Source organism: Periplaneta americana, unplaced genomic scaffold (genome assembly GCF_040183065.1).
Source record: "Periplaneta americana isolate PAMFEO1 unplaced genomic scaffold, P.americana_PAMFEO1_priV1 scaffold_18, whole genome shotgun sequence".
Lineage (NCBI taxonomy): Eukaryota > Metazoa > Arthropoda > Insecta > Blattodea > Blattidae > Periplaneta > Periplaneta americana.
The window spans coordinates 969,424-1,041,512 of NW_027185499.1; the positions used below are offsets into that span (position 1 = coordinate 969,424).

The following is a 72,089-nucleotide window of genomic DNA, read 5'->3' on the forward strand; positions in this document are numbered from 1 at the left end:
AAAGAATTGTAAATATAAACTCACCAATATATGGCACCTGGAGGGCAGCAGGCTTTCCATGATCTTGTCGGGGCTGTAAATAAAGGAAATGACAGTCTATTATTAATTCAAGTCATTAAATGATTTGTATACACAGGAAGTAATGCTAATTAGGGGGATGCAGAATTGAATTTAATATAAATTATACTGATCGAAATTTGGACTTTATGCCAGCTGATGTCGAACTGATGCGGAACACATTGCTCAAACAACATGAATTAGAAATATTGTTCATAACCTGACTCGTATGTCATCATCTGTGGATCAGTGAACGAGAAAAACATGGACAATTATTAGGATAGGTTTTTCTCTGAACACCAAGAAGAAATCATAATAATAAATATTTGGGGCTAAGCGGGATGAAGTTATAGGAGAATGGAGAAAGTTACACAACACAGAACTACACGCATTGTATTCTTCACCTGACATAATTAGGAACATTAAATCCAGACGTTTGAGATGGGCAGGGCATGTAGCACGTATGGGCGAATCCAGAAAAGCATATAGAGTGTTAGTTGGGAGACCGGAGGGAAAAAGACCTTTAGGGAGGCCGAGACGTAGATGGGAGGATAATATTAAAATGGATTTGAGGGAGCTGGGGTATGATGGTAGAGACTGGATTAATCATGCACAGGATAGGGACTGCTGGCGGGCTTATGTGAGGGCGGCAATGAACCTTCGAGTTCCTTACAAGCCATTTGTAAGTAAGTAAGTAAGGGAAAAAAGCACTTGACGATCAAGTGATGGCATAAAGTGCTTGATTTGAAAACAGGTAAATTGCCTACACAGTGCATGATGTAACAGATGATGATGATGATGATGATGATGATGAGGAAGAATATGAAGCGTGCTGAAGATGGAACTGAGAAACACATACATACAGAGACGAAAAAATTCTCATCATTATATGAATAAATAATTGGTGTATTTACAATTACTATTAATTCATCACTGGTGTAGAAATGTAAGCTTAATTTGTATGGCCAATCAACACAAATGAAATCTATTTATTACGTAATCTGAGTAATTTCCCATGGACCATGTGTATCGGTATCACTTCTAGCATCAGACTGTATATCCCCTTCAACCTATTCCCAGACTGTAGGTCCTACTATAATGTGTGGCTGAGTTCTCGGATAGGAATAATTTTTTTAGCCATATTTGACAGTTGAATATCAATTAAGACATTAAGAGTAGTCCGTGGCGCACCAGCAATTGAAGCTCCAGGGGGCAATCTACAGGCTGCTAGGGTGACGTTCACTTGCTTGCAGAGAGGTTAACGATCATCCAACAGGTATGGGGATGACGTACTTTCAACATAATTATGCTCCGTGTCAATTGACACTTTACGTAATGCAAATATTTGCAGAGTGTGAACAAAATAATCAATAACACCAATCCGTTACTCTACAAATTCAGCTCATTCTAATTCTTCATTCGTGTTCCTTTTCAAATTATTTAAGACACTTAACATTAAGATGTAACGCCTACAAGAATATTGCCACATATACAAACTACACGATAATTGTAACCATACTCAAATCCATTCCTCAAAATATCCCGGTTTTCTTAAATTCTTTCATCAACGTTACCCATTGTATTAACACATTATTTTCATTCAGATAACCCAGATATAAATTGTTCATACACATCTCTGATATTATTTCCTCCATATTCATCTCAGTTTCTGAAGATTTCTAAGTTCATTGAGGTTCTCGCATTTACATCATATACATTCTTAGAAGCCCTGTAGCGAAATGCGTTGAATACGAATGTGGAATAAACACTGTATAGTACAGAACTTTGGGAAAAATAGAGATCAGTGTCCTATTAAGAATGAAATTGTTAGAGATTGTGCATATGAATTTGTTAAACGCAACAATTTCGTAATCCTTAGCTATAATTTCCTGAAATCCATTCCAGATGATGTGATATAGCTTATTTCATGATGCGACATTTCATCAATTGCTAAGGTTATATAAAATCTCAATGAAATGTAAGTGATAAAGGATGCGAAATGAATCCAGCTCCCATCGTCGAAAGTTATCCAACATTTACCCTTAATGGCATGAGGGAAAACCCTGAGAAAAATTCACGCATGTAGGCTAATTTGTCCCAACTCCACTGGATAAAGAACCCGCTCGCTTCACGATCATGTGCACTCATATGATACAAAGTCACAACATTTAATAAGGAATATTTTAATTTCGAGGGGGAGAATGATCACTGTGTTGTCTGTTAGGTAAAGTAAGAATATCAGAGTAAGATAAATGCAGAGATAAGTATTCAGTTTAAACGATGTTTGTCTTGAATGTCACAACGATATTAGATAAAATGAAAGTGCTTAGAAACAAACAGTGACAAAACCACGGGATCAAAGCTCGAAACAAGTTCATATATCCCCGTTCAAAGAGAAAAAGTGGCATTGCATTTACGTGCCTTCTTTTATTATTTTGGGAAGTATGTGCATTTTAAAATATTTAATTTCATACAGGCCTGTGAGTGAGTAGAATTTTACAACAAAACTTTGTTGTAAAAAGTTAACTTTTGGAGCGTATCTATTAGCCCAAGACATTCCCACCAGCCAATCATATTCAATAACGCGAAATATTATTCTCAGTGCATCCAATCCTAGCGTGTGAATAAAGTTAAACAACTTTAATTTTCCTCTGTGACATAGATTAAGAATAGCCTTCCCAAATAATGTTTAGATGTACCAATGGAAAAAATAAAGAATTGTAAATATAAACTCACCAATATATGGCACCTGGAGGGCAGCAGGCTTTCCATGATCTTGTCGGGGCTGTAAATAAAGGAAATGACAGTCTATTATTAATTCAAGTCATTAAATGATTTGTATACACAGGAAGTAATGCTAATTAGGGGGATGCAGAATTGAATTTAATATAAATTATACTGATCGAAATTTGGACTTTATGCCAGCTGATGTCGAACTGATGCGGAACACATTGCTCAAACAACATGAATTAGAAATATTGTTCATAACCTGACTCGTATGTCATCATCTGTGGATCAGTGAACGAGAAAAACATGGACAATTATTAGGATAGGTTTTTCTCTGAACACCAAGAAGAAATCATAATAATAAATATTTGGGGCTAAGCGGGATGAAGTTATAGGAGAATGGAGAAAGTTACACAACACAGAACTACACGCATTGTATTCTTCACCTGACATAATTAGGAACATTAAATCCAGACGTTTGAGATGGGCAGGGCATGTAGCACGTATGGGCGAATCCAGAAAAGCATATAGAGTGTTAGTTGGGAGACCGGAGGGAAAAAGACCTTTAGGGAGGCCGAGACGTAGATGGGAGGATAATATTAAAATGGATTTGAGGGAGCTGGGGTATGATGGTAGAGACTGGATTAATCATGCACAGGATAGGGACTGCTGGCGGGCTTATGTGAGGGCGGCAATGAACCTTCGGGTTCCTTAAAAGCCATTTGTAAGTAAGTAAGTAAGGGAAAAAAGCACTTGACGATCAAGTGATGGCATAAAGTGCTTGATTTGAAAACAGGTAAATTGCCTACACAGTGCATGATGTAACAGATGATGATGATGATGATGATGATGATGATGATGATGATGAGGAAGAATGTGAAGCGTGCTGAAGATGGAACTGAGAAACACATACATACAGAGACGAAAAAATTCTCATCATCATATGAATAAATAATTGGTGTATTTACAATTACTATTAATTCATCACTGGTGTAGAAATGTAAGCTTAATTTGTATGGCCAATCAACACAAATGAAATCTATTTATTACGTAATCTGAGTAATTTCCCATGGACCATGTGTATCGGTATCACTTCTAGCATCAGACTGTATATCCCCTTCAACCTATTCCCAGACTGTAGGTCCTACTATAATGTGTGGCTGAGTTCTCGGATAGGAATAATTTTTTTAGCCATATTTGACAGTTGAATATCAATTAAGACATTAAGAGTAGTCCGTGGCGCACCAGCAATTGAAGCTCCAGGGGGCAATCTACAGGCTGCTAGGGTGACGTTCACTTGCTTGCAGAGAGGTTAACGATCATCCAACAGGTATGGGGATGACGTACTTTCAACATAATTATGCCCCGTGTCAATTGACACTTTACGTAATGCAAATATTTGCAGAGTGTGAACAAAATAATCAATAACACCAATCCGTTACTCTACAAATTCAGCTCATTCTAATTCTTCATTCGTGTTCCTTTTCAAATTATTTAAGACACTTAACATTAAGATGTAACGCCTACAAGAATATTGCCACATATACAAACTACACGATAATTGTAACCATACTCAAATCCATTCCTCAAAATATCCCGGTTTTCTTAAATTCTTTCATCAACGTTACCCATTGTATTAACACATTATTTTCATTCAGATAACCCAGATATAAATTGTTCATACACATCTCTGATATTATTTCCTCCATATTCATCTCAGTTTCTGAAGATTTCTAAGTTCATTGAGGTTCTCGCATTTACATCATATACATTCTTAGAAGCCCTGTAGCGAAATGCGTTGAATACGAATGTGGAATAAACACTGTATAGTACAGAACTTTGGGAAAAATAGAGATCAGTGTCCTATTAAGAATGAAATTGTTAGAGATTGTGCATATGAATTTGTTAAACGCAACAATTTCGTAATCCTTAGCTATAATTTCCTGAAATCCATTCCAGATGATGTGATATAGCTTATTTCATGATGCGACATTTCATCAATTGCTAAGGTTATATAAAATCTCAATGCAATGTAAGTGATAAAGGATGCGAAATGAATCCAGCTGCCATCGTCGAAAGTTATCCAACATTTACCCTTAATGGCATGAGGGAAAACCCTGAGAAAAATTCACGCATGTAGGCTAATTTGTCCCAACTCCATTGGATAAAGAACCCGCTCGCTTCACGATCATGTGCACTCATATGATACAAAGTCACAACATTTAATAAGGAATATTTTAATTTCGAGGGGGAGAATGATCACTGTGTTGTCTGTTAGGTAAAGTAAGAATATCAGAGTAAGATAAATGCAGAGATAAGTATTCAGTTTAAACGATGTTTGTCTTGGGGCCATAATAACTTGAATGTCACAACGATATTAGATAAAATGAAAGTGTTTTGAAAGAAACAGTGACAAAACCACGGGATCGAAGCTCGAAACAAGTTCATATATCCCCGTTCAAAGAGAAAAGGAAAAAGAGGCATTGCATTTACGTGCCTTATTTTAATATTTTGGTAATTATGTGACCTTAAAAATATTGAATTTCATGCAGGCTTGTGAGTGAGTAGAATTTTACAACAAAACCTTGTTGTAAAAAGTTAACTTTTGGGCAAAGTTCGAAGGTCTGTGACTTTAATTATGGAGCGTGTCTATTAGCCCAAGACATTCCCACCAGCCAATCATATTCAATAAGGCGAAATATTATTCTCAGTGCATCCAATCCTTGCGTGTGAATAAAGTTAAAAAACTTTAATTTTCTTCTGTAACAAAGATTAAGAATAGCCTTCCCAAATCATGTTTAGTTATACCAATAGAAACAAAGAAAGAATTGTAAATATAAACTCACCTGAAAATACCAAGATTCGGCGGCTGTATTGTGTCGTGTAGGGGCTTTGAATAAAAGAAATGAGAGCCTATAACAAACTGAAGTCATTAAATGGTTTTTATACACAGGAAGTAATGCTAATAAGGGGGATGCAGCATTGAATATAATATAAATTATACGTGATCGAAATTTGGGGTTTATGCCAGCTGATATCGAAGTGATGCAGAACACATTGCTGAAACTACACGAATTGGAAACAGGGTTCATAACCTGACCCGAATATAATTATCTGTGGATCAGTTAACGAGAAAATGATGGACAATTGTTAGGATACGATTATCTCTGAAAACAAAGAAAAGTGCAAATTAATTAACCCCTAGGAAAAAAAGAATTTAACGACACATCAAGGGATGGCGGAAAATACTTGATCTGAAAGAGGTAAATTGCCTACACCGTGCATGAACTAACAGATGATGATGCTGATGATGATGATGATGAATATGAATCTGAAACCTACTTAAGATGGAGATGAGAGACACATACATACAGAGACGAAAAACTCTCACCATCACGTGAATAAGTAATTGGTGAATTTACAATTATTATTAATTCATGATGGTGTAAAATGTAAGTTCAATTTGTATGGCCAATCAACACAAAATAAAAGGTGTTTAATACGTAGTCTGAGTTATTTCTCTCAGATAAAGTGTACCGGTATCAGTTCTACAATCAGACTGTATATCCCCGTTCAATCTATTCCCACACAGTAAGCCCTACTACTGTGTTTGGCGGAGTTATCGAATAGCAATACTTTTCCCTAGCCATATTTGACAGTTGAATATCAAATAAGACTTAAGAGTTCCGTGGCACATCAGCTAATGGGATCCAACGGCTAATCTACAGGCTGGTGGCGTGGCGTTTACTTACTTGGGCAGAGGTTAACGATCATCCAACAAGTAAGGGAGTAACGTGTTTTTCAAAACGATGATGCCCGCAGTCAATTAAGACTTCAATACAATCATTTGTAGAGAGTGAACAGAAGTATCCATAACACAAATCGATTACTCTGATAATTCTGCGATTCTACATATGTGTTCAATTTCCAATTATTTAAGACACTAAACATTAACATATTCGCAAACAAGAATATAGCAAACTATACCTGATTTGTAAAGACACTAAAATCCTTTCCTCAAAATATCCCGGTTTCCTCAAATACTTTCATCAACGTTGCACATTAAGTTAACATTTTATTTTCATTTCGAAAACGCAGAAAATATTAGTTAATACACATCTCTGATTTTATTTCCTCCAAACTCATCTTCGTTTCTGAAGATTTTCAAGATCACTTAGGTTGTCGCAACATGCATATATACTTTTTCAGTGGCCCGTAGCGAAATGCTTCAAAAGCGTCTGTGGAATAAACACTGAATCACCAAAAAATTTGGAAAAAAATTAATTTATTGTTAAGACCAGTGTCCTATTCAGAAAGAAATTGTAAACGAAAGTCCGTGCAAGTTTGTTTAACACAACAATTTCGTAATGCTTGGCTATATTTCCTGAAATCGATTCCTGATTATGTAATATAGGTAAGTTTATGACACGACACTTCATCAATTGCTAGGGTTACGTAACGTCTCAATGAAATGAATGTGATAATGGATGCGAAATGAATCCAGAGCCCATCGTCGAAGATTATTCAACATTTACTCTTTATGGGATGAGGGAAATCCCTGAGAAAAAAATTCAAGCAGGTGGAGTAATCTGTCCCAAGTCGATTGGATCCCGAACCCGCTCGTTCACGATGAGGTTGCGCAACAACTGTGCACTCATATGATAAAAAGTCACAACATTTAATAAGGAATATGTTAATTGTGAACAGGAGAGTGATCACTGAGTTGTCTCTTAAGTAAAGTGAGAATATCTGCGTAAGACAAATTCAGAGATATGTATAATTGTCAGAACGACATTAGATAAAATGAAAGTGCATAGAAAGAAACAGTGACAAACCACGTGGACAAGGCTCGAAGCATGTTCATGTATCCCGTTTCTAAGAGAAAAGAAAGAAAGGGTAAATGCATTCACATGTCTTTGTGTAATATTGTGGGAAGTGTGTGATATTTAAACAATATGTTATACAGACCTGTGTGAGTAGATTTTTACAACATACCCCTATTATAAAAATCCACTTTTGGGTAATGTTCTAATTTCTGTGACTTAAATATTGAAGCGTGTCTGCTAGCCCAATTGATTCCCACCAGACATTCATATTCAATGCTGATAAATATTATTTTCAATGCATCCAATCTTTGCCTGTGAATATAGTTTAAAAAAACTTTAATTTTCCTCTCTGGCAAAGATTAAGAATAGCCTTCCCAAATCATGTTTAGATGTACCAATGGCAACAATTATAAACTCACCAAATTTAGCACACAGATTGAAGCAGACACATACTAACATGTCCGGGCTGTAAATAAAAAATTGACAGTCTATAATAAATTGAAGTCATTAAATGTTTTTAATCACACGAAGTGGAGCTAATTAGGGATGTAGTATTGAATATATTATCAATTATACTTGATCGAAATTTGGGCTATATGCCAGCTGATGTCGAACTGATGCAGAACACATTGCTCAAACAACACGAATTAGAAATAGTGTTCACAACCTGACTCGTATGTCATCATCTGTGGAATAGTCAACGACAAAATCATGGACAAAGCATTATCTCATAAAACTAATAAGAATACATAATTATGAATCCCTAGGGAAAAAAGCATTAAACGATGAAAATAGTTATTCTGAAAACAGGTAAATTGCCTAAACCGTGTATGAACTAACGGATGATGACGATGATTATGAATATGAATCTGAAACCTGCTCAAGATGGAACTGAGAAACACATACATACAGACACGAAAAATTTCTCACTATCACATGAATAAGTAATTGGTATATTTACAATTACACAGTCATCAGCGAGTTTTAGCCGAGTAAAGACGTGTGCTGAAGGAGCGGAGACTGCACAGCGTAGAGGGGCATTGACCTATGAGCGAGTGATAGAGCAGGAGGTACAATAGAAAATGGATAAAGTGCTACAACGAGAAGTGATACAGAAGGGGAGAAATGAAGCTAGGAATGGAGAACTACAAATGCAGAACAGTACAGGAAACTCGAAGAATCAAGTGGATATATCATCAGAAAGCTTGAAGTGCAGAGTGGATAACATCAGTGCGAAGATTGATTATCTGGTACGGGAAAATGAGCAAATGAAAGAGAAAATCAAATATTATGAAGATAAGCAAAGGAAGAAGAATTTAATATTCTTCGGGGTGGAAGAAGAGGGTCATGAATATGAAATGGATACATATGTGACTGTATGTAACGTGTGCGATAAGATTTTTGGTATCGATGTGAGAGTGGGCCATATTGAACAGACTTATAGAATTGGGAAAGGAAGATTCAGACCTATTTTAATATCATTCGTAAGCATGAGAACAAGAGAAGTTATCTTAAGAAACTTAAGAAAATTAAGAATGACGAAAATAAGGGTTGAAAAAGACGTAAACTATGAAACAAGAAGCAGACGCAAATCACTGATACCGTTCATGAAAGCAGCTAGAAATAAGGGACATTTTGCTAAGATATATGAAGACAAACTGAAAGTCAACGGGAGATACTATGACCTGGAGTTTTGTGAGAAGAACGTAAATCATCCGGAATTTTGATTAAATAACGTGGCAGAGAAACATCAGAGGCAGCAATGGTTTGGTTTAATACCGAGTAATGGGACGAAACAGCTGTTACAATCCGAACGTGACGTGAAGCATGCGGCGAAAAATGATGAATCAGGAGTCGAAGCAAGAAGGCGACATACGCAGAAAGAAGACATTGAACCAAGGAGCAAAAAACGGATCACCAAGCATAATCCTACCAAGCTAGCAGACAGGGAGAATGACACTTCTAAGAAGAGTGGCATAAAGGCTACAGCGGTAAAGAAATATGCGAATGATAAGATAAAGAAAGGTTTAAGCTGTGTAATGATGAATGAGTCTAGTGAAGAAGGAGGAGCTACTGGTGGCTATGAATCAAGTGAGCGGATAATAGAGGTAAGAAGAAGGAAAGAGAAGGAGAGGAGTCCAGGGTCGGGAAAAATAGGAGAATCAGCGAAGAGGAATACGGAGACTATAAGGAAAGGAGTCTTTGCGAGTGCAGGTCCCAGTGTAAGTTACGAAAGGGACTGCGGGGAAGAGAAGAACGAAGTCGAGAATACAACAGAGTCCAACGTCCATTCGTCGAAAGGTATTCAATATTCATTTACTCTTAATGGATTGAGGGAAAACCACGAGAAAAACTGCAACCAGGCAGATTAATTTGTCCCAACTCGAAATGATTCCGAGGCAGCTCGTTTCACTATCACGCTTGCCGACCATTGCGCCAAAACAGTGGATGATACAAAGTCACAATATTTATTAAGAAATATATTAGTGTCAAGCAGGAGAATGACGTCTGAGTTGTCAGTTAGATAAATTGAGTATATCAGATTAGGATAAATGCAAAGATATCTTTCATAATTGAACAATGTTTGTCTTGTGTCCAAATTGCATAACAGTCACAACGACATTAAATAAATTGAAAGTGTTTGGAAACAAACAGTGACAAAACCACGGGGACAAAGCTGGAAGCATGTTGAAGTATCCCCATTCAAAGAAGAAAAGAAACAAATGGGTGAGAATAGTTTCTAATTGCTTTGACGTGACTTCATCTCTTATATTGGGAAGTTTGTGAACTTAAAGAATTTCAATTTTGTACAGGCCTGTGTGATTGAGTAGATTTTTAACACATGCTTTGTTCTACAAAGCTCAATCTTGGGCAATATTCGAAGTTCTGTGACTTTCATTTGGAGCGTATCTAGTAGCACAAAACTTTCCCACCAGCCAATCATATTCAATGACGCTATCTACTATTCTCTACGCATCCATAATTCTTTTCGCGTGTATTAGTTATGCAACTTTAATGTTGATCTGTAACAAAGATTAAGAATAGCCTTCCCAAATCATAGTTACAAATGTACGAATTAACACAAATAAATAATGGTAAATGTATAATCACTAGACAGTATATGCGGGACAACTTAAGGAAAAGTGAAGTTCTTTCGTATCAGAGTATATGGCACTTGCCGTGTCGTCCGTCTTTTGTGTACCTGGCGAGTAGAGCAGCGTACAGAACGAAGGGACCCCGGTCCGTTCATAGTAACATTTCAACGCAATGTGTGCAGTTGTGTTATCCTGCAGGATAGGCGAAGACGCTTCAGCTTCGACAACTTACGAGACTATATCGTCGTTTACTGCAACGCTAGTAATTACATCAATGAAGACGAGGGATGAGCTACAGTACGTCATTTTTCTTTTCATTCTGACTGTACAGAGATGCAGTAGCATGTTGACGTCGTCTGTTTACTTTAAAACCTGTTCAGCCAATGGTCTGAATGAAAAAATTTTAACATATGGTAAATGTGCACCTACATTCAACGATAAGTCATCCCGCATCCGCTGTCTAATAATCACCATCACTTAATAAGGGGAGAACGGCGACTTCGCCTGCGTGTGTTGGGCATCGTAAAGGAAAGAAGTGGAATTAATGGAATTCAATAAATGAGTAGCTTAATATCAAAGACGGACATCTGACTTCAATCGAAATTTAGATAGCTGTGGTTTTTTATACAAATTTTCATGCTGTTGCCAGTTATTTTGAAACCATATGCAAACTCTAACACTATATTTATAAAATAAATTGTGTTAAATATTACAGAGAACACTGTGAATTAAAAAATTGCCTCTAGATCAAAACTATGGAGAAGACAGATGTCCGTCTTTGATATTAAGCTACTCAAATTACGTAACACTAATTTGGTGGAGCAGCATCGAATATAATATAAATTATGTTTGATCGAAATTTGTGTTTTTTGCCAGCTGACGTCGAAACAATGAAAACAAATAAAGAATGGTAAATATAAACTCACCGTTACTTAAATTATGCGGCGGCGGTTTTCTGTCATAATCCGGGTCTGTAAGTAAAAGAAACGACAGTCTATAATAAATTCAAGTCATTAAGTGATTTTTATAGACGGGAAGTAACACTAATTACGTGGATGCAACAGTGAATATAATACTACATTATGCAACGAGCCTATAATGATAGTAATTAAGACGCAAGTATGATTGTTTATGAAACGGGCGCAAGCGAGTTTTATAATATTCATACGAGCGTCTTAATTACCCTTATAGGCAAGTTTCATACGACTTTTTATGCTCGACCATATTTCTAACTTGAAATTATTCAGATGTATACATTTTATTGTATCTGACAAGATCGGAAGTGACCTTGTTCTAGGTCGTGAATTGTGAGATGTGCGCAGACGCGAAAGTATTGATTTTTTTCCGAGGAACAATAATGTCATTGACCTTGATGTAATCCCGTTAATCTTGATATAAGCTTGATTATTGAATTCGACATTGAAAAACGAGATGACAAATTGAATTTATTTGAATATTATTTGCAATTAACGCTAATAATTATAGTAACAGAACATAACCTTCTGCGACAGCATTGGATTTCCAGCCTCCGTGACTTTTCGCTAATTCTCTTCGATTGCATATCCGAGAATAATCGATACTTGCGGTTTTATAACGGTACAAAGTTGACTTGTCATTGGCTGAACACCTGTAAGCTGAGTTGTCATTGGCTGAACACCTGTACTTTAATGAGTAGGTGTACTTTAATGACATTCATTAAAGGACTGCTACCAGGTGTATAATTACTACATTTCGGCATGGTCGAGCATAAAATAAATTATATTTGATCGAAATTTTGGTTCTGCCAGATGATGTCGAATTGATGCAGAACACACTGCTCAAACATTTTGACTATTATGTCGTCATCTGTGGATCAGTGAACGAGAATGACATGGACACTTGTTAAGAATGGATTAACGCAGTAAACCAAGAATAATGCATAATCATGAAGCCCTTGGGATAACGACACATGAGAGATCTCAAAACAGGTAAACTGCCTAAACCGTGCATGATATAACAGGTGATGAGGATTAGGGTCCTTAATCATGCTGAAGATGGAATTGAGAAACCCATACATACAAAGACGAAAAAATCTCATCACGTAAAGAAGTAATTGGCAAATTTACAATTATTATTAATTCATCACTAGTGTACAAATATAACCTTATTTTGTATAGCCAATCAACACAAAATAAAATTATTTAACACGTAACCCGAGTTGTTTCTCTTAGACCAAGTGTACCGGTAGCATCAGACTGTTTCTCCCTGTTCAACCTATCCCGGAACTGTAAGCACTACTATATATTTTTTTAGTTTGTTATTTAACGACGCTGTATCAACTACGAGGTTATTTAACTTCGATGAGATTGGTGATAACGAGATGAGGGCGAGGACTCGCCATAGATTAACTGACATTCACCTTACGGTTGGGGAAAACCTCGGAAAAACCCAACGAGGTAATCAGCCCCAAGCGAGGATCGAACCTGCGCCCGAGCGCAACTTCAGACCGGCAGGAAGGCGCCTTAACCGACTGGGCCACGTCGGTGGCTTCATAGTTTGTAGCTGAGTGCCCGGATACGATTACTTTTTCCTTGCCCTGTTAGACAGTTGTATATAAATTAAAACATTAATAGTAATCGTAGCGCAATAGTCCATGAAGTTCCAGGTTAACCAGCAGACTGCTGGCAGAAGTGAAAGATCATCCAACAAGTACGGGAGTGACGTGTATTCAAACGGTTATGCCACGAGACAATCAAAACGTTACGCATTACAAACATAAGCATGGAGTGAACAAGACGTCCGAAAATTATCGATAAAACCGAACGATTAATTACTATGCTAAAGCCGTGATTCTACACGCGTGTTTGCTTTCAAATTATTTAAGAAACTCAACATTAACATAGGGGTCTGCGGGAATATTGCAAACTATAAGTGAACTGCAACGACAATGAAGCAGTAGCGGACAGTGGGGCTTGAAGGTTGAGGAGGCCAAGATGATTAGCAGGGACGACACTTTGTTCCAGGTTGGTTGTTGCTTGCCTATATTGACGTCACGGAGGCCATGGGTTCGAAGGTACTGTACTGTGATAAAGAGCAACACGTGTGTGCTGCGTCGGAGAACGAACGTATGTTTCATCTATTTAGGATTCGAACCTATGCTGCTCTCTGCCACTGCCTGCTTGTTTTGCATTGTAGTGGCTTACCTGCAGTTCCTTAACTGTTGTCACTTAATGGCGAAGTGATTGTGATCGTGACTCTGTGTGCAGTATTGTAAACATAATACAATGTAGTCAGACAAGAACCCTAAACTGAATGTAATTGCAACTGCGTTTGGAAGTGAGTATTCTAGTGTGGAGGGCGACAGCATGCGCTGTAAAGTGTGCAACACAGAACTAAAGGTCGTAAAGATTTGCAAAAGCACTGTGAAACGAAAAAGCATAGTGAATGTGTGCCGTTATTCCTCTCATCTGCACGGTTTACATACTCTTGAGTTTTATAATGATTTGTGTGACGTGATGGTATTCCAATACACAGCTCAGTAATCCACATTTTCAACGGTTTAAGGAAAATTACACGTCTAGAAAACTGTCTAGTATAATATCAATGCGTACAACCTATTTACGAAAAAACTGTGAACCGCATTCAAACAGCTATAGGTAGTAACAGAATATTTCTATCTATAGATGAGACATCGGATGCTGTGGGACGATATGTAGCTCGCGTTGTTGTAGGAGTGATGTCCTCCAATGAACCAGAAAATAAATTTTTGTTGACATCGGAAGTACTAAGAAAAGTAAACAGTACAACTATTGTTAATCTTTTTGAGACATCTACTGTTTAGTGACAGACAGTATTGCATATATGATCAAAGCAGGAAATTAATTAAAAACCATATACCCCAACATAATCCACCTCACTTGCGTAGCCCATCCACTCCATGGTGGCGATGTTGAGATAACTTTCTCACAGTACAAGCATATTTTTAGTGAAAACAGAAGGAATTTCACTTTTTCACACTTAAAAATGCACATTGTTATATACTGTAACGGATTACAGTTGTATCAGAACAATGTACGTACCTCGATTGCAAATACGTATGTGTAATTTGACTAACTCGTCGTTATTATAAATATGTGTAAGTAATATTGCAGAGATGTAACTAATCAAGGCATACTCTATGCTACGCGCATACATACTATACGGCAGTGGTAATCTGTAGAAATGTTGCGTTTTTGTTCCGCCGATCTGCACCAGCAAACAGTCGCGTGTTGTCGCTGGACTGCTCCTATCAACTAGTAAACACAGGTACTCTATACACCAGTACCAGTGAACCTCGTGGCGAACTGGGACAAAGTGTCGTCCCTGATGATTAGACTTCGTGGAATTGCCAAGAGAATCGCAAGGTTTACTGCGCACGCGGTATAGACTGTATGAGAAGGGGGCGTGCAACGGATGGAGTATGCCTCTGATGTAAACACTGAGCAGTATACTGCTGTTACAATAAAACCTGTATCCTGCATTCAAGAAATATAATGAATGATCATTGAAGTAGCAAATGTCTAAACAATTATTTTATAGTGAGATATATTAACTCTTAAAATTTAATGTAATATACTCACATCATCCTTAATACGTGCACTGCAGTGAAAAGTTACGTACATTTTGAGCGACTGCAAAGTAACCTCCTCCCATGGCCACTTAAAGAGTTTTCATTTTGGGAAAATGTACGTTCAACATCACATGATGTAATACATACATATTTGAAGAAGGGAAAGTCACAACTTTTTAGTACACCAACTTCAGATGTATTGTCGAGACCTGATAGTACACCATTTATAGTACGAATTTATGAATAGGCAGAATATTTAGCAATAATGTTTCTCAACTTACATTTCATTTTTTTCTGAAATTAATGAATTGTTATTTTGGATAACGGGTTGTGATACTTTATCCACTATATTAAGGGCTTCTGAGAGTTGTAGTTTAGACGATTCTAACAGGATGATGCTTTTGGACACGATTTTAAATTAGAATAAATGAACAGAATATCTTCCAATAGCTGTTCAGAAGGCAATGATTTTACAGCTGCAACAGCGGAACTGTCTGTGCTATCCAATGCATCAATTACCTCCATTATTTTTCATCAATGTTCTGCATAATAATGAACAGCATCCAACCACGTTCCCCAACGGGTCAAGACTGGCTGCGGGGTTAAGTGTATTCAAGGGGCAATTATTTGGAATAGTAACACTCTCATTGTAGTATGTTTGATTGAATTCTTGTCTGCACTGAACAAATGTTAAGCTTTGACTATTACAACCACAGTAATGTAAAAGCAAGTAGGTATACATTAGCTGTAGCTGCTCTATCTATTTGGACCGGTCACAACTCTTAACATGAACTGCTGCTACTACGAGACCGGGCGGTCGCTCACCTCCTCTATACTACCGTACATCGGTAACCTGATTGCATGCTGCGTGTGACAATTTAACGAAGTCTACTTATGAGAATATAAAAATATAAGGCCTGTGACGTACTTCATTACCAAGCGCAGAATTTATAGATTTCAAGAAATTAAAATTATGTTTTCCAATTTATGTTTTAGGATTTTAAATCTTATGTTTAGGAATTTATGTGGTTTTACGGGGGAAAAAAAATAAAAATAAACAACACACTGTTAATATATTACAACGGCTTGGTAAAGTTGTCTCTCTTTAGGACATTGTAAGTCCTAACCTACGAATTAGTTCTTTTTAGCTCATATTGAATTTAAGAATGTTACCCTTCGCTACATAAAACGAACAAGGAAAGCAATATTTCGAGAGTAATGAGATAGCAACAAAATTGATTCGAACCTAAGAATCCGGGTTTGCTCATTATTATAACATAGCCTAATTTTACAGAAAATTAACTGGACGTTCCTCTTTCTTCGCAAACCATTCAAATAGATCACAACATACTGAATCACTGCTACTAGAAGAAGCTAGAAACAAATCTACATTTGTTTCTAAACTCTCTACATATTTGAAATACTGTATAAGTAAATACATCTCGTAACACAAAAGGATAAAATAACAAGAACACCCGCAAACAAGAGAAAATCTAACAACATAAATGAAAACTTTTACGCAGGAAGAGAAAACTAACAACACGTGACTCAGTTTTCTAAAAGCAAGAAGAGAGAAAGAGAGAGAGCTTCCCAATATAGGCGAAACCAGCCGTGACTATAAGCAGTACAGTTGTCAGCGGTGGGTAGGACGTCTCCAAATCGGCTCCCTTCGTGCGTTCTAGTCAAGTTTAAACACTCTTCTAACCAGCTATCTTATTGGTTGAACTACTGTTGTCATGGTTACTGGGGAGTAGCGTCATCTAGCCGACTCCTCTCTCCCGCTCTCGCATAGACACTGCAGGCTGCTAGATGTCGACTATACAGGTTACAGCGCTATCTGTTATTTTTCAGTACGAATTATTTGTACTATCTACAGTATAGCCAGCGGGCATCAACAACCGAATGTGATCGACTTTACGTAACTTACATCTTAGTCGTAGTGCATAATAAAATTAATATACAAGGAAACATGTTCATCATTTACTGTAACTTGTCTGTGATCTTAATTTAGCTGGAATTATTACTGTCATATTGTGTTCTGGTAAAATATTGGGGGAGGCAGGGCCTCCCTTGCATCCCCTGAAAATCCGCCGCTACAATGAAATCCATTCCTCAACATGTCTCGGTAATCTTAAATACTTTCTACAACTTTGCCAGCTGTATTAACATTTTATTTCATTTAGAAAATCCAGGAGTAATTAGATCATACACAACTCTGATTTCATTTCTTCCACTCTCATCTTCGTTTGTGAAGATTTATCAAGTTTGTGGTTCTCAGATTTTGTACATACCGGTATACATTTTTTGAAGCCCCGTAGCGAAATACTCGAATGCGACTTTGAAATAAACCCTGCATCATGTACAGGGACATCATTTTATTTTTACTTCAATTTTTATTGTACCTGAGCTTTTGAATGTACTTCACTCCCACCCCTTCTACTAATGAAGTACAACCGTACTCCACACAGATCCGAGGCCGCATATACAGTCAAAGTAGGCTTACGGTCATAGTAAATAGTACGTTCCAAAAATATGTTCGCGTTTTCCAGTGACGAAAGAGCTTTCAATATTGAATAATTTTCGCAAAGGTACTGTCGTCCATTTGCCTACGTCGTATCCCGGTTTCCCCCCACAAACTTTTAATCGCCAGCTAGTGGTTGGGCTGTCTTAGCTCTTTTCTGAGAACATTAATTTCTGTTAGAAATTGGACGTCTACGTGATATTATACAACTGTTTAAAATAACTTAACTGGTAATTGGAATTAGGTACAATAGTTTATAGTGCGATAATATGCACATTAGAACTGAAGCCCCATTTAAAAAAATGTTTAAATATCCATATTATGATTATTTTTCAATTTAGATTCATTCTCTATATTGTACGCTAATGTGCTGTAGACAATATAATATACACTGCATAATGAATTTGTCCACATGGACAGCTCAGTTCGTGAGTAAAAAACACTCATTGTTAATAATGTACTGTATTTTGATTAAACAAAAACCTAATGAAAATTATCAAACTCAAAATTGCGATATTTCCTAGTTTACGTAAATGGATGAACTACTTTTCTTCCCTCCTATACCTAGTAAAGTGATTTTTTTGTATATTACGTCAGTATCATCGAACTCCAGTCGTGGATGGGGGTAGGAAACGGCGTTGATCCAGAGGTATAGGCAAGTTAATATTAAAAATGTTAGTAAAAATAAACTGATGTCCCTGTATCAACTTGGGGTCGGCCTGGTTCGCTGAGTTGGTATAGCGCTGCCTTATATGCCCGAGTTTGCGGGTTCGATCCCATGCCAGGTCAATGGCATTTAAGGGAGTATAACTGCGACAGGCTCATGTCAGTAGATTTACTGGCACGTAAAAGAACTGCTGTGGGACAAAATTCCGGCACGCCGGCGCCGCTGATATAACCTCGGCAGTTGCGAGCGTCGTTAAATAAAACATAACACTTTATAAACTTGGGAAAATAATAATTATTAAGATCAGTAGGCCTATGCTATTGAGAATGAGACTGTAAGAGAATCTGCAGAACTGCATACATTGTATTCTGCACCTGACATAATTAGGAACATTAAATCTAGACGTTTTAGATGGGCAGGGCATGTAACACGTATGGGAAAATCCATAAATGCATGTAAAGTGTTAGTTGGGAGGCCGGAGGGAAAAAGACCTTTGGAAAGGCCGAGACGTAGATTGAAGGATAATATTAAAATGGATTGGAGGGAAGTGGGATATGATGGTAAAGACTGGATTAATCTTGCACAGCATAGGGACCGATGGCGGGCTTATGTGTGGACGGCCATGAAGCCGCGTTTTCCTTAAGAGTCATAAGTAAGTAACTAAGTAAGTTAGCTTGAAATAGGATTATAATTGATTGGACACTTTGGTACATTTATCTTCATAACTAATATATAAATCAACTAATGGACACGGTAACAACAAAGAAAAGAAACGTAATGCATAGATGAAATCTGACATGTAAACAAATTAACACTTTAAATTATACATTTACCAAATCGTTAACCAATATACATACCAACTCCAAATCATATAATTATTTCATGTCCTTCTTGAATAGAATATTCGTGAAACTGTAAAATGTTAAATTATTCTGGGGGAAAATCGTATTAGTTCTAATCAACTATTATGAAACTATAAGTCTTCAATTTCGCATACTATTGTATTATTGATTTGATTTGATTTTATTTTATTTTATTTATTTATTTATTTTTAATTATGTATTTAATTTCCGATTTTGAGCCATTTCTTGTAATACCTCCTTATTGCCAATTGTTGTTAGTAAATGCATTTAATTCGTAAATTTCAAGTCATCTCTTAATATAGCTATTTATTGCTTTAAAATAATGTGTTTAACAAATATTTCATTTTTATTTATATATATATTTCTTCCTATAACCATTACAGGTTGCCATTGACAAAGAGTACCGTGATACAGTAAGTATAGAGAAATATCTTGAGGCTTTATGAAACATATTTTGTTGTTACAGTGAAAAACAACAAATTGAAATAGATTGAAACACAAAATAATATATGAAATAACGTCAAGAAGATGTGAATTAAAATCATGGTCCCTTTGAATGATGCCTGAAAATAGCTATTAATCCTTTGCGTGTTTGTTTTTTAAAATAATGTGTTTAATCTGTAACTACAGTCAGTGTATTATTATTAGTATCTCTTTGTTGTTACCTATTGCTTTAAAAAGAATGTGTTTAATTTGTAATCTTAAGTCATTTTTTCAACTATTCCTTTACTGTACTGTTTACATTTGTTTTTAAATCTTTTGTATTGCCCTACCATTATATATTGCCCTTCAAGAAATTCGATATTCGTTAGTTGTAAGTCATTACTTGTGTTATATTTTAATTATTGTAATTTATTCCTGAATCATGTATGTAAACTGTAACCGTAAATCATTGCTTGTAATCTCTCTTTATTACTCTTAACTGTTTCATTGTTCATGAATTAAGTACTCATTTGAAAGTGAAAGTCAAACTTTGTTTTATTAATCTACTATTGATTATCTTTTTAAGATCGTGATTTACTCTGACACGGTTAGACATTCTTGTATACCTTTTATATTGATTATTCCTCAAACATCTCATTAATCTTTAACAGGATCCATTATTTCACTAATGTGCATCCTTCTACATGATTCATGTGAATTTCAGCTGTGACCGCTATTTTATGTTATCACTTTACTATTGTTTATTGGTTATAAAATATGTATTTTGATGCCAACTATAACCCTAATATAACTCAGGGTGAAATAGGGTTTATTAAATTGGATAATAAAAGAAAGAAACAAATACAAGAATAAAATAAATTACAATTACTTACAAAATAGACGACAAAATACATACACACCTATTATTGTAACGTTCATACTTTAAACTCAAAATACATAGGCTACCTCTGAATTTAGGAAAGAACAGTGTTGTTAAGAACGGTATACTGTTCTGAATGAAACTGTAAGGGAATGTGATGGTAACTTTATCAAACGTAACGATTTCATAACGTTTAGCTATAATTTTCTGACAACCAGATCAGAGTATACAAATAAGGTAACAACATTTAATAAGGAACTTGTTAATTTTGGCAAGACGAACATTGTGTTGTCTGTCAAGTAAAGTGAGAGTTATGTAGGTGGACTAATGCAGAGCTACGTATTCTGATTACAACATGTTTATCTACAGGCCATAATTGCAGAACAGTCACAATGACATTGAATGAAATGAAAGTGTTTGGAAACAAACAACGGCACACCCATGGGAAGAGGATCCAAATGGGCCCAAGCCCCCCCCCAAAAAAGGGGGGAAAACAAGAAAGAAAATGAAAGGTTTTATTTGCCTTGACTTGAATGTATATGTTGTTGTGAGAAGTCTGTGATCTTTAAAACATTTAATTTTAAGTAAACACGTATGTTAATGCACGGACATCATTTTATTTTTACTTCAATTTTTATTGTACTTGAGTTTTTGAATGTACTTCACTCCCACCCCTTCTACTAATGAAGTTTCAACTGTTCTCCAGACAGAATCAAGGCTGCTTATAGTAAACAGCACTGAGTTACTGAGTATAGTACTTTCCAGAAATATGTTCGCGTTCTCCAGTGACGAAATAACTTTTAATATTGACTCATATTTTCGCACAAGTACTGTCCGTTTGCCTACGTCGCATCCCGATTTCCCCCACCTGCTTCTGCACGCCCCTCTGTAAAAGCAGGGCTGTCTTAGCTCTTTTCTGAAAACATTAATTTCTGTTAGGAATTGGACGTCTACGTAATATTATACAACTGTTTAAAATAACTTAAATAAAAGGGCCTCGTTAAGTAATTAACTGTCACGTGAGTTCCCCCTTTCTACGACCCTGCGGCATAACCACTTGGACGGACAGTAGATAGCATGTCTGAGTAATTTTATCTGTGCGGGTCGGGCAGAAGTGAAGATGGAATTTACAGTACGTAAGGTACTCTTTTATAGAGTAGGTACAGAATTATTTCAACATGAGTTACTAGTACGAAGGACGAAACTGGCAATTGGAATTAGATGCAATAGTCTATAGTGCGATATTATGCACAAAAGAACTGAAGCCTGTATCGAAATGATCGGCCACCATTTTCAAAAATGCGTTTAAATATCCATATTATGATAATTTTTCAATTTAACTTCATTCTCTATATTGTACGCTAATGTGCTGTAGACAGTATAATATACACTGCATAATGAATACGTTCGCATGAATAGCTCAGTTCGTGAGTAAAAACACTTATTCTTAATACAGTACTGCATTTTGATTGAACAAAAACGTAATGAAAATTATCGAACTCAAAATCGCGATATTTCCTAGTTTACATAAATGGATGAACTACTTTTCTTCCCTCCTATACCTAGTAAAGTGATTTGTTTGTGTTTTACGCCGGTATCATCGAACTCCAGTCGTGGAAGGAGGTAGCGAACGGTGTTTCCGGTTCTCTAAAGGTATAACCAGGTTAATATTAAAAATGTTAGTAAAAGTAAAATGATGTCCCTGTACAATTTTATCACATCTTCATTCAAAAAGCTCAAGATTTTGATAATGTTAGAAGATCTGTAACTTTTACTTGAAATGTGTTTAATAGCCCCAACCATTGAATCATTTTCAGTGATGCCGTCTGTACTTCTCAGCACATCCGCGCTTCACAGCTATAGCAAATACTGATTACGGTTAGTCCCCCCACCAAACCATATTTCTAGGTGTGTCACTGGAAACAAATAAATAACGGTAAATATGAACTTACGTTATCGTCAGCCTGATGTTCCGGCCTCGGTGATGTAGTGCTGTAAAGAAAAGTAGTGACATATTTTGTTAAAACCAGGTAAGTAACAGTAATTTACAAGGGATGCAGCCATTAATATAATATAAATTATGTTTGATCGCCTTTTAGAATTTTTCCAACTGCTGTTGAAGCATTAGAAATATCTGGTTCTGAACTCGGTATTCAAAACTAATTAGAAACATTGTTCACAATTTGAATCGTGCTGAAGATGGAATTGAGAAAGGCATATTCCTACGTATAAAAACAAAAAATACCTCATCATAATGTAAATAAATAAAAGATAAATTTAGAATGATTATTAATTCATCACCAGTTTAGAAATATAACTCCAATTTATATAACTAATCAACACAAAACAAAATACGAGGCGCATCCAGAAAGTAAGTTTCCCTATTTTTTTTAAAGAACACACACCTTTAGGAAAACATTTATTGGCAACAGGTACAGCAATGTTTCAGCTATTTTCCAACATAGCCACCATCAGAATTGAGACACTTGTCGTATCGTGGGATCAACTTTTGTATCCCTCTGTCGTAGAACTCTACCGCCTGTAAATGGAACCAGCGTGTGACAGACGTCTTCAGCTCTTCGTCGTTGCCAAAACGCTTATCGGAGTACAGGAATTTCTTGAGAGAGAGAGAGAGAGAGAGAGAGAGAGAGGGGGGGAGAAGGAGAGAGGGAGAGAGAGAGGGCGAGAGGGGGAGAGGGAGAGAGAGGGGGAGAGGGGAGAGGGAGAGGAGAGGGGGAGAGAGGGGAAGAGGGGGAGAGAGAGGGAGAGGGAGAGAGAGAGAGGGGGGTTCGGCCCATAGACCTGACAGCTGCCGATGAGAGCTGGCAATGCTTTGTGCATTAAAGAACTATCACCGACCGAACCTCGATGCGGCGGGAGAAGGAATAAGAGCTTCCATTTCGAACCACTGCTGCCACGCTACTGGCACCAGGCGGGACCTGTCCGGCTGGCATATGAATGATACGTCATAGATCTGTTACGCATGCGCAATTGACACGGCTAATTACGTTTACTTTCAAGGGGAAAAAAATCGGGAAACTTACTTTCTGGATGCCCCTCGTATATTTAATTAACTGAGTTTTATCCCTTGAATCAAATCTATTGCTGCCAGCATCACTGTCTGTCATTGTTGTAGTTTCGACATACTAGGTATAAGAGTAAGCGGATGGGAATACTTTTTCCTACCCCTATTTATAATTTTAATCTGAGGCATGATAGCCCATGAAGGCCATGACCGACCAGCCAGCTGCTGACCTCAAGTCCACATACCGAAGCAGAGGTAGACGATCATATCCCTATTAATAGCTGTATATAAATTAAGACATTATTTGTAATCCGTGGTGCGACAGCCCATGTAGAGCTTTCGGAAATTCCGCTTTCTCTCTATCTCGCGTATTCCGGTGAGCAATCCGATGGCATCACGGTGTTCCGAATTCCACCGATGACGTCATTGATGCTCCACCGGTGTCGCACCGGTGCCATCAACTTGCAGAAGTGGTGGCATTCTCCATCAGCCGCCATCAGTGAATCTGATTGGTTCTTGTATAGGGCGGGAATTAGCAGAAGAATAACATCGTGCACTGTTGTGTCATGGCGGTGTGTTCTGCTGTATTGTTTATAATGAGCACAACGTAAAAACAATATGTTAATGGCTTATGAGCGAACACATCAACGGACCCGTTATTGCTACCGGTTGAAGAAATAAATTGTTTATGCTATCTTTTCTTTGAACGAGATGGGAGTACGAAAATTTTGCTAGTGTAGCACAGACAACAACCTGTACAGTCGCCATGACAGCCAAGGATCCTTCCAGCAATTTTTTTGTTCGTTATTTCGCTGCAACGTGACGTCATTGATGCCACCGGACCGGTGAGATTCGGAATACGCTGATACGGTACCGAAAACCCAACAAACCGATAACAGCCAGTCACCGATCGCTTATTTTTCCTTCTAGATACACTCATTTCAAAAGCTCCTTATGTATATCTCTCATAATTAAAACTGACAATATTTAACAGATTTACATTTTTGTCTCTGGAAGGAAAAATGTGATGTAATGTTTTCAGTTTTGAAACTTCGACTGTTTAAACTGTAGCATTGTGTCTCATAACAATGGGTTAGAAATATCCCAGTCATCTTTTGCCACAATAAAATACCATTCAAGTACATCATACTTTTAGGGTTGGTAGCCTGCCGGTATTTTACCAGCTCAGCCGAACATGTTGGTGGGTCTCATCATGAGGCCGTTGGCTGTTATCATTGTTAAAGACTCTAATTTCGGCAGGTAATTTTATTAAATCAGTTTGAAAACTTGTTATAGGAATTTTTATTACATAGGCTGAAAGGGATATTTCTCTATTTCGTGTAACGTGAAGATAGGGAATTTTCAAGTATTTTTCAGTTTTACTTGATGGTTCCACACCAAACGTAGAAGAAATGTTATGTATTAGTTGAAAATTAAAGCTACAACTTGATGAAGATACAATGTATGGTGACCTGTGCCTATTAAATGAAGTGGTTTCTTCCTTTGTGAAAGATGCGTATTTGAAAAGTTTTGGGAAATTAAATAAATATTTTCAGACTAAAGGTGCCTCAGAGAAATCTCCACAATTAGAAATAGTAGTTCAACACGTGGTTTATACTCGAACCCATGCTCTCAGAAGTCGAAATTCCGATAGAAAATCTGAAAAAGTACAAGTCTCCAGGTATCGATCAAATTCCAGCACATTTATTACAAGAGGGTGGAAGTGCATTATATAGCGAAATTTATAAAATTGTGCTTCCTATTTCGGAAAAGGAAATTATACAAGGACAATGGAAGAAGTCCATAATTGTATATATTTTTAAGAAGGGGGACAAGACTAACTGTGGTAACTTTCGAGGAATATCACTTTTGTTGACGTCGTACAATATTTTGTCCAATATTCTTTTGAGAAGATTAACTCCGTACGTATATGAAATTATTGGGGATAATCAGTGTGGTTTTAGGCGTAATAGATCGACTATTGATCAGATTTAGTGTATTCGACAGATATTGGAGAAAAAATAGGAATATACGGGCAGAGTACATCAGTTATTCATAGATTTAAAAAAGGCACATGACTGGGTTAAGAGAGAAGTATTATATGACATTCTTATTGATTTTGGTAATCCCAAGACACTAGTTGGATTAATTAAAATGTGTCTCAGTGAAACGTACAGTAGAGTCCGTATAGGCCAGTTTCTATGTGATGCTTTTCAAATTCACTGCCGGCTAAAGCAGGGAGATCCACTATCACCTTTACTTTTTAACTTCGCTTTAGAATATGCCATTAGGAAAGTTCAGGATAACAGGCAGGTTTTGGGATTGAACGGGTTACATCAGCTTCTTGTCTATGCGGAAGACGTGAATATGTTATGACAAAATCAACAAACGATTAGGGAAAACACAGAAATTTTACTTGAAGCAAGAAAAGCGATTGGATTCAAAGTAAATCCCGAAAAAAAACAAGGTATATGATTATGTCTCGTGACCAGAATATTGTACGAAATGGAAATATAAAAATCGGAGATTTACCCTTCGAAGAGTTGGGAAAATTCAAATATCTTGGAGGAACAGTAACAAATATAAATGACACTCGGGAGGAAATTAAACGCAGAATAAATATGGGAAATGCGTTTCATTATTCGGTTGAGAAGCTTTTATCATCTAGTCTCCTGTCAAAAAAATCTGAAAGTTAGAATTTATAAAACAGTTATATTACCGGTTGTTCTGAATGGTTGTGAAACTTGGACTCTCACTTTGAGAGAGGAACTGAGACTAAGAGTGTTTGAGAATAAGGTTCTTAGGAAAATATTTGGGGCTAAGAGGGATGAAGTTACAGGAGAATGGAGAAAGTTACACGACGCAGAACTGCACGCATTGTATTCTTCACCTAACATAATTAGGAACATTAAATCCAGACATTTGAGATGGGCAGGGCGTGTAGCACGTATGGGCAAATGCAGAAATGCATATAGAGTATTAGTTGGGAGACCGGAGGGAAAAAGACCTTTGGGGTGGCCGGGACGTAGATGGGAGGATAATATTAAAATGGATTTGAGGAAGATAGGATATGACGATAGAGACTGGATTAATCTTGCACAGGATAGGGACCGATGGCTGGCTTATGTGAGGGCGGCAATAAACCTTCGGGTTCCTCAAAATCCATTTGTAAGTAAGTTCAAAACGTGGTTGCAGAGTGTACAATTAATATCATGAATAGTCGTAACAGATTACGAAATGATGAGAGAAATCGTTTAAGTGTGGAAATACTAAAAACTGAACTTTGTATCATTGGAAACCTTAAATTACCAGATTATCTCCTATCTTAGTTCTCATAAGTGGTGACTTCTTGTTTCAATTGTGAGGTTCAGATCTGTCTTCACACAGTTGACTAAATAACAAAAATACATGGGTGGCATTTGGAAATTGAAATGGGCCTCGGAAACCTAAAATGTAATTAACACTTGTTTTATAAACTTTACCCTCAATACATAAATTTACGTGTTTCTTGCTTAAATTTCACTTAATTGATATAAATAGTTATATAGACTAGAAAGCTTTGGAATGAAAGTCACTGCGATTTACGCATGAAGACGTTTACTTACCCCGCCTGTTCCTAGGACAGGCGGACAGTCCGCTCACACCTCCAGTGGATGTTGTTGGAGGTGTGGACCTGTGAAAAGAAAAGAATCTAGTAATTTTTTTTCTTGACTCAGTTTGTGTCAAAAAATTATCTTTGTGTTTAGATATCTCCCTGAGCACGAGTTTTTTTACTCCTTCAGGGAAGAACTAAGATTGTATTTCTGTCAATGCTATTTTATTAACAATAAACAACAATAAACAATTATGTTTATGCTTCTGATTGAGGTTCGGCTGATAAATACAGTAGTGTCGATAATCCGAACTAATTGATGTTCATTCCTGTTCGAAGTATCGATTCGTTCGGATTTTCGAACACAGAGCAATAACAACACCACAAATAATTTAACTGCATGCTATATTAACTTTAAAGATTTCAATAGACCTACTGACTGTACTACAAGCAACATTAGACAGATTTTAAAAAGTCTTTGATCATTTTTTAAATTTTTACTGTGTTTCGTTTCTTTGCAGTCAAGTCTCTAATTTGTAGACAGACAAGCTGTGTTACCGTATACACAGGCATTTTATTGAGCCAAATTTAAAAGTCTCTAGACCACTGATTGCTTCACCGTGAATTGACCTCTACGGCTTCTTTCATCCTAGTTTTCTGTTACGCCGTCATCTTCATCTACAGGTGCTTCATTATCTGTTACAACAGTCAGAATTTCGTCATCGTTCAAAATTTGGTACCCGAAGTCATTTTGGTCAAGATTCAACCATTCGTTAGCATCGACCTTCTCACAATTTCTGAAGCTGTGTATGGCATTAGAAAGAGTCGTAGCTTCAGTTAAATCTTAATTTTGCACACATTTCCATTCCTCATTTTTTCCTGCTTCTATACGTATAGGCCATAATTTTTTCATCCACAACTTTTTAATTTTCTTCTGTAAAACTATCCAAAACATCAGAAACCATATAAACACAGTCCTTCAAGTTAAGTGTTTAAATTATTCGGTGTTAAATACTTTCTTTTTAAATTTTTTGTAGAATAATTCAACTTTCGTAGAACACATCACAAACTCCAACCATAGCTACAGCAACATACACACTGATATGAAATACTACACATTGAACCAAAGAGCAAAAACTCAACACCCTAGAACAATACGAAATTTATAAACCTTAAGAATTTCAAATGAAGGATATGTGGGTCGTTATCTAGGATTAAAAGAACTTTCCCTTTTTTATATTCTGACTGTTTTAATATTTGATGTAAGGTTATTTCCGCACCAAACCTTGAAATATCAGCAGTCATCCAGGAGAATTTTTGGGAGTTATAAGTCACAGGCAGACAGCTTTTTCATTAAAAAAAAATTTGAGCGTTCGGAGTCGGATATTCGACTGTTCAGACAACGACTTTCGGATTATCGACGGTCTACTGTAATCTATTATCAGGCAGTACATCTCATTTGACGATATTTGTCAGAGGAAGAACAATTTGTTTGCATCTGAAATCTGATTAGTGTTATTTGTAGCTAGTCAGCGATGTATGCAATGGAGGAGAAAAGGACCCGGCCACACTAGCCCACTGCTTCCTGTCTTAGTTGCTTCATGAGTGATACTTCACGGTGTCACTTATGAGGTTCAGACCAGTCTTCGGACATTTGACTAAACGAGGGAAAAGTTTATTTAAAAAAGTCATTGCATTATACAGCGTGGAAGGAAACCTATTACATTAATAGACGAAGTCAATGCGAACAACTTATGTCAATACGTTTTTGATACGTCCAATAATTTTGAGAATATGAAATGTAACGTGTTGCAACTTTGCAAGGAGTAGCTGTGCTCCTTGAAGTCATCGCCCTTCAGTGGAGGTGACTGCAACTCCAATTATTATTCACTCGGCAAGACTTGCAACAGGAGAATGTACACAAACTTAAGTGTTTACTAGACGTACTGTCTATGGAGTGTTTGAATATTAGGCGTAAGAAGAATTCTTTCTTCTAACCTTTATTTTTATGTTTGAGAACAACTGAGATATTTTATGAATTCTTCTAGCACATTGCTCTTCACCTAAAAAATCAAGTAACTCATGCTCAAGCAACAAATTTCTAGAGAGAATGTGCCAATGAATGATTAAGAACTCAGGAAGGTGTATACAAGGGAGACTATTGCTCTTAGCAACTTTTGTATGGATGGAGCAAAATAAACTTTGTTAAGATAAAGTATATAATCGGAAACTGATATCAATATCATTGTTCTAAAAAGTAATCTATTATCAAAATATTATTTAAAGATTGCTTTCCATGTGATTATTCAGTCATATAACTATCATGGACAGCCTGCAAGGAGTACACACTGTGATCTATGAATACTGAATAATTACTTACGGAAACAGTCTGGCCCTTTTCTGTTATGTTGTAGTGGCCTCGGTTCTATAAAAGAAAATAAACCAGTAATAATTATAGGGGAAAAATCACTGGACCAAATATCTCACTCTCTTCTCAATCTTCTTGCTATATTAAGCTTCAGCGGCCTGGTTAGTATGAGAAAGGGGTGTACAATGTACACTGTACACTGTACACTATACCTTTAGCATTCACCATGGAGATACAGAAGTCTGCCTTCAGTAAAAAGAAGATATAATGCGGTTAATACATGAACAATCTATGAATATTAAGAAAAAACGTAATCAGAGACATTAAGTGAAAGTGATTCAATTATTCAATCCAAATTAGAACCCTTCTGTTATGTTATCCTTAGAGTTGCAGCTGGAAATAATTGATTTTTCACATACTACACTATTCGAAAACACGTAAAATAACGAGAACTGCCGCACCTTTAACAGTTACTTAAACCCTGAACAGAATCCGAAGATTCGTAAATTCCCTGCGCAACTGATTTTCAGTTTCACAAGCATATGTAAACCATTTTCCATTGAAAGAACTAATTAAGCAATTATTAATGGTCAATTTTTCCGATGATAACATGCATGATATGCTTAGACTGGTTTCTTTAAATAATGCTTCGGCATTTTTCAAATTAAACAGATCGATATTAGTTACTACAATTAAAAATTTGCCGATCTGTAATGTCATTACAATATTTGAGGAAGAATTCTGACAGACTATGCAATAATATTGAAAATATTGTCGACTTAGAATGTTGTTGACAGCATGAATGACAAAGATGGAAAACACTCTCACAGCCGCCTCTATTGCGAAATAAGTGGCTTGATTTGTCTTAATATTATCGGCAGATTCAGTAATAGAAGCTTTTCTTTCTTAATCTTCTTGGGTGCTATTCATAGACTTTTCGCTAGCCCGTGCTACGAGCGTGCTAAACTAGCCCCGGCTATCGACTGGTTACTTGTTCAGGATTAATATGAATTCATATCGCTAATTCTGGTTTTTGAATACGAAAAATTTGGTACGCTGATGATCCACCGGAAGTCCGCGCTAAGAATGTCTATGAATACGGCCCCTTTGTTCTAAACACTTCCCCCAATAAAAATGTGCTTTTTCTGACAAAGAATTTAATCGTAAAGCAAATAATGAAAATTATTTTGATCTCATTCCTCCAAACCTAAGGAGGAAAAAGTCGCATGAAAGTGAAATTGAGAGAGGAGTACAAGGATGTCCTTTATCACCTACCCGTTCAACATCTACTTGGAGGATTTAGTGAAGAACTGTTTTCATAATGGTAACTGGAGGAAGAAGAATAACGTGAATAAGATTTGCTGATGATATGGCGTTGTTAGCAGAACAGGTATTCTACTGGAGCTGAATGACAGCTGTGAGCAGTATGGGATGAAGATGAAGATAAATGCAAATAAGACGAAGACCATGGTTTTCGGAAGAATAATAAAAATGGTAAACCTGCTAATTCTAAATGACGCAGCAGTGCAAGTGAACAGCTTCAAATACTTTAAGTGTGCTATAAGCAATAACATGGGCTGCTGCTAGAAGCTGAAAGGTGGATAGCAATGACAAAAGCAGCTTTTAATAGAAAATGGAGAATCTTCTGCAGACCTCCAGAAAAAGAACCAAGGAAGAAACTAGTGTAGTGCTGTGTGTGGAATGTGGCATTGTACGACATGGGACAGAAATAAGGACATTAAGAGGAAGAGAAGAAAAGCGAATAGAAGCATTTGAAATGTGAATACGGAGAAGAATGGAGCGTGTGAAATTGACAGATATGAAAAGAAATGAAGCTGTGTTGGAACGCGTGGGTGCAGAAAGAATGATCTTGAAATTTAACAGGAGGAGAAAAAGGAATTTGTTGGGTTACTGGCTGAGAAGAAATTTCCTATTGAAGGGTGCACTGGAAGGAATAGTGAATGCGAGAAGATTCGGGGCACAAGAAGATATCAGATCATAGACGACATTAAGTTATATGGATCATGTAGTAGTAGTAGTAGTAGTAGTAGTAGTAGTAGTAGTAGTAGTAGTAGTAGTAGTAGGTTTATTTTGCCTGGCAGAGTTAAGGCCATGAGGCTTTCTCTTCCACTCAACCAGGTTTCAATAATATACATGGAATACAAAATTAGATTACAAAACAAAACAAAAGAAAATACCTTAGAAATTACATAAAATATAGTAGAAAATTACAATAGTCAAGATCAGTTACATAATATAAAAATACAAATAGTCAAGATCGGTACATAATATATAGAATAAAGTAGAAAATTACACATAATCAAAATCAGTTACATAACATAAGGGGAATATACACACTTACACACAATTTATAAGGCCTAAAATGCTCGAGATAAATTCGACGATTATTTCACTTGAGATATATTATACAGTTAATATACTAATAGGAGAATACATGTGGGTTACAAGACATAAAATGTTGATTAGCAAAGTCTACTGAATGGCATAGAAATACAAATGATTAAGTAATATATCAAAATAATAAAAAAAGAAAAAAAGAAGAGAGAAGAGAAAAAAATAACAACTAGGTCATTTAAGACTATTTAGAAACTTCCGCAAGAGTGTAGTTCTGTTCATTAAAATCATTTGTAAGTAGAGTCTACTTAAAATATTTTAGACTCAGACTTCTCCTGATTTCCTATGACAATGAATTCAAGGAACGAGCTGTGCGTATTGTGAAGGAAGCAGAGTAGAGAGATGTATGATGGAATGGAATTGATAGAACAAGGTTATGCTGTGAACGTATATCACGGTTGTGGTGTGATGCTAAAAGTGTGAAGCGAGGAACTAGGGAGGAGAAGAGGAAAGCAGAAAAGAAGAAAGATTGCAGAATGATGGGTTTGCAGTGAAAGATCTGTCCTTGGACAGGAAACTATGAATGAATGCTCTAAACATCGAATTTATTGTGGTTTCTCTGAACTTGATAACTGGAACAACAGTGCACTCAAACTTTACAATTCTCGAAATTAAGGAAGCTATCCCATGTTTATCCCGAAACGTTTACATTTTCACTTATGCAGACTGATAACGATTCCTGCATGAAACAAACGTTCTTTTGCTTTCCCCATTGTCAGCAGTATTAAAAAATTAATTATATGACAAATTCACAGATTCAGTAGAGTCGCCATTACTTACACTGAAGATCATCGACATAACTCTGCTGCTGAGACAATTCTGGCCCTATTTCCTTGATAATGCACTGGTCAGCAATGATTTTGTTAAATGTACAATTTCTGCTGTTTGTTACGTAATGTCATCTGCTGATTCCAAAAATGAAGTCAGAATTTTTCTACCACCCACCATTTTTTTTTTTTTTTTGTAATTTTAGAAAAATAGATCTATTTTTGTACATACTGTCCTTAACATGCGAATGGAAAGAAAATATGTCAAATATTTCATTTCATTGCTCTAACAATTAACCTAAAACTTTAGACCACTGTTGCGTATGAAGCCACAATTCATAAAAATTAATTTCATTCCTCATAAGACTGAGAGAGATAGTATTAATTTATTCTCAGTTGAGCTGGAACTTACAATCATGAAACAAGTTTCATAACCTGTGTTTTCTTTGTCCTAATTTTAAATGTAGTATAAAAGTATCTTGTAAAGTGAAACATACCTCGAAATACTGTGTAAATCACAAACAAGTTTTGTTACGTTTGTGGTTAGTTAACGTTGAAAACACGCAGGTTAATGCTAGCTACTAAACGAATTACAAGAGCTTGCGAGTGTTCTTTTGATTGCAAAATAGATGAGGACTGGAACTGAGCCCATGAAATCTGCTGTGCTCTACTGAGAATAAATTAATACTTACTCTAATTGGCTAAAAGGATCCCGTCATATATCTTTTCCAGTTCCAATGATATGCCGGGAACGTAAGCAACATTCAACAGACTGTTACTTTCTAGGAACCTCAGATCAGAAGATTACAGAGAACTTGTCAGCCAGCTGATTCAGAAATATAACGTGATCGGGTGGCATGTATCTCTGAAAATAACTTCTTGGATTCTCATCTATTTTTTTTTCTTTCCTCAAAACCTTCGGGTAGTCAGCGACAAACATGGGGAGTGTTTTCATCAGTATTTTTCTGAAATGGAAAGGAGCTGCCTGGAAAAACTGACCCCAAATGTTCTGTCAGATTACTGTTGGACACTCAAAAGAGATAATTTCGTGCAATATAATACAAACTTACAGAAGATCTTATGAAATGACTGTCAAATGTCCCATGTGACCAACAAGCAGGCTACGTTCACCTTAACTCTTCTTTGCACAGTCTTCAATTCTACGGGGCTTCATACTTCACCCTTGTCTTGCTTTCAGATATTCAAATGAAGAAAATCTTATCGAGAGAATTGGCGTCTGGAAAGGTTCCCAAAATGCTGGCTGCGTTTCCACGTTGGATGGCTATTCCTATTCGTTGCCGTAGGTAATTGGTGCAGTGAGGGTCTCCAGTAACAGTCACCAAACTTCTATCAATTTCGGAAACCAGGTCTTTTGCTTGTTTACACCAGGAGCCTATTGTTTCCACGGCAAAGACGATGAAGATGTATTTGTCTACTAGATGTACGTATTTACGACGTTTATTGAGTACGGCAGATTCTGCTGCAGAGCTAGCGAGTTTAGAAGTTGTCGGCAAGTGGGCTGGAGCTAAGGTATCCACACATGTCGTATCCCACATTAGTGATTTTCCTCTGCTCCACGGGACCAAGGTTAATCCATCAGGGCACTTACCATCCGTGCGACTAATCCCAGAGGATTCTAAAATAGCTGGGATACCAGAAGATGTTAATGCTCTCTTGATTATGTCGTTAATTGTTGAATGTCTATAAAAACGTCCCTTACTCTTGACATAGCTCAGAGCATGGTGACCGAAAGTGTCGACAACTTCCCCACATACATATTTATGTGGTACGCAGATTTTCCATCCAAGACGTAGAGCGACTGCAGTCTTAAAAGACTTGTTGTTCATCAGCGTTCCAATATTTGGGGAAGGTAGAGCTTGTAGCCAGGAACCCGCTTCTTTTTCTTGTAGAGCCAAAAGTCGAGCTTGGTCTGTTTCTGACGTACAAGATGTTACAAGAGAATCTAGGATGTGCCTAATAATTATATCAAAAGAGAGGTTTCTCAAGTGAAGTATAGAATAAAATCTATTTCACACACATATTTTAGGTAAATAAATATGATTTTAGGTAAAATGTTACAAGATATCAATACTAGAAAAGTCTGAAGTACATTTGGTAATTATTCAAAACCCTTGGGTGATAGCAAAATTTTGAAAACAGATTTGAAATCAGCATGAAAAATGCTATAAGAATCACCCATTCTTTATCTTTTAACAAAATACATGTTTAATTTTGTTGACCAGTGTAACAGAATTGATTAGTTTACAGCGATTAATGGGAAGTTCGAAATGGCATATAAATGATAAAGGTAGATTTCTGAAATTCTATACACCCATTCTGCAATTCATACAACAACAAACAATAATAATAATAATAATAATAATAATAATAATAATAATAATAATAATAATAATAATAATAATAATAATAATAATAATAATCACAGTTGCTTCATTCCTTTCACAAGACACGCTACACCGCTCCTGGTACCTTATGAATGATTTCTAGCATAACCGGAATATATTCACAGTCCATATCTCGCAACGTAAATAAGAAAGTAGAACTGGAACAATTATATACTGTTCTGAAATTTTGGTTTCATGGGAAAAATAGGGAGTAATTGAACTAATATAATCATATGTAACAGGCTAATGTAGAGGAAATGGTTGTACAGTAGTGGCAAAAAAATCCGGACCGACCCTTGGAGCTGATTTCAGAGTCACAGATTCAAATTCTGCTAGTCACAAAACACATCCATCTTGTACAATTAATTTCTAAATTACAAATTAAAATACTACATTTTAACACACAAAAAAAATAAAAAAAAAGAAAAAAAAATTGTAACAATGAAATTTACTGCATTTGTTCGATTCTTACCGTCTTGTGTTTCCTTCAGTGCCTCAAACTTACAGACGAAAAACTTTGAGAGTTTTATTTTTATCTGGCATCAATATTACATTTCTACCTCTATTCGGCAAAGATAACTGCGTATTTTTACATTAAATAGCAGTACATACCTCTGGCTTCACTATCCATATTGAAATTACTACAGTTTGACACAATACACAGCACAGGATTCTTCTGTATCAGCTACAAGGGTCGGTCCGGTTTTTTTGCCACTACCGTACATTATGCAAGGTAAAGCCGAAATTGTGATTCAGCATAGCATGCCTCAGGTCTTTCTCTCTCAACCGCGAACATGGGTTGAATTTCACCGTCGTCACCCAAAGACCTGAATCTAATTTTCAAACTCTCAGGATACCTGTTCTGTAGGAGGACGACAAACTGGGCGATCCACGATAATGACAGTTCTTTTGCGGTATTAGATCAAGGTAACAGCAAGTGTCACCCGATCAGATTGAAAGGAACTTGGAATTCCTAAAACTCTATGCACCGTATTCTGCAATATCATACATATCATTCTTATAAAATCAACTTTTGCAGGAACTGCGTACTCGTAGTGGTGATTCTGATCGTCCCACAGTGGGGGCATTTGGCCACCGATTTAGGCGGCCGAAAATCGATTTTCTAAAACTCACTTTGGGTAGAAAAAAATATGACATGGTAAAGCTGAATGGAATTGACGGGAAATAATAAACTACCCTACTGCCATCGCTTCGCGCAAATCCTGAGACTGTATGACAGTGGAAACTTGATCGTCTCTTGCAGTGCTCGCACCTTTTCTCGGCATTGTTTGTGTAAGCTCAAGTTCTACAGTGAATATTATTTGTTCGGTGTATGGTTTGAAGTGAATAGTTGCTGATTTTGATGAAACTGGAAAGTTGAATACATTTTAAATATTTTTATCGGTATTACAGGCCTAACTATTTTGACGAAGACAAAGCGATATCAAAAAATGACATTTCTTTTCATTATTTTTTAAGTTAATTTAAGCAAATTCGAGTACAATAGTTCACTTCCGGATATTTCCCGGTACTGTTTTTACTGTAAAGGCTAGTTCACAATAAACCGGGAACGAAAACGACAACGAGAACGAAAATGGAAATAATCTATACTAATAATAAATCTGTAGCCGAAATTTTTCTGGTAATTTTCGATTTTCCAAAAATAATTGGTCCTAACATATATAATTAACCACCCTGAAACCGAAAATCGCATTTTTGAAATTTTTGTTTGTATGTCTGTCTGTATGTTTGTTACCTTTTCACGCGATAATGGCTGAACCGATTTATATGAAAATTGGAACATAAATTAAGTTTGTTGTAACTTAGATTTTAGGCTATATGGCATTCAAAATACTTTATTTGAAAGGGGGGTTATAAGGAGGCCTGAATTAAATCGAAATATCTCGCTTATTATTGATTTTTGTGAAAAATGTTACATGACAAAAGTTTTTTCAAAAATGATTTCTGATAAGTTTTATTCTTTACAAAATTTTGATAGGACTGATATTTAAGGAGATAAATGAGTTTTAAAATTAAAATAACGCCATCTAAGACGGTGCAATGTATTAAGAACAAATGACTTCGTCTATAAGGGGCCTTGGACAACAGCAATCGAAACAGGGGCCTTGGACATCAACAATCGAAAGCTATTAAACATAGCCTACATAGTCATAGTATGTATGACGTAATATCAGAAGCTAAATTAACCGATTTGTACATACTAGGTTCAAAAAGTTCCCGGAATTTGCTAGTATCATAGAAACAACGTACCTTAAACACTATTCTACAGCATTCCCTTCAAAGTTTCCTTCCGCAACAACACACTTTTACCAACGCGTGCAGAGTTCCTGGAAGCAGGCCTGGAAGCCATTTTATGAAACCCGTCTTAGTGCTCTCGTCGCGTTTGCGATAACCTCTTCAGCATTGAATCTCCGTACTTTCAGATGACTTTTCAGACGGGGAAACAGAAAGTAATCAGGTGGTGAGAGATCAGGAGAGTATGGTGGGTGATCCAAAGCAGTTATGTTGTGCCTGGCAAGAAAATTCTTTATAATAATTGCGCGATGAGCAGGTGCATTGTCATGCATAAGCAACCAGTTGTTTTCTACCCACTTTTCTGGACGTTTCCTTCTCACTGCGTCCCGGAGGCGACGGAGGATTTCTACGTACAATTCTTTCGTTACAGTATGACCTTCTGGAATGAACTCATGGTGGATGAGACCCTGAGAGTCGAAGAAAACTTCCAACATAACTTTGCCTTTGGAAGTGTCCCTAGGAAATTTTTGCTTCCGAGAAGATGTTTTCGATTTCCACTCAGATGACTGTCGTTTAGGGACTGGGTCGTACAAGTAGCACCAAGTTTCATCACCAGCAATAATTTTGTTTAAGAAATCACCATCTTCATCAGCCATACTGATCATGTCCCCAGCAAGAGTCATTCTTGTTTCTTTCTGTTCTGCCGACAACATTTTCGGAACTAACTTCTGAGACACGTAATGCATGTTGAGATGCTTGTGAAGAACATTGTGTACACTTCCGACTGATATTCCGACCTCTGCTGCTATCTCTTTTATGGTTTTACGTCGGTCGTCCCTCACAACATTACCCACACGCTGAGCGATTGCTTCATTTGTTGCAGTTGTTGGTCGGTCATCTTTGATGCTATCGCGGCCACCAGAAAAGCGTTTATGCCAGGCATACACTTGAGTTTTTTTCATTGCTGCTTCGCCATATGCTTCTTCCAACAATCTTAATGTCTCTGCAGGAGTTTTGTGTAACAAAACACAAAACTTGATGTTTGTACGTTGCTCTGTGGACATAATTACAAAATGCGACGAACAAACAAAACACTATGATAAACAATTGCCTACAACTCAAAACCAACAATCGCCATTATCAACAAACTTTAAGGAAATGACATCATGAATGTCACCAACAAAACAAATGTATAATATCCCTTGTTATATATTAATACGAAAAATGGTAATAAAATTCCGGGAACTTTTTGAACCCAGTAGTATAATTAATTATTATTTCACCATTGGAAAGTGTAGTTTCTCTAGATGGACATAATGCTATAATGTTATTACAGTAACGTCTGAGTGAATCGAGGACAGGTAAGATTAAAATAGCTTCTTATGCACAGAAAATTTGATAGGCTATTTTGTACATTCGTTTTCTGTATTTCTTAAAATAATATTTATGTACACTCATTTTAATCTCAGAGAATTAAAGAACAACGAGAGTGTATTGATTTAGTATGCAGTAATAGTACGTTAGCTTAGCAATCCATTATTTTATCATTCAAATTTTAACTATGCTCAATTGAATCGTGTTAAAATACATAAAATATATATGCAATAAATGCAATGCAAAAAAAATTGGGTAATGAGAGCGAAGCAGATTATCTTGCGCTGTTGTAAAAGTTGTTCCCTGGATCAAACGTCCTATTTTAATTATGTAATTACTTTATATTTATTTCTAACAGGTGCAGCGGAGCGCACGGGTACGGCTAGTGTTAAAATAAATGTATTGAAATGGGAGCATTCACAATTAACCATTGTGAATGCTCAGATTGAAAAATATATATTTTAACATTATTTTCGTTCTCGTTCTCGTCGTTTCCGTTCCCGGTTTATTGTGAACCAGCCTTAATAGAAACTTTAAGGCTTCTACTTCACTATTAGGTCTACTTAAAAATCAGCCACGGAATCACGCGGTTTTATAGGATAAAGATTCATCAACTATTTACGACCTTGCGTGCATGATTATGTTACATCACCAAAATTTCGTTTTTCTTTTCAGCTTAAGTACACAGATTTCATGAAATTGCACTTCTTTCTGTGTGTTGAAGTATTAATTTCTAAATTACTTTGTAAAAATATACCATTTACACGTTGAAGAAAAAATGGAGGGGGAGCTAAAAGCATTTTCTTAATTTTGAAAATTTAAATTTGCAAGAAATGACCTTCAGGACCCCACATGTCAAAATATGAAGGGGAAAAAAGAACATTATTATGTAAAATTGAAAATTCAGGTTTGAATGCATGAAGCAGGGTAGACCTATTAGTAAAACGTAAGCTAGAAATGTTGGTATAAATGTAGATATTTTTAAGCTATGTTTATTTCTGTTTTATATTATACAAAATTTCAGGGCACCGGACGTCAATATAACATCTCGAAGGAAGTTATGTAACATGATGCAGCGGCAAAGTTTACCAAAATTTAACGCAAAATTGGAATCTGTAGAAAATTAGCTGCTAGCCTATGAAAATTACATAGGCGAACAAATTAAGGAAATAAAGCATAAATTTTCACGTTATAAATCTGAATTGAAATGAAGATGGACCACAGCACACAAAATGGAGCATACATTCAGTAACAAAAACAATGACTTGTTCGAAGGAATATTCGCGATTACTAAGATAGTGGATCAACCGGGACGACCATGAAGACTTTGCAGAAATTGACTGAGAGTTGCAAAGAACGGAAGAAAGAAAGAAAGAAAGAAAGAAAGAAAGAAAGAAAGAAAGAAAGAAAGAAAGAAAGAAAGAAAGAAAGAAAGAAAGAAAGAAAGAAAGAAAGAAAAGAAAGAAAGAAAGAAAGAAAGAAAGAAAGAAAGAAAGAAAGAAAGAAAGTAAGAAAGAAAGAAAGTTTGTATAGAACTACATACTGTATACGGAAATATTGACTTATAGTTTCCCAGGTGAAATTAAGAACTTTGGCATGTTTGTTGAAGCTGGTGTTTCAATAAGACAATATGAAATAACAAGAATTAATAAAAAGTTATAACCTTGCTACAGTGTGTTACAGAAGGCAAAATTGGATTGCTACGCGAATGAGGAGTCATACGATGCTACTATTATTTCTGCTAAGAAAAAGTTACAAAGGTTATTGGACTATAGGATTACACGATTGTTGACGCGTCTTATGAGCTTTAATTGAAGAAGAAAGAACGAGTAACTGGTTGGTGTTAATTTGGAATGAGGATGTGACTCCATTTAAACAGAAATTTCAGAATGATGCTGATTCCCATAAAAATATTTCTTGGACTTTTTTCCCACTAATTTCTTGCAAAATAAAAATTACATCTGGCACAATCCAACTCCAACTTCGCCACGTTATTGTTGCCCTATTAAAATAAGAGTTGTCAAAGAATCTACTGACATAGCAAGTGAAATGATCCATGGCACTCAACATCATCATAAGCAACACCATCATCATCCGGCTGATCAATGTGAATCAGATTTTAAGCAATAATAAACATGAATATTTAGGTTGAACTTATGTCTTGATTTTAATGTATTATTAAATGGCTTGAAAATGTAGAAATAATATTTTTATTCATAAAAATATTTCATGTCAATTAAAATACAATATATTAGTAAGAAAACAAGTTTAGACTCAATTCAAGTACAAAAATAGCTTTGACCGCCTAAATCTGCCAAACATCCCACTGTGCGCCGGGAAGAATTTTGTAATTGGCTTACTAATAATGAAATAAACAGGCAGGACCATGGTCATGTGCACAAGCACAACATGGTGAAGTTATCGCAAGAGAATCCTCACATAGCATAATATATTGATACCCAGAATAACAGTGCGCGAGTTTTCTTCGAAGGACACGTCAACACTGAACGATATCTGCAACTCCTAAAAGATGTATTCGAACCGTAAGTCGGCGATATGTCAGTAAAGGAAGTCGGAGATTCAAATTGCAACAAGACGAATCTCTCCGCACTTCGATGTTCGTTGTATGAGAACGACTTCACGAGAACATTGATCCTGGACGATGGTTCAGTCGTAGAGTGCTTACAGAATGGCCCGCCAAGGTCCCCAGACCTCACACCTCACATACCGTAACTCTTTCCTGTGGCGAAACCTTAAATCTATCCACATTCAACTGATATCTCAAAGAAAACATTAATGCTGCAATGCTGCATATCACGCTATCCCAAGAACAATGTTCATAACGTACAAAGATCTTTCCATGCTCGCATCCATATTTTTAACGCTGAAGAGGGAAATCAATTTGAACATCTTTTACATTAATGCTTTTTCTATTTCAAACGAAAACTCAAATGTCAATATTGTGCAACATTCATTACATCAAGACTTGAGATTTGCACTAAGACAGCTGACTTTTGAGACATCCGGTATAATCCAAAACTGATAGTCTATCGGTATCTACGTTATAAAATCAATTCTATTTTATAACTTTTTTTTCCATTGAATACGTTTCATATGGTGATCTAGTGACACAACTTTTAAATATCTATGTGCTATAAATAGTATAATATTGTAAATTGGTAAATCGTGAAGTTACTTACAATTAGGGCCATTATAACGGCCAGCTTCTCGGGATGGAACAGGTCCTATAAAAAGAATATAAAACAATAATAATTATGCTGGAAATACATCTCTGGCTCAGTAATTGCCAGTAACAGTTACTAATACTGATTTACTACCAATCCTAATAACAACAAATAAAAAAAATGTAATACTTTCTTCCCTCTGAACACTTACCAGATACTATCTTCACAATATATGTGTATATGAATTGGTGAGACGTGAAAGGAGCTAACTACACTTTGAGTGGATTTCGGCAAATTTAAAAAATGTGTCGGATGGTTAAATTTTTAATGTGTACGTTTATTTTATTTTTGGGACAGGTAAAGATTGGATCATTGATTTTAAAAATTGAATATAAATTATAATTTTGTATTTTAATGTAGTTAGAGAAATAAATGAATGTATTGTAGATAGTTCCTTTTAATTTTACACGAAAATATCACACAATCAATATTGGCACTACAGGTTATTTATTATTATTTTTGCAAACATAAATTTGAATTGCATCCTCATAAATAATAACTGGACATAATGCGAAACAGATGAGACATCATTATCATCATTATAGAAATAAATGAATGTATTGTACTTTCAATTCTACTTAAGTATTAGAGTATAAGTTGGCACTTCAGATAGTTTGTTGTTATTTTTGCAAGCATAAATTTCATATCCTAAAATGTTAACACGGTAAAGAAGTTGCAAGTTAACCAGTGACTAAATTTCAATCTGTGAAATTAAAATGTAATTTAGAGGTTAAAGAAATTTCAACTGGAAAAGAATCTGTCATAATAAACCTCCTTACAGATATCTCGTGGGACTCCGTCAGACATTTTGTTGTAACTTCTGCCGCCTTTTGAACTCCAGATTTAGATCAAAAGTGAATACCATTTACTGTCTTATAAACTGAAGTTTCACAAAAGATTTTCTATAAATTTCTAAGCGGTTTGAGTCTTGTCTTTACCAAGAAAGTCTATCTGATCTCATGCTTTTTTCAGAATCTATGTCAAACTATTGTTTTTTTTAATTATTTCAAACAAACCTTTTAAAACTACCAAATTAAACTCTCAGAGGGTACTAAGGTTTACTTCATGCAAATACATATTTATTTGTCATATAAATGCAGCCAGTATTAAGACAGGTGACTCAACTTTTGGATTTGAACAGAAATTTCTTCACCAACTCTAAAATAGGGTTAGTAATCTGCTGTCCTACACAGTTACTGTAACTAACATTACCAAAAATGTTACTTAGTGCCTTTTAATACTCATACATATATATATATATATATATATATATATATATATATATATACACTGATTTTATTAATATTTATCGTGTGTATTAAGCTTAAGATTCATTGACCCGGTTATTACAACTGACTGCTTTTTACTGTGATTATTGAATGCTAATACATTCTATGTCTGTCCAAACTCATTGGTCAGAAGTGGTCCTTTTGGTAAACTGACGTTCAAAGATATCTGACCTAAGATTTTATGATCGTGTAAGCGAATTTCTACTCAGTCGATAAGTCAGAACCAAAGATATAAAAAACTGACAAATTTTAAAATAATTCCTCTAGTTTTCAATAAGCAGACCATTACAGGGGCGGCTTAAAAAGTGTCTGGGAAACTGATGATGCAGATTAGGCATAAATTCTTCTTATAATTGACAATATCAGCGGTTGTCAGCTATACCCAGTGTTGGTTTACAATAAAATTAGCACACGTGGATGCCATATTGAATTCTATAATGAGGGTATACTTATGTATCATCGGCAACACTTGTTACTATCATCGCCATCTATTCATAGAAGTAATAACTAAAGGAGCCGCACTTACACCAACAAATTAACTATAGTGACCAATAATCCGATAATTTGTTAGTGTAAGTGTAGCTTCTTTAATTATCATTTCTATGATAAGACGGCGAAGATAATAGTCAGTGTTGCCAATCGTACATAAATATACCCACATTATAGAATCGAATTTCTCATACCATTCTACTGATTGTAAAAGAACACTGGGTTTATCTGGAAAGCGCTGATACAGTCAATTAAGAGAATAATTTATTCTTAATGTACATCAGCTATCGGCAAATTTGTACTCACGATGCGCAAGCCGCAATATATATATGAGGTAATATCAATCAAGGTGTATAGAGCACTCGGTTTGGATCCCAGTGGCGGACTCGCAATCCAATCATGTGACGTATACTGCACAATAATGATTTATAGATGGATAGATTATATTTTATTTCACCTTTATTCTTAGTGTGCTGCAACAACCTAGGAAACACGTCACAATTTGCCACTCTTAATACAAATCGTAAATTACTGTCTCCTAGTCACGATCTTTGTTTAGACTTTACAGTTTTCATTCAGAAAACAAGTGTTCGTAAATATACTGAATAGAGGCGACAGGCGACCTAAGATAGGACAATAGATATTTTTTCTATGGAGAGAATCTATATAATAACAATAATAATAATAATAATAATAATAATAATAATAATAATAATAATAATAATAATAATAATAAATCTGTAGCCGAAATGTTTCTGGTAATTTTCGATTTTCCAAAAATAATTGGTCCTAACATATATAATTAACCACCCTGAAACCGAAAATCGCTGTTTTGAAATTTTTGTTTGTATGTCTGTCTGTATGTCTGGATGTTTGTTACCTTTTCACGCGATAATGGCTGAATCGAGTTATATGAAAATTGAAATATAAATTGAATCGCATTTTTTAGAAAGGAACTAAGTCAAAATTTGCCATTTTTGTTTTTATTCGCCAAATGATTACTACTTCCAAGACACATTGATTGGCGAAGAAATGAACTTAGTCAGACCTTTCCATGTGTCTCTAACATCACCGTGATATTTATACTACGGTAAAGAAAAGAACTAAGTCAGGAAGTTAGTGCGTTTCTTCACCGTTTGGACATCGAAAACATGACAACATATCATTTGTAACTCTGTTATGGTACTGGTACATTGATTTTTGGTATATTGTTAAACTTGCTTACGAAACATGTGTTTATACAGACAACAGTGTATGTTTGTATAGGTAATAATTAAGTAATATGTTGTTTACATAATCATTATTATTTTATTCTTACAGTACGATATTTTCATAACAGAGAAAGTTGTGTGCGTCAATACATGAGCCAGTAATTTCACTAAGATGACTCCTAAAATACAAAGACATTATGAATGTTGTCAGCATAATATTATAAACCTGCCCTTCCCCCAATTACCAGTTCAAAGAAGTCTTCTATATGAGGTAATTATAGGTTAATATATTTTGCATTCATGATCTTAAAGCCAACCAATTTGTGCTGTACGTGTATTACGAAGGACAGGCTCGAAAGGGAGCCAATGATGTTTGTTCGTTTTTGAAATATTATTTTGATGAAAACATAGACATGTTCTCAGATAGCTGCCCAGGCCAAAACAAAAATCATACAATAGTTAGGTTTTGTCTTGGTCTGGCAGCTTCTGGAAGATTCAAAACTATAAAAAGAATTATTTTCCTGAACGAGGCCATTCCTTTCTCCCTTGTGATAGGGATTTTGGGGTTTTCAGAAAAGCAATAACAGGGGGCCGATATGGTGTATACAATAAAAGAATATATAGAAATAACCGTACAAAGTGGACTCTGAAAAACTGATCAGTAACTTTGGTATGTAATGGTCTAATTTTTCAAAAAGAATATCATATCGGAAAAAAACTTCATAGAATCCTCGTGAGAGAAAGATTCATTTCACACCCTCTACAGCATATGAAAGGAATTCACATACAGCTGAGACAGTCCTGGCGTTGTAGAAGCTCGCTCATACATCAAGAGTTATGTAAGCAATATGATTCTCCTTGGGAAGGGGAATTTATGAGTTTGACACTGGAACTAACAAAGGCATATCCAGAAGGAAAAGTTCCCATCAATGCCCAAAACATTGAAGACCTTAAGAAACTAATGAAGTACGTCAGTGATGAAAATGCTGAAGCATTTTACGAAGAAATATTTTCATATTCCACTACACAGGTCCTGGTGCACCATGAATGAGACTCACTAGTCATTTCACATGTGTTAATATTTTATGAAACATGTCCATTTTGAATTATTTTTTTATTCATAACATTATTTTAAAAATTTCTAACATGTCAATTTAATCAAAATATATGTAGATCTGCATTGAATAACTGTTGTAAACTTAATATATTTACTTCGTTCTTTCAAAAACAATTTCCAGTGAAGAAAGGAACCAAGTCTCAAATTTAGAAATTTATGTATACTATTGTAGCACAACATTTTCTTCAAAAGTCTGTTATCATTAAATTCAATCCCATGTTATCTTTATATAATGTAATTCTTAAATATTTTATTCAGCTATATGTACATGAAAAAATGTTTTTATGCTCTCCTGAAAAGTAGCAAATTTTGAATTAGTTCCTTTCTAAAAAGTGCGATTCAATTAAGTTCGTTGTAACTTAGATTTTAGGCTATGTGGCATTCAAAATACTTTATTTGAAAGGGGGGTTATAACGTGGCCTGAATTAAATAAATCGAAATATCTCGCTTATTATTGATTTTTGTAAAAAAGTAACATAACAAAGGTTTCTTTAAAAAAGATTTCCGATAAGTTTTATTCTTTGCAAAATTTTGATAGAACTGATATTTAATGAGATAAATGAGTTTAAAATGACGCCATCTAAGGCGGTGCAATGAAATAAGAACAAATGACTTCCTCTATAAGGGGCCTTGGAAAACAACAATCGAAAGATATTAAACATAGCCTAAAGAGAATGTTTCTGTGTTTGTATGAAGTAATATCGGATGCTAAATTAATAATTTGTATAATTAATTATTAGTTCACAATTGGAAAGTGTAGTTGCTCTGGATGGAGATAATGCTACAATGTTATTACAGTAACGTCTGAGTGAATTGAGGACAGGTAAGATTAAAATAGCTTCTTATGCACAGAAAACTCAATAGGCTATTTTGTACATTCATTAAACTATGGTTGCATGTAATAACAAATAAGAAACCTATTAAAGGAATTGTCATTGCACCAAATGAGTGGTCTCTGGACCAAAATGATCGCATTTTAATTATTTAAATACAATTTAAATTAAGTAACATATTAAACGATTTATCCTTCTATCAAACACGGATGTTCTCTGGATCAAACGTCCTATTTTAATTATGTAATTACTTTATATTTATTTCTAACGGGTGCAGCGGAGCACACGGTACGGCTAGTTTTGAAATAAATCTAAGTCAGCCTGGTGTGTTATACAATGGAAACATTTCATGTCTTCACTAATTCCATTAAACGTTAGTCCCCCTACTAGAATTTTTAAAAGTCATATTTCGAGTCCCGTCTGTTACTACAGATACAAAATACTTTATGCTGCAAGTCATATATTCTACATATTTTCTTCATGCTTGAATCTGTTGCATTCTCCTTAACTGCAATGAAATGGAGAAAATATTCTTATACAGAGGGATCCTTCGTAACCACGTGGGTAAAAATTAACCCTTCTACTACATCAACATCTGTGTTTCCACCTAAAGCGAGAGATTAGACCACAGTTCGATGCATCTTTGATATTATTACTCGTTTAGCTAGTGTTTCAATATCCCTTATCCTCCTTTGTATTGTCCGTGTGGATAATTTCATATTGTTAAAAACTTCTGATTAATCGGGACAAATAATGTTAGCAACTTTATTCAGGCATTTTTAATGAAATGCTCTTCATTATAACACTTTAATGATATTATTCATTCATTCATGTATGTATGTATGTATGTATGTATGTATGTATGTATGTATGTATGTATGTATGTATGTATGTATGTATGTATGTATGTATGTATGTATGTATGCATGCATGTATGTATGTATGTATGTATGTATGTATGTATGTATGTATGTATGTATGTATGTATGTATGTATGTATGTATGTATGTATGTATGTATGTATGTATGTATGTATGTATTTATGTATGTATGTATTTATGTTTGTATTTATTTATTTATTTATTTATTCTGGTGTAGTTAAGGCCATCAGGCCTTCTCTTCCACACCACCAGAAATACAAATACAATAACAGAAATAAAAACAAAAAAAACATTATAAACAAAGTAAAGTCACACGAAAATATACACAGGTTGCAGTCACACAAACTTTAAATGAGTGATTAAGTTTGTTTGAAAAAATTTGAAATTTGAAGTGATCATGCTTCATTTAATTTAGGATGGTCCTTATTATTATTATTATTATTATTATTATTATTATTATTATTATTGTTTTTTTATTAGTTGTGTTTATTATTAATTGTCATTATTGAGTGTAATTAGTTACCACTGCCACGGGTACATACCCATTTGCAGTGTGAATAAATACATAGATACAATAAATGAAAAAAAAAAGTAAAATTAATTGTATCCTAATTAACTAACATAAACAACAAACTTGCGATTTTAATCTAGATTAAAAAACCACAAATCAACACTTCTAGCAATACCTAAAAAGCATTAAACAAGACAAAATTTTCCAATTTAATTTTGAATTGTGATAAAGTCCGGCAGTGCCTGACGTCATTAGGTAACGAATTCCAGAGACGAGGTATTTCTACAGTGTAGGAGGATGAGTATAGAGACGTTCTATGATGAGGGATAGAAAGAAGTACTTGATGCCGGTTTCGAAGAGTTGTAAGAAATTGAAAGCGCGATAAGAGATAATTCGGAGTAGAAGCATGCATGATTCTAAACAGAAGAGACAGTGAATGTATTGTTCTTCGTTCCTTCAGACGCACACATGAAAGTAACTGGAGGGAAGGTGTTATATGGTCACATTTACGAGTATTGCAGTTGAATCGTATGCACATATTATGAACACGTTGTAGTCTCTCAGCTAAGAGTGAACTTACATTAGTTAGTAAGGAATCGCAATAATCAAAATGGGGCATTACAAGCGTCTGAATAAGATTCTTTTTTAGACTAAGTGGTAGAAATTCTTTCATATGAAACAAAGAGTGAAGTTGAGAAAATATTTTTTTTTTGCAAGTGTGTGTTACTTGAGTGTTCCAATTTAGATCGCTATCCATAAAAATGCCAAGATTTTTAACTGTTTCACTGTATTTAACAATAATCCCATTGAATATTATATGTGGTATACGTGGTACAGTAATTAAGTTCTGACACTGACGCCTGAAGGGTAGGCACCTACAAGAATCTGGATGTCTCAGAAGATGCCGCGTGATACGGCGTACACTTAAACAGATCGACATCCTCCCTCCATATAGTCGCCGTTGGCCGCTATGCACGTCTGCCAACGTTGGTGTAGCTGCTGGAAGCACCGCTGAAAGATGTTGGCAGGAAGATGCCGTACGGCTTCTCTTGTGGCAGTCATGACCTTTCGGCCGCATAAAAATTACGCCCTCGTAGGATTGATTACATGAGGGGAAAGAGAAAAAAATCGCATGGTGCGAGATCAGGTGAGTACGGAGGATGTGGCAAAACAGCGACCTGTTGCCTTGCCAGTTCCTCTTGGACAAGGATGGAGCGATGTGCAGGGGCGGTGTCGTGTAGCAACAGCCAATTCTTCCTATGCCAAAGCTCAGGACGCTTACGACGAATTGAATTGCTAAAACGGCCAAGAATCTTTTTGTAGAGGATCTTGTCTACAGTTGCACCTTGTGGGATGAATTCTATGTGAACAATTCCATTTGAATAAAAAAAAAACTGTTAAAGCATCACCTTGCCTTTTGACCTGTTTTGTTGCGGATTTTTCTGTCTTGGAAATAATGGCGTTTTCCAGGTGGCGGATTGTCGCTTCAGTTGCGGATCGTAAAGGAAACACCATGTTTCGTCTCCAATTATGATCGGTTATAGCAGTTTCGCCTAATTTCTGACAGAACGTGACGTTTGCCCGTTGCTCAAACTGCAACATACTCGAGTTCCGACGCGCGCATTCAAATCGCCGTCACAACAAAGACCGTAGTTCTGCTTACAGTGCATGCACTCAACTGTCTCTTGTTGGTTCGAGAGACTAACTGACAAGGTATCATACCATGGCGCCACCTATGCGCTATAGTGCACCACAACGCCACTATGCGCTCAGTATTAGAACTTAATGACTGTACCACGTAGTACCACTATCAAGAGTACTTCGTAGACGATTATGTCCCATTACGATTGCTTGCGATTTCTCTGGATTTAACCTTAATCCAAATTTGTGTGCCCACAGTGAAATCTAATTTAAGTCTTCGTTTATTTTATTTTGCGATTTCCAAAGCAATAACATAACTTGCATGGAGTTCTCTTTGATTCATATCTTGTTTCATCATATTTCAGTACCAGAACTCTTATTTGAATTTAGTTTCTTTTAATGATTTAATTGCTTCGCCCCGTCCAGCCTTATGAAAAGAAAATTATTTTTATCCTAATTTTTAATGTATACATTTCCGTTTTGGATATAGTCATGCTTACCTATGATTTCGTGATAATTCTACGACATGAGCCATAATGTCGCTAGATGTTTGATTTACAAGTGCTTATTAGAATTTTAGAACACAAAAGACGTCTACATTGCCACCATATGCACAACAAATACTGTTCCTCTCATTCTTTCTAAAGCATAGTTTCCGAACAGACGTTGAAGGTTTTGAGAAAGAAGCAATCCAAATCTCCCCAGGTAACCCGCCACTGATAGATGCCTGTGTACTGGAGTTGTAGGGGAATTGGACGGAAGGGAGGGAGTGAAGAAAGGCAGTTTACTGCACTGCCTCTCGACGTCACTACTGCTATTGATCACGATGAACATTTTTACCGATCCCTGATCTACATAATCATTTTCCCTGATATATTTTCAACCGTCCAATAATAGTGTCATCTATTGAGAACTAGTATAACTGTTTCAAACTTTGTTAATTTTTTATATCTTTGGTTCTGACTTATCTCGTTATTGGTACGTTCGCTTACACGATCATAAAATTGTATGTCAGGTACCTTAGAACATCAGTGTACATACCTTACTGAAAGAATATTAATAAATTCAAATCTCTAACGTCTTCAATGCATAATGATTAGGCCTATTATAAAGCCATTCAACATCGCTGTTAATCTGTTATATGTGATCGGGTTTAGTAGCTACAAGTACTTTCTTCACTACTGGGTGTTCATTTCAAATTGTTTCATGACGTCACTGTTAAGAGTCAGCGATTTAAAGCGAGTTTCAGCTTTTATGTCAGAGAAGTTGCATATTAATCAAGGCGTTCAATCTGAACTTGAGAACATGTACGGTATAACTTGAACGTCATAGCAACAGATGGCGGTCTGTACGGTCTGTGTGCTACCATAACCTCTTTCGAACTGTATTTTGCGCGGGCTAGTCGTACGCAGGGTATTTGTTATCATCGGTTGCGTACGGCAACATTCCACAATACAAATCAAATGCTCCGTGTTCATGTTGACCGTCGAAGTTAATGTCAACAAATACGTAAGTAATCGTCTTAACACTCTCCACATATCCCGACAGTAAGAAAAAAACTCACCTCAGTACGTGTTTCCAAAAAGTTCATATTCTTGCCACTACAGGTGTTACCGTACGTATCGGTAAGTACTCTTCAGAATGAACGCCGTACTTGCTAGGCAACTTCTCTGGCACATACGTAATACGCCTCTGTGTAAGTGTAGAAAGATTGAATTCTCTAGGCCAGCCGTGGCGAGAAAGTGACTGGCGAGACTATGTGGCTCTTAGTGATAGCTGTGCATTTCGCTTGTTTCTAACCTCCGACAACCTCCACCCTCTCACTCACTGGAGTGTATTTGTCTCTGACCTGCGAGTGGCATATGTCTCTCTCGAAACCATGTACGAAAGTTCCAAGTAGGATGGGAGGACGCATTTTTTTGCTGTCAATATGATGAGAATATTAAATGTATGTTTTGTTCACAAGTATTACGAGGAAAACGGTTGTATAACATAAAACGGCATTATACTATATGACTGTTACTGATGAATCTTTAAAAGGTTAAGTGTTATTGTTGTTATCATCATCATCATCATCATCATCAACATCATCATCTCTGTACGTCGACCCTTTCTCAGCAAATGTACGACTAATGCGGTTAGCTCTTTAATTTGAACTCATTGATTTACTATGTGATGTCAAATGAAAGCCAGGTGTAAGCACTTGTCAAATGTTGAACTTTCAAATCTTTGCCAAAAAATAAATATGCGAAGCTTCGTTCTTTCTCTTGCTCTGTTGAAGCCATGTTCGTTACAACTTACGTTTGTGAAATATTATTTTCAACAATGAAAATAGTAAAAACCAAATTTAGATCACGACTGACAGACAAATACCTTCGTGATCAACTACGACTGACAGTAAGTGGCATAATTCCTGATTTTGAGACTTTGTCGCAGAGATATTCTGAAGACAGTTAATTTTAGGTTGTGATATTGTTCATTTATTTCTTCGTTACACGTACTAAACATTAGTTTGTAGCCTTGTACTGTATAAAATTATATTTAAGTGCTTGACGTAAGGAAAATGAAAATCCGTTAATAAGTCAGATAGTTGCTTCACTTCCCCTTCGGGTGTCCGCCTCCTTCCATAGGTGCTATGCACGTTGCAGGTTACACAGTGGCTCGGCGCACGATTACATGACGGCATACAGCGAGCCATGACACACTTTGAACTGAACACGCAGTAGATCTTGAACACGATACCAATTACGTTCGTTCCTATATGTTATCGGAAACTAAAACGCCTATTATTAGAGGGCTAATTACTGTCGTAAATGCCAGACGTATAAGTAATACTGTTCTGTGAAATATTCTAAGCGTTGTTTCAGTTAGGTAAAGACCGTTTAATTAGTAGAGAATATCATGTTTGACTTGTGATATACCATATTTAATCTGGTACAATGGCATGATTTACGATTTTAAAGAACGTTGAAATTGCAGCTTTAGTGACAATGTCTAGCCTATGCCTAGAAATTAATACCGCTATCACATGTCATTTCATCAACCAAATTTAACTACCGATATTTTTAAGTAAGGAAGGTGGATAAAAATAACTCGTTGTCTCCATTGTTGAGACTGAACAAAATAGAATATTCTTGGGGTAAGGTATACATACCGCTTATTAGTTACTTACCAGACTTGTCTTCTTCCGAAGAATTTTGTCTTCGTTTGTAGCGATCTATAAAAAAAAAAAAAGAGCCAGTATGAATTATGCATGTCAGTAGTAGTTATTGAACAGCAATGCCGATAAGAAGAAACAAAGAAAACAATAATCTATAACCGGGCTTCGTCAGTGCGCAAGCCATGACATCCTTACACGAATCCACAAAACAAACTAACAAACAAATAAATAGATAAATAAACAAGCAAGCGAACAAACAGACAAGCAAATAATAGTACACTATGCAACGAGCCTATAATGATAGTAATTAAGACGCATGTTTATGAAACGAGCACAAGCGAGTTTCATAATTTTATACGAGCGTCTTAATTACCATTATAGACAAGTTTCATACGACTTTTTATGCTCGACCATATTTATAACTTGAAATTATTCATAACGTTCACGTTATCTTATGTGAATGGGAAGGGAACTGACCTTGTGCAATCTCGTGAATTGTGAGATGTGCGCAGACTCGAAAGTATTGATTTTTTTCCCCGAAACGAATGTCGACGACCTTGATGTAATCTCGTTAAACATGATATAACCTTGAAATTGAATTCGACATTGAAAAATGAGATGACAAATTGAATTTATTTGAATATTATTTACAATTAACGCTAATTATTACAGTAACAGAACATAATCTTCTACGACAGTATTGGATTTGCAGCCTGCGTCACGTTTTGCTAGTTGTCATTCGATTGCATATCCGAGAATAATCGAAAACCTGAACTTTAATGAATAGGTGTACTTTAATGACATGCATTAAAGTGTACTTTAATGACATGCATTAAAGTGTACTTTAATGACATGCATTAAAGGACTGCTACCAGGTGTATAATTACTACATTTCCGCATGGTCGAGCATAAATAAAATTTTATATACATGAAGTTGTGAGAATTATATAGTTCTAAGCCAAAGAGAAAAGAAAAATTATTGAGAGCATATTGAAAATTGAGTGCAATGCTATTAGGTGCAGTGTCATAATTTCCTGAACATATATGCTATTTACGTCATTTGTTGAGTAAAGTTTATAATATCCAACAAGTAGATGCTCAATATGTATGAGAAATGAATTCGCACATAAAACAATTTCGCTTAAAATGTGGCTTTGCACTATCTCATTCTCATCCCTTCTTATAAAGGAGTGATTCAGAGGGGTTACTGCCACTAACAGGGATTATCTTGAAGACATTCTGAGAAAAAAAAGTCATTTAAACATGGGTGCTGTTCTCAATATTTTAAGACTTACACTATTTTGAAATTGCTTGTAAAATACCTCTCTTATAGAGAACGAGCTATTCAGAATATAATTTCTTTAATGTTGGCTAGTATTCTGAAGCTAAAAATATGTTATTAATTCCTTAGTGAGGTTGTACAGATTTTGTTTTCAATTTTTAACTAAAAATTTCATTATTTTTCAGCACTTATCGCAAGACTTGTTACAAATCACATAACTTCTAGCAACTTGGTTCTTTACAGTTCAGTGTTTCATCCTAATTTACAGTCTTAAAGAGTTTACAAGGGTGGCGTGATTTGTAACAATTGTGTGTGGAAAGTGGGTAAGTAAAATGTCATTTTGTGATTAAAAATTGAAAAAAAAATTCTGTAAGAAACAATTATGGAATTAACAATTCTTTTAAAGCTTCAGAATAATAGCCAATTAAAAAATATATACTTCCCTATTTGTAATATTCTTTGAACTTTAATACTAATTACAAGAAGTATTTTAGAAACAACTTCAAATTACTGTAATTCTGAAAATACTCGTGTTTATATGACATAATTTAGCCCAAAATGTCTTCGGAAATATGCTTCGTAAGTGGCGCTAACTCCTTCTGTATCACTCTGTACATTTGTAGATTATCTACTATTTGCAATAAACGGTAACTCTGTTATAAATATGAACCATATCACGGAATGTAAAAGTCTAAACTACATGAAAGCATCTACTTTGACAGCATCGTAATGGGAAGCCCGAAGATTGGCAGACTGCCATTAGACGACAACAAGAACAACAACATATCGCGGGCTCAAAATAAAAAGGTTCTATCTGACATTTTTAGCAAAATAGACATTTTTGTTGCATTGAATTCTGCTACTTTTCACAGCTATCTACAATGTAAATTATACGTTGATATCATTATTATTGTTCGTGATAAAGTTAGTTTGAAAAGGTTCTAATTACACACCGAGTTCTTTTATGAGAATGACAAGGTTCTTTCTGAATGTTTCTTCTTGAATCAGGTAAACCAACGTAATCAACATTATGCTTTTAAAATAATATTTCATGATGAAGTATGAAATTTATCATTCAGCACCATTAATCAATTTTGATTGTTATGTGACGGTATTTGAGTGACTGCACAATATAAATATAGACTAGGCGTACTTTGAAACCACAATATTGTTGCAAGAATAATTTCCCTTTTATTGGTAGCACTGGTACATTTCTTCTAATGTGTTACGTTACCTACTGCAATAATTTAAATTCAGACGACGATTATGTACCAGAATACAATGATTTATCAAGCAGTGCTGAAGATATTCCACAGCCTTTTCCTGTAGGCATGATGTTCCAAAGGAGAAGATAAGTAATGATTGCAAATTGTGCTCTTAATCACTTCGGATTTATAATTAGACCTGTAATTAGTGGATATCATTGAATGAATCCTGCTATAATAGCAAACATTGCTCTCAGCAATTATTAAAGACAGAACCTAATTCAACGGATATATTAATTCTTAATTTTAAACTTGGTTGTCAACAAAACAGAATGATGCTAATTTTACCCTGTGTTAAGGATTATCAGAGTCATCATGGACAGACGTGTAAATATAACACAAATTAGCTTTACCTAGCACATTGGTCAATAATATGATTTTTTCTTATGGAGCAATAATAATAATAATAATAATAATAATAATAATAATAATAATAATAATAATAATAATAATAATAATAATTTAAATCTCACTTGTAGTGAATAAATCTTTTGTGCGAGATCGTACGTATTTGCTTGGTTTCCGCACAAGAACAATCCGCGGAAAGCCTAAAATTCCACATTCAGTATTCCCAACCTAACACACATAACAATTTCCCTCTTCTTACCGCTTAAGTGACATATTGATTTTACTGCTTTAGGCTTTTAACATATTATTTTTAGAGACGTTCAATATAGTAATAATTATAAATTGGAAACTTACCACTGCAATTTCACCTAAAATGCACTGCTAATTATTGTTTTTAAATATTTGCAAAAATTAAGTAAACTCTACAACTCCACTAAAGTTACTGCATTCGTGATCCAAGTAACATTAAGGAAGCCGTGAAAAAGTCAACAAGATTCAAGACTCATCATAGACTGGGGGAAAAAAAAGACAGACGTATATCACGGGCTGCTGGAGTATAGTAAACAGAAAAACTTTTAAAGCAACAATGTTGAAGATAGACATTTTTGTTTTGCAAATTTGCCGTCATTGAACAGAAACCAAGATGGAGATTTCATTGCAACTAATTAGAAATTCCTCTTTCAGGTATGTAATAAACGATCTTCGCACAAAATATGTACGATACACGAGCGGTATGTTTTCTTTCAATACTTGGAAACTAAAAAAGCCCTACTACGTTTCGCTTTTTCAAACTTTTCCTCGAACATGAAAACTTCAACATACTGCTCTTGTAACGCATATTACTACTTACTTTACTTTTAGGTTATTTGCAGAGAACGATTAAGGTCATTTCTTCACCTCCACTTCTGGACATGGCATATCCATTTAGTAAAGTCAATCAATTGATTTTCGATGTTCCTCTTTTTTTTTAGTAGGTTATTTTACGACGCTTTATCAACATCTTTGGTTATTTAGCGTCTGAATGAGATGAAGGTGATAATGCCGGTGAAATGAGTCCGGGGTCCAGCACCGAAAGTTACCCAGCATTTGCTCATATTGGGTTGAGGGAAAACCCCGGAAAAAACCTCAACCAGGTAACTTGTCCCGACCGGGAATCGAACCCGGGCCACCTGGTTTCGCGGCCAGACGCGCTGACCGTTACTCCACAGGTGTGGACGTTCCTCTTTCAAACTTATATATATATATATATATATATATATATAAGCTTTCCCATGGAGATGATGAATTTTATGTTGTTAATTTGGCGTATGCAGAAAAAATATGTGAAGCGAACGCGGTTAAATCACAGATGCAGCAAATACTGACAAGCCTAAACTTGTAAAAGAAAAACTAGCTGACGTTCAGTTAATGTGTAAGTGCATGCCAGAGGTTGACAAAACTTATTCCAAAAACCTCTTCAAACAGTAATCATTTTCTGTAAAAAAAAATGTAGTAAAAGTATCCCCGTCAAACGCCATGAAGGCACTTGGGGGGGCATGGAGGTAGAGCCCCATGCTTTCCATGACCTCGGCACTAGAATGAGGTTGTGTGGTCGGCACCACGCTCCGACAGCTTTTTACCCCCGGGAAAGACCCGGTACTCAATTTTATAGGAGGCTGAGTGAACATCGGAGCCGTTCTGGAAGTTTGGCAACGAGAAAAATCCCGTCACCACTTGGGATCGAACCCCGGACCTTCCAGTCCGTAGCCAGCTGCTCTACCAACTGAGCTACCACAAGGAAATATTATCCAGAATTAAGAAGAAAATATTGTAACAGCATATTTATGTTAATATTAATGCTATATACTATTTAAAAATTTAAATTATGGTTTATTTAACGACGCTCTTAAGTTCAGGGGTATATCTGCGTCGCCAGTGTGCCGAAATTTAGTCCCATAAGAGGTTTGTTACATGCCAGTAAATCTACTGACATAAGTCTGTCGCATTTAAACGCACTTAAATTCCATCGATCTGGGCAGGGATCGAACCCCCAACCTCGAACACAGAATGCCAGCGCTACTCTGGCCGACTATAAACTATTAAAAAGAAAACAATATGTAATATAAATAAATGTGATATTTGTTTAGAAACACTAATGCTATATTGTATGTAATGCACAATGTTTAACGTTGAAAAGTAGTGGTTAAAATTGAACTTATTAATCCTTATTCTGTTTTATTTCTACACTACATTTTCAAAGTGATAACTTGATCAAACCAGTAATATTTTAGTTATGGATACAAAGTTAAAAATGATTTCTTAATGCTTTCCTTTTCATTATCTAAACTATATTGAGATGAATTTAAGAAAAAAGGACATTAATAGTGAATTTAACTATGTAAAATAATACGTTGATCTCTTTTGTTTTATGACGGTAATGAAACTAGAAAAATTAGTTTGGAAACACAAATCTCTATTTGACAATAAAAAAATCACAATTTGGGAACATAAGGTTCTATACGAGAACAATCCATGAATATTAATTGAATCCGCGTTTTAAACTTGAGTCATTCAATATTCTTCCCAGATTACATTTTATTTTTATCTCATTTCATCACAAATAATTTAATTCTGAACACATGTTAAACAATGACTTTAACTATCTAAAAGTCCAGAAATATTTTTAAAAACTTCATCTGCATTGATTTTATTAAGAACCAAACTTTTAAAATTCTCTCCTGTAAAATTTACGAAACACTAGATAGAACCTTGTCATTGTGAACCAGCGATATATCAGCGGACTGAAATTAATATTCCCTTGATTTTATTAATCTCCTTTGTATACTGTATATTAAGCTTTTATGTCCTGGTTAGTATAAATGAGTGCTGTTACTCTCAATATCTGTCCCATTGCTGTGTAATTAACGGAGAGGCATGCACACAGACAACGATTACTGATCTACAATCCTCTTTCATTATAAAATGACACCGACATAATCTTCAGTAAGAATTTTAATGGAACGGTTTGCAGAATCATTAGTAATTTCATTTTGGAAAAAGATGCTTCAATAATTTATCTTGGGAAGAACTGGTTTAGAGAAATAAAATAGCATGATGAAAAATGTGTTTGCTTACAAAACGGAATTTCGAATAACATTACAAATAGACAAACATTTAACGAACAAACAGGTCATCTTCACTAAAGTTCTGGAAGATGGTGATGGCGGGGTAGGAGACAGTAACGATTAGTGAGATATCTTATAAAGGTGGTAAACGGACATATGAATTGAATTGGAAGAGGACAATTCGGAGGACAAAATTTAAAAGGTACGCAAATCGCGTCCTTGCAAGGGGTTCGGGGCTGTAAGAAACTACATATGTGAGCTCCAAGCCTGTTGGCCACTAGTCTCACTCCAGGTTACGCTGCTCCACTGAAGGAGCTCTAGAAAATTTTGAAGGGGAAAAACCGAAAATGGACGTAACCTCTTAGATACCACATACGCGAGGGGACGAAAATGTGATCAAAGTGATCACAGAGCGGGACGAGGAACAAATGGCTGGTGTCAATCTGCACATTGAAATGAACTGTGTCATATCGCAGTGTAGGTAGAGTCGAGAAGACTGCGTCATTTGTTGTTCGATGACAAGGCAGGTGAAGGGCGTCAGAAGAAGCGCCGTGTAATTTGAATCTGCAATTTGAAAGGTTCCCTGTCCTTTCGCATTGCGACTAAATGAGTGACCTGGCACATTTTATAGGCAATTTATAGGTTCTGAACTAGGGCATTACGTCGTTTGCTAGAAAAGGGGAATATATGGGGAAGGACATATGGGTCTGTGGCCCATTCCTTTTAGGGCTCATCTCGACATTTGTCTTACACCTTAGGAAAACTACGGAATACCTTAGGCGGGATAAGTTGTCTCATATAAGAGACTGGCATGATTGATTGGCATGAGCCTTGTTGAATCGTCTCAATTTAGAGACCAGCCATTTGGCTTTATGGTGACTCAATTACGAAGAGATGGCAGGGAGAGATGTAATTATTAATTAAGTTTCTAAGTTTCTTGAGGTTTTTTCTATTTATTGTTGACTCACAATTTAAAATAATTATTGTCCCAGCACATTGCAAATTAATTCCTGTAGGCATATGATTTGATTACAAGATTAGTCATAAAATTATGTTTTCTTTCTAACCTTTATTTTATAATTAAAAACCAGGAGTTATTTTGATAATTATCCTACTCTCGCTTGTCTCTTCATTTATCCAAATTCAATTTATACATGTTCGAATGACAAATTGTAACTGAAAGCTTTCTGTGCCAATGAATGGTTATGCTATTCTGTTAGCTATTTAGTTAGTTAGTGGTGTTTAAAAAGGGCGCGTCAGCTACTATGGCTATTTGCAACCTTATACAAAATCCATTCTAAAAAACAAAAATACTAACAATACAATAAGCTGAATGCTATGAATCAATGATTATGAAAGCAGGAAGATGTCTAAAGGGGAGAAAAATCATATTACATACTGTGTAAGTGCAATAAAGTAAAACTTCTTAAAGGAAGGAAAATAATCCGAAAGTGACATCAATATCTTTGTTCTGAATAGTAAATAAAATTTTTAATTTCTTTAATACATGATTTTCATATCAAGATTCAGTGATATAACTATTAAAGAGGGCCTGTAAGTGCGATGGGTCTTAGTGGGAACGGTAGGAATGGAAAGATGAATGTTCAGTCGGTTTCCCTGGGACAGGGAGAGGAGTGAATAATTTCCCTATAATATAAAGAGGAAGAATTTTTTTAAATTTTCCGTGTTCTTTACTTCATAGCAGAAAAAACTACCGAAAATTGAATTGGTCTTCAAACTGTAAAATTTCAGATTACCAAGATGATGAAGACAGAAGAGTTATCTCGTAATGTTTGAATTTGCAATGTGTTGTAAAACACGATCAGAATTGTTTCAGAATTTTGAAATTATTTACTGGAACTATATTAGGTGGATTAATTATAGAAGAGCACAGCAAAGAAGGAGTAAGTGAATGTAGGTAGGTTTGAGTATTAAAAATGGAGATAATTCAGATAATTAAAGAAAAGAATATATAACATAACAGTTGGAAGATCGACAAATGGAAGGGAGGCAGTATAGGACTGGAATAGATTAAAGAGGATGGATTAGGGAGGCAGAGGTGGCTAAATAAAACAGGGTAAAATGAGAGGAATAAATGAGGAAGTAATTAGCAAATAAATTATAAATTGAAAACAGTGGTTTGTTTTTTTTTTGTAGGTTATTTTACGACGCTTTATCAACATCTTCGGTTATTTAGCGTCTGAATGAGATGAAGGTGATAATGCCGGTGAAATGAATCCGGAATCCAGCACCGAAAGTTACCCAGCATTTGCTCATATTGGAATGAGGAAAAACCCCGGAAAAAACCTCAACCAGGTAACTTGCCCCGACCGGGAATCGAGCCGGGGCCACCTGGTTTCGCGGCCAGACGCGCTGACCGTTACTCCACAGGTGTGGACACAGTGGTTTGTAAAACAGATAAAGCGATTAAAGAAATTTCAAAAAGAGGAAATGAACTAGAGCGGAAATGACAAACAATGGACTGATGTGCAAAAGTTCGAAAATGTTAAAGTGATGGTGGACAGATCAATGATTATATCATATCATATCATATCATATCATATCATATCATATCATATCATATCATATCATATCATATCATATCATATCATATCATATCATATCATATCATATCATATCATATCATATATCATATCATATCATATCATATATCATATCATATCATATCATATCATATATCATATCATATCATGCTTAAGGATAATAAACTTTCTTCTGGCGTATATTTTTATATTTAAGGCAAAGAGTCCTAGAGAAATTTTATCAATATCGCTGTCACATGCCTTTCCATAAAAAATCAAGCATGGGTAATTATTCATACTCACATGGCATCACTGTAACTGAAGGAAATAAGTGTAAGTATGAATGATTATGATTTAAGGAAGGTGGATAAAAAGGAGACAATAAATCATTGTATCCAATGTGAAGATGTAACTAAGTAGACTTCTTTAAGTAAGGTATAGGCTAGTCCGAAACTGGAATTAACATCTCTTTTCTAAAATTAATTCTATTTTCGAGAATTTTTGTTTTTCGGTGAACACTTAACCAACGGAGATCCAGTGATGTCACTATTATGGACGAGCCTTTAAGCAACATATTATACGAGCACTATTGTACTTACGGTTATGTTAGTTCATGAGTTACTTACGGTTTTGCTGAAAGTCCCGACTTTCACTCCATATGTCAATTCCTATAAAAGAAAAAAACAAATTAGTAAAATTATACTCAAAATATAGCACTGAGTCAGTAATTTCCAGTAGTGGTGACTCATTTAGCACCAATGCTAATAAGAAACCCCCCCCCCAAAAAAAGAAATAATAATTTGTAGTGAGCTTCAACTGAGCACTTGCCATCCACAGTTTTACATATTAGAAGATATCAACAATAAAGCAATAGATATCAATAGACTAAATTTAATATTTCACTGTTTTTAATAATCTTCTTAGTAGAAATTAAGCTTTAGTGGCTTCGTTTGTATAAATAAGTGTTTTCACTTTCAATATCTGTCCAATTGCTCAAAGTGGCAACCCCCCCCCTCTACTGACCTACCTAGCTGAAAAGGTTATTAATAATTTTAAACATCCAACGTGTTCAATGCACAAAAATTCGGATGGCAATATAGGTATTGTTTAACTACTTCATACACTGATTTAGACTTCATTGCGGGGGGTGGGGGGAGCAGGGACCCACGCTGCGCTCTCATTGCTAATGGAGCTGTACGTCCATCCAGTCGGCAAATAGTCCGCTGGTGCAGTGAAGACAGCTTCCCAGCAGATCACCTTATATATTGACCACAACGCATTGAAGTTAAATAGTTAATGTTCAATTTTGACGTAATTTATTTGAAGTCACCTGGCAAGTTTACCTCAATTTTCGTGCTTAGCATTAAAAAATTAATTTAGCAAAAGCTAATTCCACTGCCATTACATCAGTGATATCAATCGGTGCCCATATCCACCGCAGAGCACGTGGACGCAGCTAGAGTACGCTAGGAACGCAGCAATAGAAAGTAGGTAGGCCTGTGAGAAAGTGTAAGTTTGGAATTCAACAAGGAAACACGGAAGAAGGCGTAGGTATAATAAATAAGTAGTAGATATGATGTGCTTATCATGTGGAAAATACATGATTATGAAGGAGAAACACTATTTACAAACACTAAGTGGAAGTAATCAAGTTCAAATTGGAGCCCTTCTCTTCTGTAACTACGGAGAATTTACCACTAGAGTTGCAGCTGCAAATAATCGAGCTTTCACGTATCACATAATTGAAAACAAGTGCCTGTAGCAATGAGGACCAACGTAGCGTTTAGAATTCCTAAACCCTAAATAGAGAAGTATCGAACAATTATAGTCCCGTCGTTCTAATTTCCGGCAGCCAATCGCGTTGCAGGTCGGCTATATTTAAACGTGTGCGTCTTGTCATTCGCTGAGGAAGACGTAATTCATTTCTTAAGGCTCGATAAATACTTAATATAATCGCCCGCCATTTTGGCTCTTTCGTTGGCGTTCGCAGAAAGCACACGAAGACGTTATTTGCCGCTCACTTCTTTGCTGAATTACAGTGTGTTTGATTTATTATCATAGGAGCTACGACATGATAATGTTTAACGGTGTGGCAAATAGATTCCTCGTTTGTTGTTTTATATTTGATTTTACACTGTTGACATTTCGGACTTTATACATCCGAATATTTTATAAAATTTCATGGTTTTAAAATATGATTGACAAGTGGTCTTAGTTTTATTGTTTTATTTGTTCGTCTTGAATACCACCTAGTGTGGTAGAATTGCTCACTTTTATGACTCTGTAGAAATCACCTTATGTATACTGCATTTGTGTGCCTCGTTTTATCGTGACAACGCTTTTTAGTTCTTTTAGCACTCTGATTATTATATTATTTATTTATTTGTTACATTAAGAATTTTAGATAAGGGCGCAAATAGCCATAGTAGCTGACGCGCCCTTCTTAAACCCTACTACTACTACTAGATTCCTCGTATGGTAGCTCGGCAACGAAAGAACAAAAATGGCGAACTATACTACCTACCTAGACTTTATAGAGCCTTCATTTCCTAAGACGTAAGCAAAGAGGAGGAGTCACGCTGGAAATAACAGCGTCGCGACTATAGTAAACTTACAGCAGATTAATATGATTTTCCACAGCACATGCATATTTGCACAATTTTACAATTGACTATTACACTCTTACTACGTCATACTACTTTTGACCAATAAAACGGTACGAAAGGAAGTATTTCAACCAATCATGGCTGCTTATCGCACAATTTTATCACGTCCCTAGCATTTGTTTAATTTTATCGCGTCCCTAGCATTTGTTTAATTTTATCGCGTCCCTAGCATTTGTTTCTTTGTTTGCCAACACTTGAAACTGCGCTGGTCTGGACGTCAAAACCACTCCAGTTGATGCACAGCAGTTTCAAATATGACTCGCATTGGCATTCAAGAACAAGAATTAATAAAAATCACTGATCATACCTATACATCTTCTGAAATCCGATTTACAAATAAATGAAGAGCACCATTCGGAAATCCTGAATAAGTTGAATACACAATGTAGGCCTAAATCAACGAGTTCCACTTCTATTACGCACACGTCCAATATAACATCAATTGAACCGCCAACCACATTCAAATTTGAAAATTGTACATTCAATAATTATTCCTTTTAAAATTATTCATGTTTATTTTTTATGTCATCGTCGTTAATTAAAACGTTTCTAACACTTATGTACAGTATATTAGTTAGGTTATGTTATAGCTTCTGCTATATGATATTATGGATAGTCACGTATCAGAGATTGTTTAATATTAAGATTTATTGAAAATCATCTGTCAAGTGACGTTGATTACTGGGATTCGGATAATTGAAGTGGAATGCAACTGTTTTAATAATAAAAAATGAAACTGAATCAACAAAGCCTTCTTGACTAGTAACATTGCCATCGTGTATAGATCTAGAACTTCTGCTCACTACTGCCATCTAGCATGCATCTAGCGTAATATTTGTAATGTTGAGATGGTAGGTACAATAATACATTTGAAGACAGTTGTATTTTCGTAAGTCAATTAATATTTTCTTGTATTAGAGTACTTCATTACTTCTAATCTTTATATACTTTCTTCTAATCGTGTAATAGTCAATTAAATCCCAGTCGAGTTTTGATTTTCTCTAGATAAATCAAAACGTCTAGTGAGATTACTGTTGATAAAATTAACATAGCCTAGATTACGAGTAAATGTTTCACGATTACATGCGTTATATGCTTAAACTTGCTTCTTTCACTAACATTTTATCGGAAGTAACACGATTGATACGATCCAGATTTGCGCCCGGACGCGGGTTCGATCCCCGCTTGGACTGATTGCCTGGTTGGATTTTTCCGAGATTTACACAACCGTAAGACGAAAATCAGGTAATCTCCGCCTCATCTCGCTACCACCAATCCCATCGACGCTAAATAACATACTAGATGATATAGCGTCGTTAACTAGGCAAGGGAAAAAGAACAATAAGATTGGTGCGAAGCAGAAGTGAACGAAGAGATTGTGGTGAATCTGCTATTTTCGAACAACAATATTGCTTTGCAATGCAGTTTCAGAATTTCTATATGTCGAAGAAACTTATTTTTATGTAATTCGTTTGGTATTGCAGTATAAGGGCACCGCATTAGAACCGATCGTAGCGCGTGTGTTCAGTGGAGAAATTCTACAGCTCTTTCGCACAGAGGAAAACAAATCTGCGGTGAGTTGCGGTGATTTAGGCCTATACGCCCTTAGAAATAATGCTCCGCTAAAAGATAACAAGGAAACGTCATGTTGATCTTATATTTTATGAAAAGATATGTTGAAAATGATATCCAACTTATGGATGCAAGAAGTGTTGAAAATTATATTCTTTACATACTTTTTTGAAGTGAAGAAGAACTTAATGCACATAGGAGAGTTTTAGGTGTCCCACTGCCTTGTATTCTAAGAGAGGACATAATCAAATCTAACTAAGCTCTGTTCAATATAAATTGAGATGAATCAAGAGTCCCGCCAGAAGCGATTGCTACATTGACCAACAAAATTTCGCACGAATAATTGAACCCATTTGCTGTAATTGATAAACCACTTACTTACTTACTGGCTTTTAAGGAACCCGGAGGTTCATTACCGCCCTCACATAAGCCCGCCAATGGTCCCTATCCTGAGCAAGATTAATCCAGTCTCTATCATCATACCACCTCCCTCAAATCCATTTTAATATTATCCTCCCATCTACGTCTCGACCTCCACAAAGCTCTTTTTCCCGGTCTCCCAACTAACACTCTATATGTATTTCTGGATTCGCCCATACGTGCTACATGTCCTGCCCATCTCAAACGTCTGGATTTAATGTTCCTAATTATGTCAGGTGAAGAATACAATGCGTGCAGTTCTGTGTTGTGTAACTTTCTCCATTCTCCTGTAACTTCATCCCTCTTAACCCCAAATATTTTCCTAAGAACCTTATTCTTAAACACCCTTAATCTCTGTTCCTCTCTCAAAGTGAGAGTCCAAGTTTCACAACCATAAAGAACAACCGGTAATATCCTGTTTTATAAATTCTAACTTTCAGATTTTTTGACAGAAGACTAGATGACAAAAGCTTCTCAACCGAATAATAACAGGCATTTCCCATATTTATTCTGTGTTTAATTTCCTCCCGAGTATCATACATATTTGTTACTTGTAATAATAAAAGTTCAACATTTTCAGTTCCTTCAATATTGACCTTTGTAACATGTTGCATTATTGTGCTAGACGGCATGAAGATTTCTTAGAGCTTAGCTGCATTCTTTCCTGTATATCTGCAAGTTTCTCCTATCTCAAAACTGTTCTCCTTCGGTATCTCTTTTTCACACAACAGAAGCTTTCTTGCACTTAATAAATAGTTCAGCTATGCATTGTCTTGATGGGACTACAGCTGCAAGGTAAGGATGTCAAAATATACTGTACGTGCACTAATATCTTAAGATTCTTGCATCCAGAAAGGTGGGCGTCATTTTCAACACAACTTAAAATATAAAAGTGAATGTAATGTAATGCAATGTAATGTCTGTATGCATGTACGCTTTGACTGATATAGGCAAAGTTTTCAGATTAAATCTTCACAACCAAGAGAAAATGAGAGGCTATATTAAAATTGGAGAAATGGGCGTTAAATTATTAAAACATAAAAAATAAAAATAAATACGGTCAAACCTATATGTATAATATTCAAATAGTCTTTTCTACAGTCTGTTGTTGTTTATTTCCGTAATATTGAACATCGAATTTCATAAGGTCGTGGAAAAAATAACATGAAATTAAATAATACGGTTGAAAGGCAAAATCTAAAAAATTAATGCAATAAATAGCTATTGTGAGTCTCTCGATACAGTTGTAGATAGTGACCAGGCTATGTTTTTTTCAACTGAATTCTTGAATTCTTTGAAACTACAGGAAATTCTAGCACATAATTTAATACTAAATATTGAATTACTAGTGAAACTATTGCGAAATACTGCTCCAACAAAATCATGCAACGAAACAAGTGTTGGTGTGAAAAAACTCGCGCAAAACGTATCAGAAGCGAAAATATTAACTGGCAAAACGAAATGAGAAGATGCTTTATTCCACGTATTCCTATGATAATCACCAACATGACCTTCGATTTTAAAGAACTGCAATTCCCAGTGCCACTAGCATTCGTAATGACCATAATTAAAACAAAGCTCAAGGGCAGTTTCCCAAAAGTTGCCGGCATTAACTTAGAAACAGTGTTTTTTCACATTGTCAACTACGTATGTGGTTTGCAGTCGAATGGACACACCTAAACATTTATATGTACAGAGTGGACCATTTAAGTTGATACTGTACAATATCTTCAAAACTATGGGCTGTAGAAAGAAATATCTTGAATAAAATTTGCTTGATATTATGGGAAAAAGTAAATTTCATTTGTCGTGTTTTATTTGGAGAAAGTTTGGATGGTCATTTGAGGGTCAAGGTAGGTTTTTTTTAAATAATGACCAACATTTTTTATTTTGTTTCCTTATTCCTTATCTCAAAATAAACAGCTTTTGTAAAACCATTTTCTAGTACACGATTATTTCACTGGTGTAGACAATTAAACATTGATGAAAGTTAGGTACACAGAGTATCACCACTGTACGGGTATTGTACAGTATTACTTCATAAGCATCGTACCTTAGCGTAATAAATGTTCAAAATGATACCCTTCTACCGCAATGCATTTTCAAACTCTGTGAAGGAACGATTGATGTGTACGTAAAACCATGTCTCTTCCAATAAGGGCACAACCATTTCGTAAGCGCGCCTTCATGTTGTCCGCAGTCGTTGGTATGTCGCAATACACTTTCTATTTAAAGTAACCCCATAAGAAAAACTCTGGTGATGTAAGGATAGGAGATCGAGCTGGCCAATTGATGGGACCTGAACGTCCAATCCAACGATCATGGTAATTGTTATTTACAACATCCCTAGCAGTATGTGCACAGTGAGAAGGGAATCCGTCGTGCTGATACCACATGTGCGACATAGTACATCTTTCAAAAATAACGGCAACTCCTCCGTTAAAACGTTTCTGTACCTGTTAAGGTGCCATCAATGAAGTACGGTCCAATTATCTTATCACCCAAAATCCCGTACCACACATTAACAGACCAGGGTCTCTGATGTTCCACTTTTCGTAACCAACGTGGATTTCCCACAGCCCAATAGTGTATATTATGTCGATTTACTTCACCATGATTTGCGAATGTACACTCGTCACTAAACAATACTAACTGAAAAAAGTTATTATTATTCCGCAGGCTGTCTTGTGCCCACCTACAGAACGTTAGTCTATTCACAAAATCATCACCATGTAGTTGTTGATGTAATGACACTTGGTAGGGATGGAATTTATGTCGTTTCGACATTTTGAGGACACTGCTTTTGGACATTACCGCGTTGGTAGCTAATTCGCGAGAACTTACATGGGGGTCGTAATCCACTGCGACTAGAACCGAAACTTTCCTATCTTCTTCCGTAGCGGTTCTTCTGCGCCTCCTTTTCTTTGGCTGGACACTGCCTTCTTCGGAGAATTGTTTTATCACACGATAAAACGAAGCTCTCGATGGAGTTCCGCGTACACCAGAATAGCCTGTTACACATCTCTCCTACATTCCCCGTAAATGAGAACCATTTCCACTTTTTCTTTTAGAAAGTTGGTCCATTTCAACCCACAGACGACTGAGTACGCTTCAAATGTTAAACGACTTGCATGGAACTGATGGTTGTTACTCGATAATGGGTAATTGTAGGTACATACTACCGGTGGATCCACGTGGACTCGAAGGCGGCTGCAAGTACATTAACGACAGACACAAGGAAACCGTCCTACCGTGGAAAGTAAACAAAACAACGGACACAATGTCTTATTGCCTCTTCGCCTACTGTTACTGTTATGGTGGACTGTTTCGAATGGGTCAGACCATTCATTGCACTTTTCGTACACAGCCATTCATATTTTTTTTAGTTATTTACGTTGGTTTAAGAACAATTGCAAAGTGCTTTATACGAAAGTTTTTTATGAGGAATGAGAAAACAACATAAAAAATGTAGGTTCTCATTTAAACAAAATTAAATTGACCCTAAAATGACCATCACAACGACGTCCAAATAAAACACGAAAAATGTCAGTTACTTTCCCCCATAATATCAAGTAACTTTTATTCACGATATTTCTTTCTGCAACGCTTAGTTTTGGAGATATTGTACAGCAATAATTCAGTGATACTTTTGCCATGTTGCTAATGTAGTATGCGAATGTAGGCTATGTATCCCACTGAAATAAAAAACAATAATTATATTGATTCTAAAACGCATGCCTTTTCTTTTTATGTCCGAAAATTAACCTGGCTCTCACGGTAGTGGCTAGAAAAATTTTTGTTTTATAATTTTAATTTGTACTCACAATGTCTACTAGCTAGCTAAAATACTCTAACTGTATTATATATATTAAATAAAAACTAATATAATAATTAATATGTTCTGAAATTTCAAGATGTCATTTTGAAGTCATATTTAAAAAACTTGATATAAGCGGGCGTAGAGGGGTGAAAAATAATTCTATATAAATTACACACACGCACATCGATTGTTTGGTAGGGCCGATAAAGAGGTAAATTTTAGCTCATCATAACACACCGAGGGGAGCAACTGTATCTAAAGTTCAAGTGAAAGCACCCATGAAAAGGAAATTACATGAAATGTATGGTAGCACAACTTCCGATCAATGTGGAACATTGAGTCAATGCTAAGCGGGCGTATACGAGTAGGGACCGAGAGGGGTGTTTTTTTAGCTAAATTTTAAGATAATGCTAATTAAAGACAAGAACATTTGAACGTATGGCAAATGATTAAATGTTTTCTTCCGTCCCTGATCTCCAACTATTTCAAATTGAGTTAACCCCGACAGATATTTTGGCTAAGAAAATCATTAATTCATGTAAGTAACGCTATGTAAAGATTCATCTTTAGGGAAGGCGAGAGCTTCATTTTCTATAGTTGAGTTGCCGAGATCTCAGAAAGCCTGCAGGCAAAAAGGAAAAAGCGGGCAACGTCGGGTGTTTTAAGAAAGTTCTTTCATAAAAGATAAGTTCAACATAACGTTTTTTATTACCTTCTACTGATGCATTATTTCTACGGAACAATTAGATCCGAATGATGAATCAAGATTAAATTATACCTGAATATCAAGATAATTAAAATGGTAATCCTTTATTGTTTCTCGTGGAAAATATTAACAAAAAACCCATAGCGGATTTTGGAGGCGCAGCGACGTAATGCTTTTTATTTATTTATTTATTTATTTATTTATTTATTCTGGTGTAGTTAAGGCCATCAGGCCTTCTCTTCCACAACACCAGGAATACAAATACAATAACAGAAATAAAAAGGAAAAAAAAAACACTATAAACGAAGTAAAGTCACACAAAAATATACACAGGTTGCAGTCACACAAACTTTAAATGAGTGATTAAGTATAATTAATTGTATCCTAATTAACTAACATAAACAAGAAACTTGCGATTTTAATCTGGAGTAAAAAAAAAAACACAAATCGACACTTCTAGCAATATCTAAAAAGCATTAAACAATACAAAATTTTCCAATTTAATTTTGAATTGTGATAAAGTCCGGCAGTCCCTGACATCATTAGGTAGCGAATTCCAGAGACGAGGTATTTCTACAGTGTACGAGGATGAGTATAGAGACGTTCTATGATGAGGGATAGAAAGAAGTGCTTGATGTCGGTTTCGAAGAGTTGTAAGAAATTGAAAGCGCGATAAGAGATAATTCGGAGTAGAAGTATGCATGATTCTAAATAGAAGAGACAGTGAATGTATTGTTCTTCGTTCCTTCAGACGCACCCATGAAAGTAACTGGAGGGAAGGTGTTATATGGTCAAATTTACGAGTATTGCAGATGAATCGTATGCACACATTATGAACACGTTGTAATCTCTCAGCTAAGAGTGAACTTACATTAGTTAGTAAGGAATCGCAATAATCAAAATGGGGCATTACAAGCGTCTGAATAAGATTCTTTTTTAGACTAAGTGGTAGAAATTCTTTCATATGAAACAAAGAGTGAAGTTGAGAAAATATTTTTTTGCAAGTGTGTGTTACTTGGGTGTTCCAATTTAGATCGCTATCCATAAAAATGCCAAGATTTTTAACTGTTTCACTGTATTTAACAATAATCCCATTCAATGTTATATGTGGTATAGTACCACTATCAAGAGTACTTC

General features: G+C 35.7%; 1 long non-coding RNA gene across 1 annotated transcript; it reads right to left on the reverse strand.

Annotated features, from left to right (window-relative positions):
- Positions 1-11,631: 11,631 nt before the first annotated feature.
- LOC138693709 (uncharacterized) lies at positions 11,632-27,346 on the reverse strand. The gene is made up of 3 exons (XR_011330390.1): positions 27,278-27,346; positions 22,600-22,639; positions 11,632-11,676 (listed from the first exon to the last, which is right to left on the reverse strand). It is a non-coding gene; the product is annotated as an uncharacterized lncRNA (long non-coding RNA).
- Positions 27,347-72,089: the final 44,743 nt, after the last annotated feature.